At 42.6% G+C, this 72,089-nt stretch overlaps 2 long non-coding RNA genes across 2 annotated transcripts; one reads left to right on the top strand and one right to left on the bottom strand.

The window, feature by feature from the left end:
• Positions 1–24,438: 24,438 nt before the first annotated feature.
• On the bottom strand, positions 24,439–43,574 carry LOC121137037. Its single transcript, XR_005874245.1, has 3 exons — positions 43,273–43,574; positions 32,607–32,710; positions 24,439–24,833 (listed from the first exon to the last, which is right to left on the bottom strand). It is a non-coding gene; the product is annotated as an uncharacterized LOC121137037 (long non-coding RNA).
• Positions 43,575–52,243: 8,669 nt separating this feature from the next.
• LOC121136948 lies at positions 52,244–56,555 on the top strand. The gene is made up of 4 exons (XR_005874134.1): positions 52,244–52,344; positions 52,433–52,520; positions 52,621–52,705; positions 55,757–56,555. It is a non-coding gene; the product is annotated as an uncharacterized LOC121136948 (long non-coding RNA).
• Positions 56,556–72,089: the final 15,534 nt, after the last annotated feature.

Genomic DNA, 72,089 nt, shown 5'->3' with positions numbered 1-72,089 from the left:
AGGTATTTTGTTACAGCAACAGACCATGAATTGAGATGGTGTCCAGGCTTCATCTTTATTCTTTGTTTCCAAAACCCCTCCCTACTCTACTTCTTCCCATTCCACCTTATGGGCTTCACTGAAAAACAGAGAAAAGATATTTTAAAAGTATACATTCTCTGGTGACAAAGAACTGAGTCTACGACTGACTTTCACAGTAACAGAACAAACCCCCTTGAATATTGAACACCTATCTGTGCAGCCACAGTGTCTCTGCTTTTTCTTGTGCTGCTTCGGATGTCTTTCCCTTAATGAGCTTTCAATAATTTGCTGCTCCTAAGAAAAACTGCCCAGTCACTGAAGCCATCTCAAATCCCAAGCTTCGTGCCACCTTCAATTTGGTCAATAACAGAGCACCCAAAAAAGAAAATAGCAGAACTAGGGGAAAGGGTTGAAATATTCTCCCCCTTCCCTTTTCCACCCTGCAAGAAGAAAGTCACTGTTGAGTAAGGAAAGACAAGCTAAAAGGAAAAAATATAAGCCGCCTGCAGCAATACCTAGTGTGCGCTCCCAGTGTAACGGACAAAATTTTGGCTAAAGAGAATAAATGAATAGTAAAACGAAGCACACGTTAGTCATGAAACAATAATAGAGAGGAGTATTTTAACAAGTTAGTTTTGGAAAAAAGTTATACTTAGGTCACTTCTAGTAAAATTTTGATTTCGTGTCCCTACAGATCTATTATCCCTTAGTGGAGTGAAACCAGACAGTTAAAAGTAACTTCTTTGAAGAGAGGAGTTAGTGGTGTAATAAAATTTGGAAATTTGGTTCTTCAGTGCTTGGGGCACTATTTCCAGAAGCTTATTTGGGCTAGTTTTATTCACTCATACAGGATATCAAAATAAAACTGCAAGTGGAAAGGAAAGCAGTTTTGGTGTGAACTGCATGCTGGTCCACACAGACTAATACTTATTCCAGGAGCAATAAAAATCTTCACACTTGCTATGTGGTTCAGGACAAGCTAATAATTTGTTCTAAGTTCTAGGATGTTTCTGTCTTATATCAAATCTGACCATATTAAACCAAGATTTTTTTTGATCCTTTTAGTGTTTAAAAACACCTCCTGGAATTCTGTCTCATCCACAAAGACTTGCCTGCTTAAGGTGACAAATTTGCACCTTTTAGCCTTCCCTGTCTTCTTAGGATGACATTTGAAAATCTGATCCTGCTGTCAGCAGCACTGTGACAGGCCAAGTCTGGCGCTCAGAGGGGTAGAACGAGAGACACAGAAGCAAACACAAGGCCTTTGAAGGCAAGGACTACATCCTACATTGTTATTGGTAGAGTATTGTACGGGGTATGTAACAGGAGCAAGCAAACAAATGAACATTATCAACTGCACAGACTCTGAAAACCATACAAGACACACATAAAACAGCCACTTAATCTTGAGATGAGAAGCAGCTAGAGGAATTGTGTCCTTAAAAACAAAGACATGAGCTAAAATGATAAATGCAGAGTTAACTTCACCAATGTTCTATTATTTTGGTGGTAGTGGTGATGGTGGTGTTGGTGGTGATGATGTTGGTAGTAGTGCGTGTGTGTGTGTGTGTTTGAGTGTGTGTGTATGTGTGTGTGCGTGCATGCATGTGTGCGTGCATGTGTGCGTGTGTTGACATAGAGACTTACTTTGGGCCCCTGGCAGGCCTGGAACTCATTATATAGGCTGACTTTGAACTTACATCAGTCCTCATCCTGAGTGTGAGACTATAAACATGTATTACAATATAGGGTTACTAGGATTCTGTTGTGTCTTGATCATCTTAGATCAAGCTACAGTTAGTTTGTTAACTGAATGTGTGACTATTACAAAAATTGGTAAGGACAGTTACTACACTAGATATCAGATCAGGGACCCTGCTTTTTCTCAAAGCAATGGAAAGGAGACTGAAACTTCCCCATTAAAGTGAAAATGACTGTATTGGATCATAAAAGCTTCTACAAATGAGCAAATCTTGACTGGATGTGATGTGTGTGCTGTGTGGTTTGGCATGAAAGAATACTGCAATGCCTTCTACTAGCCGTGAGTGGGCTTTGAGCGGTGATGTGAGGTGGCTAATGAAGACCCAGCGTGAATTTAGATTAAAAGAAACCTTCTAGAAGGTCTCAAGAACAAATAGTTTAATGCATTCTGTATCAGACGGGGTCCATCTTAATGCCACCCGACTGGGGAGTTTTAAGGGGCGTATGGACTAGACAGTGAAAAACTTTTTTGTTTTTGTTTTCTTGTTTTGGGGGTGTTTTTTGTTTATTTGATTGTTTTGGTTTGATTTTTGGTTTTTGGAGACAGGGTTTCTCTGTGTAACAGCTCTGGCTGTCCTGGAACTTGCTCTGTAGACCAGGCTGGCCTCAAAGTCACAGAGATCCTCCTGCCTCTGCATCCCAAGTGCCGGGATTAAAGATGTGTGCCCTTACCTCCCAGCTAACAGTAGAAAGCTCTAAAGCAGCATGGTGTGAAGAACTCTTAATAAAGATTGGCAATCCAAGACGGGGGAATGAACACTAATCTTCAGATCAGTTCTAATTGACAATAGCAATAGTAAATCCAGTGCCGTCCGTGCCACCCCATATGAAAATGATTTCCCTAAGTATTTACCACTCTCTACTTGATCTCTATTTGATCTAATACTTGAGGTTATTTCCCACGTGATTATGTATGTGTGATGCCTTTGTTAGAAAAATACTCGATTTTTAAAAACTCTAAATGACCTGTTAAGAAAAAGATCTTCACAGTAGAAAACATGGGAAAAAAGGTAGGTGGACCATTGTCTGACTATCACACAGCTAAAGGTACGGCTGATTGAGATCTAGGGCAGTGACCTTGTGGAAGCTCCCCCTTACATCTACTTAAACTTCTGAGAAGTAGAAACCGTACCACAAAGCTTGCAGAATTCTGTCCAATACAAATACAAATAATTTCCGCTGTTTTGTAAAATAAACTCTTACAAAATTCATGCTGGGAATGATTTTATTTCATCTTCCACACTATATATTCCAAACTTACCCCTCAAAGTCCTATGTAGATAGAATTTGGAGATGGGTGCTGCGGGAAGCAGGAGGTCTGGAATCATGAAAGGAGGGAGCCCATGCTGGTAGAAGAGGCTTTCTAAGGACGAAGAAGGATCCAAGCTAATCTTGCTGCCTTGACGCTTGATGCCTTCCACCATGTCACAGCCCAGAAGGTAGGCCTCACCAGATGCCAGACATTCTGACATCATGCTCCTGGGTTTCTAGAACCATGTGGTTTATAATCCTCTTTCTTTGTGAGCTGCCTGGTTCACGGCTTTCAATAAGGGCAACAGAAAATGAGCTAGGACAATGGCTTATAGTCTCGTAGGTTATTAAGCATATTTTTAAAATCAAGTCCAGCAGTCTGTCCTAGCAGTCATTCATTAAGTTTCTTTAAAAAACACCTAAGTCATTGAATACTTTAAAAAACAGTTTTAACATTTACTGATTCCTTCAACTCTGATAAGGGAGTTGAATAAATCGGTGACATGTGTTCATTTTATATTTGCATGCAAGTCATGGCTTTAATTTTCTGAAAACCATGTGAGAAAACTTCATAGGAAAATAATTACCGTGGCCAACATCTTACAAACAGCCGTGCTGTTTAGAGGTGTCAACGGTCACCTTCTAGCTCATATCTTTTTCTGTGGGCTCTCTCCTACCCAGGGCTGCTTGTGTTTGGGCCTTGGCGCAGGCAGGTGTGGGTGTAGAGGATAAGTTGGCAGACATTCTAAAGCCTCTCCCACAGCTGCATTAGCAATGAGTTCAAGTTCACTGCAATCGCCGACACCGGCTTCTTCTCTGCTTATTCCAATCGTTATTAGCGGTAGAAGATAAAGCTCATGTTACTACATGCACGGAATATCTGGCCAGCTTCAGCCACAGAAGTTGCACTTTTACTACTGTCTTCCTGCCAACACAGAAAAATAAACAACAAAACTGAACTCCAAAGGATAGGCCTTGCTACTGTGAGCATTTTCATGCCTTGTTAATACAACGCTCATCAACTCAAAGATTGTTTGGCATCATTTTCACTTAATTCATGACTACTGTGTATGATGTAAGTGAGCCTAGATTCACATACCCCAGTCATAAAAGAAATAAAAAATGGGGGTAATTCTGACTTGTGTTTAAGGTTTTATCAATTTCTCACAAACCAAAAATTGAGCGGATGCAACATGTTCAGCTAATTTTAAATTTAAAGAATATTTTAAAGGGGAAAATTATTCTCTTTGCAGAATTTCTACTGCACAATCCTTTTAAGGGGCAAAATGTCTAAACACTGAAAACTTCTTTCCTTTTTTCTTTTCCCAATACAAATGTTTAAAGCCATGTGGCAGAAGAGGGAGGCAGAGGTACGGCCAGAGTGTGATTGTTGAGAAACCGTATCTCACTTGGAGAGGAGTTCCTTAGCCAGGGTTAAGGTTGCTGCTTAAAGCAGGTCTAACACGCACAGGGTTCTGGATTCAAGCCTTGGCACTGGTGGGGGTGGGATGATTATCCAAGGAATACAGGACTCCGCCTAAGGAACTCCATGGTTTCCATCCTATGAGCTCCAGACAACTCTCAGGACCTAGAGTAATACATTCTTAAAGTGATATACGGAGTAAGAGCAGGAAGATGTCCACAGACTCAGGTCATCTGACTCAAGGAGAAAGGGTATGTCCTACTGTAGCTCACCCACGCTGGGTTGCTACAGACTAATTCGTTTAGCTGCACCAGAATACAGAATGTGATATTTCCCATCATCCCACAACAATGTCTCAGATTTAAAAGTCAGTTCAGACATTTCCTATGCCAAATTTCCTATAACTACCAGCATTTATGGTTAATATAACCAGACCTCAAAAATCATCACCATTTTGTCTGCTGGTTTGAAGGACTGAACCCGAGGTCTTCATACTAAAGACAAACTCTACCTACCACTGAGCCATGCTGCCCACCCAGTCTTCATTGTTTTTACAAAATTCATTTGTCTTTCTTTTATATAAAGTCTTTCAACAGGGAAGCCAATACCGGTTCTCAAGTTGTGGTAAGGGTCACATAATCAGATATCTCGCACACTAGAGATTTACATTATGATTCATAACAGTAACAAAATTACAGTTATGAAGTAGCAATGAAACAATTTTATGTTTGGAGGTCACCACAGCATGCAGAACTGTATTAAAGGTCATAGCACTAGGAAGGTTGAGAACCACTGCAAGGGGAGGGATGGAAGACTGGGAAAGGGACATCCATCAACCTCAATAGGAGGCATACAGTCAGGTTTTGCTTTAGATTTGGGTAGGAGGATGCTATTAAAGGCTTTCGAATGAGACAAGACCTTACCTTGTTATTAATTGTGGTGGTGAGCCAGCAGGTGGGGAATCAGGCTGGAGGAGGTGTAGAAGTGATTGATGGATGTAGACAGTCACAGAATTTTAAGTAGCTTCTGACCGAGGGAAGGTGGTGGCACCACATTGTTGGTTGAGAATGGGCTGGAGAAAGGGGAGAACTCTCATCTCTGGTATGGAGGGAAATGGAAATTAAAACCGTTTCATACACATTAAAATGCTACTACCAGAAAAGACAAAGATGACAAAGCACCAAAGTTGTCAAGGATGTGAAGAATAGGAAACCCAACTACACTGTGGATGGAAATGTAGATTGATAGACACTCTGGAAAATAGTAGAAATAGTAAAAGGTTTTAACAACACAGAGTCTTTCAAAATTAAAGATTCAATTATAATATGACTCAATGACTCCTCTTCTGTGGAGTGAAGACTTCCTTGCCAGCAGCTTTGGTTTTTCCCCACCAGTCACCTGGGCTCTGCGCATTGTAGTCCCCAAATAACACACAAGACGCTGTATTAATTTTGAAGCTGTTGGCCTTGCTTGTTTCTTACTGGCTAGCTCTGACTTAAGTATTTAACCCATCTAAGTATTTCTCTTACCGGAGAGAAGTTCTGGACATCTTACTTCTCTGGCAGGCTACATTGTGACTCCCTGTGTTTCTCCTACCCAGAGTCCTCCTTGACTCCTAGTCCCACCTATCTTGATTCCCTATTGGCCAACAGTGCTTTATTGACATATACACAGGACTTCCCCATCACTCTTCTAGCTATATCCTCAATAAAAATAAATCCTCATTCTATAAAGAAGATTTAACTCAACTCACATGTTCATTGCAGCTATATTCAAATAGCCAAGACAAGAACACAGAGTCTGTTTGTGGGCAGATGAAAATATGGTTGGTATATACCATGGAATATTAGTCAACCTTTAAAAAGAAAACAGCCTTATGAAGAAGGCCCTGGATCCTGGGGCAAGAAAAGAAGACCAAAGAGGTCTAGGTCAAGGAATAAATGAGAAAAATATTTGAAATGAAGATGTATAAAAAAGAGAAGCCCTGTCCCCTCAAAATAAAAATAATGTAACTATGATATGCATATTTAATAAAATTATTTGAGATTTTCAAGATTTTAGCTGCTCTTTGCAGCAAAAAAATTAACTATGTAAGATTATAGTCATTTGCTTAGCTATAATAACCATTTATTGACTGTTTATACCATAGACAGATCCTATACCTTAATGGTATAAATCTCAAATAAATATAATAAGAGTTTATTAAAATGTTAATAAAAACATTTTCAAGTGCACAGTTAACTCAACAAGAATAATATGAAATATAACAAAGATACTTTTAAAGACAGTTTAGTAGAACAGGCTTAAAATTCATCAAGAAAGAGCTCTGTCACACTGTGTTTATAAGCTAAGTAGGTTGAGAGTCCTCTGGAAGGTCCGTCAGCATACACTGATATGCCTGCCAAACATCTATTAAAAACAACTGCCAGGCACTGTTGTTTTTAATAGATGCCAGGCTTGGGCCTAGGAATGCAAACAAACAAGGCACAGCCCCAAGGGATTTAAAGAAACAATGTGTGAGATAATCAATCCTGCCGAAATATTTACTGCTATCACCTGGGGCCAGGCACTGTTTGTAGGAACTAAAAACTGAGTGTAGAAAATTAATTCATTTTTAAATTAATTAATTAGTCTGTTTGTGGAGCTCACACCCTAGGGGAGAAGTAACTACAATGTGTGGGACATAGGAGTGAACTAGGAAAACAAAACAAGGCAATGAAGCATGATGAAGGTGCTAAATGGGTGACCAGGAAAGGCCCAAGACTCTTGAGCAAGCATGCAGGATGCAGGATGCAGGTATTGGGGCGGGGGGGGGGGGGTGTCTAAGCCCACTGAGTCATCAAAAGCTTTTCTGCACATTGTGGCTGCCAGGATGGAAAGAAAAGCAAAGGAAGAATGACCTTGAAGGGGGAACAGGGGCCAGGCAGAGCAGGTCTTGGTGGGCTTTTCTCCTGGATGAAGCAAGGCCCTTGGTGGGACAAGAGTCAATATTTCTAAGCAGAGGATTGGCAGGGCTGTGGTTTATGCCCTCATAGGGTCAGTCTTGTTGCTGTGAATTACGGAAATGACAAGAAATTGTCCGATTCCGGATAAAAGACAGTGAGTGTTGCCTGCTCTAAGAAGTGAAGAAAGAAAAATCAGAGATGATATGCAAACAGATGAAAGTAGTAAAATGCTCCATATACCAGGTCTCTTTCAACCCAAAAGTTCTAACCTGTGTTGTGCTGTACATTGGGCCCCCTTTCAAAACCTTGTGCTGAAAGGGTGTAGTCTGTATGATGCACAGAATACTCCTGGCTCTGGGCTGATATCAGTGTTTTTACTCTGTAGTAAGAAAAAACATCATGCTTTTAATCCCAACACTCGAGAGGCAGAGGCAGGTGAATCTCTGTGAGTTCGAGACCAGCCTGGTCTACAGAGCGGGTTCCAGGACAGCCTCCAAAACACAGAGAAACCCTATCTTGAAAAACAAAACAAAACAAAAAAACATCAAGAGTGAATCATGAGACATCACCTGTTTTTCTCAGCCCAAGTTAAACTGACTGCCTGTTGAGATACTTTCTGTAGTCCTTCTCTATGGTCTGAGGTTACATAGCCCTGGATTCCTTATAGTTTGCACTTGAGTTTCCAAAGGGTGGTGTGTGTGTGTGTGTGTCTGTATGTATGTGTGTGTGTGTGTGTCTGTATGTGTGTGTGTGTGTGTGTGTGTGTGTGTATGCACACCCAGCAAAGTTCCCCCTTGGCCCTCCCTGCAAGCATCCTTCAAAAGATGACCAGAAATAACAGGAAAGCTTTACCCATAATACTGAACAACAGGACTGCCTAAACAATACCTGAACAATGACAGTATAATGGACATGCTAACATGGAGGGTGGATACCTTATCTCAGGGGATCTCACCTCTAGACAAAGAACTACAGACTGCCGAGAGGGAAAATTAGCCTCTCCCAGGGATAAGCCCTTACTCAGTTATTCAATACAAAGTGGTTGGCCATGAAATCACATACACACAAGCAGCATTAAATGGACATAGCAGATAGTATTCATATATTTATGTATATGCATATATATGTAACAACAATTATTATAGGAATAGACACCGTCAACTTGAGAGGGAGTGGGAATGGACACATGTTGGAGGGGTTGGGGGAGGGAACAAAGGAGCGTCTGGAGGGAGAAAAGGGAAGAGGGAAAGTGATGTAATTATATTTTAACATTTTTTAAGTGGTTCATACTGGACCCAGAGGGAAAATTCAATCAGAAGTACACTCCACCTAAATGATAAATTTCTAAATATCCAGTCAAAGTTCATGTTGGTTTCCTTTTAAAAGGAACTGTGATTGAGAATACCAAAAGCTCCAAGAATCTACATTTTAAACGTCTAACCACAAGGTGGAGGTCTAAAGCAAAAATCAGTAGCCACAACAGAGCTCATTAGAATCCAGGACTCCTGTCCTAACCTTAGCATCCTCAGAACCTGCCCAGACTGACTCCCTATTTTAAGCTCTAGAAAAATAGTGCTGATGATGTGTCAGTGTCCTTCTAGAGGGAAAACACACGTGGCACACTGGTATTTAGGGAAACCCTGACAAATGCAATGTCAGATGGCAAACTGGAGACATTGGTCATATCAGAAATCTTCAGAGGTCTAAAGTATTTATATCAGTCATTCATGAGTCCATCAACAAAGACTAGCTTGATTATTTGATTTCAGATGTCTTATGGTTGGTGCTAACTGCCAGACTGGTGGTTTTAAGATTCTGAAGCACGGCTGTGACGGAACTGTCACTCTTAGTTTTACTTTGCTTGGGTATGGCAATGGAGGGCTTCCCAGGTGACTTCTGGTAAAAGCAGAATTTTTCTTTCTTGCTTCCTTCATCCGTCTCCCCAGGTACACACCAAACGCTTACATCTGATGCACAAACCCAGAAACTTGGTTGCTTTCAAAGCAATGCAAATTTCTTTTAACATAGACATGCTTCCAGATAGAAACAAGCAATGAAAAGCTAAGCTAAAATATAAAAATCTAGGAAATACAGGACTGGAAAGACGACTCAGCCCTTAAAAGCTGGGCTCACAATAAAAAATCTAGGAAATACAGCATAGAATGTTGTGTCTGTCTCACTTCTGCGCGCTTTCCCTGGCTTTAGACGTCACTGAATGGAAGGGAACTGTCGCTTAGTCTCTCTTATGGTGAGATTCTTGGGACGGGTGCTGACGTTCGTTTGTTTTGCTGCCCCGAGAAAGAACTCTTGTGTGAAAACAGCCTTTCTCCACAGTCACTCCAGTTTTCTAAGCCCCCAGGCCTCAGGTTACTGAAGGTTTTGATTACCTAGGCCATAAAAAGTTAAAAGAGAAGGCAGCGGGACTTTCATGGCAGACTTTCGCCTTGTCTCGTCTCGGGCACCTGCCCGCTGGACCTGGTTGAGGAGAGGTGAGAGTTGTTTGCTTAGATAAGAATCAAAGTTTGGGATGCTGATCTGTCCCTGAGAGACCTTTGATCCTGTGCACCCTGATTTAAAAATCAACCTGGAATGTTATCTGACAAGAAGGATTTGCCTCTTCCGCCACTCTGGTCTCAGCCAGGCCGGAAATACCGAGAGCAGGTCCTGTGGTCCTTTATGGCTCCCGCTTCCTGTTGTGGATGAGGGCCGAAGTGGAGAAACACAAAAAATCGTCAACCAGAAAGCACAATCCACCACAACATCCCGGCTAAATTTAGTTCAAATGTTGCCTGTTTACTTAAGCAGCCTGTGTGCTCTGTTTTAAACTAAAATAAACCAGACGGGAAGCTTTCAGGTTGCTAAACACGTGCTAGCTCTCCGAGGGAGGAGAGAGGATGAGAAACCCGATCCAGGAGCAATCTCTGGACTGTCCTGGGATGTCGAGTGATCCAGTGACTACCCAGACAATGCGGCCGCCCAGTTTTCAGCTCTAGAAAGTGTATTAGCATGACGGTGGTGGCGCTTGACAAAAAGGAAACTGCTACCCCACACACACCCCTCCCCACTCCAGTGTCTGATTCACTACGTCTAACATTGAGTCAAATCAACATTTCTAGACCTTTCTTGGGGATACCTATTCTGCTGGTCTGTGGATCACAGCTCTAAAGTCACTGTTGTGAGTAGTTTTTAGTATTGGAATATGCTGAGTTGTTGGCCAGGGAGACCCCAGAGGCTTCCCAAACAATACAGGCTCTTACAATGGCTCTTCTTGCCTGATAAACTAGACGATAAGACCCTTGGCTGGAAACCCCACACACTTTGGATACAGGATACAGAGGAGTCAACTGGAAACCAATCTGGAAACTTCCTCTCTATTAGCTAACATTCATAGCATCAGAAGGTTCTAGGCAACCTGCTAGGAGAAAATTCATCTATGGCCTTTCCCAACAGCAAAATCCTGAAGGCTACAATACCCATCTGCCAGGCAAAATATGCCCACTGGTACAATAGTGACATGGTTGACACTTTCTGAGTGACTCTGGAGTCTGGTCCACTGGAGGGAACACATATACTTACTGGTCAAGAATCTGTGACTGCATTTGAAGGGAAGCTGTGAAACTTCATACTAAATTGTACCTACCTGCTCAGTATCATATATGTTATATGGATGTATCTACTACCAAATCAAAAAAGGCAGAATTAGAAGTATGTAAAGGGAGGCTTTTTCCTTGAGAGGAGCCTTCCCACCAGCCTGGTTCTAGAGTCGCATCAGTCCCAAATAAACACACAGGAGGCTATATTAATTATGAAGCTGTTGGCCTTGCTTGTTTCTTACTGGCTAGCTCTGACTTAAGTAATTATCCCATAATTGTTAATCTAAGTATTTCTCTTACCGGAGAATAGTTCCGGGATTCCTACCCCATGGTGGTTACATTTCGACTCTCGTGTTTCTCTTACCCAGAGTCCTTCTGGACTCCTAGTCCCTCCTATCTAGATTCCCTATTGGCCAGACAGTGCTTTATTGACAAATGCACAGGACTTCCCCAACAGAAGTAGAAAACAATCAGCCTTATATCCTCTTTCATAACTTTTGTCCATTTCCTGCATTCAGTGCTCACTCATCCCCGAATATTTATCCTCTCTTGTTCTCTTTTCTTCTTGTTAGGCTGTATCCATATGTACACATAAACACCCAGGATTTTGAGTGCCAGTTCTAACCATATATAAATTCATTATGTTGTAAAGACTTTAGGTCTGGTTGATTTAGGTATGTGACTTTTTTTATTTATTTGCAAGGCTTTTTAAAATAATAGTTTATTTTATAAAAGAAAATACAATGTTTTGGAAACTAGAGACTGTAAAATAATGTTAGATTTTTTGGGGGGAGGTTTCGAGACAGGGTTTCTCTGTATTGTTTTAGAGGCTGTCCTGGAACTCACTCTGTAGACCAGGCTGGCCTCGAACTCACAGAGATTTGCCTGCCTCTGCCTCCTGAGTGCTGGGATTAAAGGTGTGCGCCACCAATGCCCGGCCTAGAATTTTTAACACCCATACACATGCACGTGCATGCACATACATGCACACACACTTATATCTGTAAGTCTGGTATATGTATAGTAGGATATTAATGTTTATTTACTGAACACATCAAAGTATGTTTTTATTTACAAATACAGAATCACAATGTGCCTATAAGTTGCTTTTTGGTTTAAATATTTATAAAAGACTCTTTTTTGGTATATATGTACGTGTTTTTAAAGCCTATGAGTGCAGGAGGTGGTAGGAGAACATTAGTACTGATGCTTTGTTAAAAGGACATGTGGCCAACCTGACTGTCAGTGTGCAATGCTTAGATCTGCAGACTAGTTCTGCTCTCAATGTGCAATGTTTAGACCTCAGACTAGTTCTGCTCTCCACCTTGATGGAAGATGAGTCTTTTTACAGAGGATGACAGGTAACACAGAATTGTGTAACTGGTCGAAATAAGGGACTGTTGCGTCCTCATCCTAAACAGAACATTTCTAGCCTCCTCTCCGAACCCGAGAAAACATAATGGAAGAAGGATCAGAAACATCGTAAGAGCCAGAGGAGAGGGAGAAGGGCTATGAAATGGAGCGTTCTGGGAATGGCCGGGCTGTGACAACCACGAACACACTGAATCATGGCTATCTGCACAAGACCTGCACCAAAAAAAGACAGGAAGTGGAGGGGGACTGTTTGGGAGGAAGAAGGGAGTGAGCGGGAATTGGATGGATGAGATGAGAGAGTGAAACGGGGGATGAATGTGACCATCATACACATAAATGAAACTGACAAAACATTTTTTTAAACGGGGAGACATGGTAAGCCTCAGTCAATATCCAGCTCTGGTTTTACAGAAGAAGATAAGATTGTGAGGAGCATGGGGCAGAATGAATGACATGGGGTAGGGTCTGTGGATCTATGCAAATTACTTCACCCCCCATAACCATGCTTTCCTTGTAAGATGGAGATAATAATCATTAAAACCAAATAAACTATGCACATCAGGTGTCTGGAACACACTCCATAAATGGGTACATTTATATTTTTTAATTAAAGATGTACTATGAAACAACAATTTGCATGTAAATAATAATGTTTGAGTTCTGAATATAAGAGAAAAATCAGAATCGGTTTTTGTTTTAGTTTGTATTAATGAAAAGAGACTAATAAAATTTAATTTCTTGGCATCCCCTTCAGTCCTCTGACAAGATCTAGATAAACGTCTCACTTCACCTGTGACATAGTCAGACTTTAAAACAGGGTTTTGTTTGATTTTGGAGTTATAGACTACATCACCCAAAAGATGCATCTACTGGGGAACCAGCATCGGCCATTTGAAATTTCATCTTCTGTAAAGACTTACTGTTTCTCAGAGACTACCTGAATAAACACCTTCCAGAGGTATTTACTTTCTAGTAAATCCACCAATAAGAATTAGATGTGGCTGTTTCTGGGAAAATCATACTGAGGCCAAAATGGAGTGAGGAAAACACCAAAGATGGGTCTTTAAACACAAAGCCACCTTCTTAACAGGTTCCAGCCCTGAGAAAAAATGTCACAAACACAGACTGTGATTTTAAATCGGCTTTGTCTGACATCCTTGCCCTATAGTCACCAGCCAACAATGAGCAGGAGCCGTGCCTTTCCTAATCAGAGCCCCCCGTTCCTTGAAGGTTTCCAGGAGAGACAGGAGGATGAGTCCATGAACACAGGCTTGGTCTCTTCCACAGCCCAGGAGACCATTATTACATTCTCCCTTCTAATCTGCTCATGGGGTACGGTTATTCTCACAATGTCCTATGTGGTGCATCTCTCCTGAAGCCATCCCCCAGAGAACTGGGCTGTCTCTAGTTTGCCTCCATGTATACCCAGACGTGAGGTCCAACCCACTGTTGAAAAACTTATGACTGGGACAACGATACTGTGTTTCTCTCCCTTACTACCGCCCTCCACTTATTCCAAGAGCTCCTCCCACTCCTTGCTGTTGTTATAGGGAATTTATTGTCAGTGGGTCCACAAATTTCCCTAGACTTAAAAACCTTCTACAGTGTATAGAGCAAAAGGTGGACAGGTGACACTTGGAAATTCATCTTTCTATACTGATTCTGTAAAACAAAAGTTCTGGCTCTGACCCAAACCTACTAAGTCAAAATCTGCATTGTAATAAAGTAATTAATATTCTACTACAATTTAAGAACCACCATGTTACAGCCCTACATCAACACGCCACTGTGTAGAGTCGTGGGGTGGAAGAGAGCAGACTGAATATAGCCCTCAGCTCTCCACATCCATACAACACCTCAAGGGAGCCATCCATTTGGTCACTTGTGAATTGGTTAGGAATTTTTAGATCATTCATTTAAAATGCCTTGTAAAGTAAAATTTGAAAAGTGAGACTGGCTACCATATCATCTATATAAACTAAAAATAGATAATGGTATTTGAAATGCTGCTGGGGATTGTTGGATGACATGAACTCTTTGTGGTCGGGAGAATGAAAGCTAGACTTCCCATCCAATCTCAACTTCCAGATGTCAGCACAACTTGTTAACTGTTAATTCCCTCAGCTTACTGCCCCAGTCATGAATCCAGATGTTCACTGTTTGATATTGACATGGACTCCTTCTATGTCCCAGACACTGAATTTAATAGAAGCATTTCTACTGACGAGACTATATATAAGGTTCATTCATAACAAGGTACTTTGGTTTTGTTTAGCTTTGTTTCCTTGCTTGTTTTGTTTCAGGTGACTCTAGAAGTTTTAGATATACATTGATCAATAGAAATAAGTGAGGGAGAATTAGAACATAAGATTATACTTTTGTGGACTTAACAAGTCAGATACAATACGGAGTAAAAGAGAAATAGAAGTTAATTCACAAGGCTGGTGTGAACCCTCTTGGTTACCTCAGAAAAAAATACAGCATCTGTTAGGCTACAACCTCCTGTCATTTCTCCTCAATGACTAGTAACCATATTAAATGAAAGAGAGGGAGGGCGGGAAGAGGAGGGGGGTAGGAGGGGTAGGACAGGAGAGCACAGAGGAGATGAGAGGAGATAAAATAGGGAAGAAGGGAAGGGAGAAGGGAGGCAGGGAAGGAAATTATAGAAAGTTATTGGTATATGTATCTATCGTGATTATTTCAAATATATATGTATATCAAGACATCACATGACACATTTTAAGTAAATATATTTTTGTCACTTATACCTCATTAGATATAGGAGAAGGACTATTCAATGTATTATACGGAGTTTTACTGAAAGCCAGGACAATAGAGCACTTGCCACAAAACCCAGCATTAACATTTGGCCTTGACTTAATGGTTGTTAGTGGTAGTTTCTAAGATAAATTGAGCTTTCTATAAAAATAAACTCAGTGTTAAGAGTCATAATTTGTACCAGACTCAGGGGGGAAATTCCTTTTCCAAGAACATAGTTGAAATGCTGTTCTTGCCAGAAGCTATATACTCTTCTGCAATTTATTTCCTTTGTAATAGAAGAAAGAACTTCAAAGCCACAAGTATACACACATGCTCTAAGTATGTCTGAATTCCAAACTGACTTCCACATTATATCACTATAATATATATTGTTAATGTAAAAATGAGCACGGATAGAGAAGGACCATGATAGGAATCATGGGAATAAAACCTGTGAGTGTAAAAATTAAGCTTTCTAGTGTGCCAGTGTGACTAGAACTCCACATGCCACTTTAACATAGACCACGAGCTCCTTGACATATTCTGTGAGTCAGTTCAAATCCTAACAAACATGTGTTTTTAAAACTGCTTTTAACATCTACGTAGTGTGTGTGTATACACATGTGCCAAGGCACGCATGTGGAGGTCAGATGATAATTTTCAGGAATCAGTTTTCTCCTCCTACCGTGCTGGTCCCAGAACTAGAAACCAGGTCATTGTGCTTGGCAGTAAGCACCTTTACCCACTGAGCAAGCTCATCAGCATGAATCAACATACATTTGAATACTCATTTAAAAGCAAAGAGAGTTCTGTGAACCAAGAAAAAAAGAACAAAAACAAAACAAAAATAACAAGCTCTGCTCAGAGAAACAGAAGGGAAATTCAGTCTGCTTTGCCACTGGTGTGTTTTGGTCATCTGGGCAATTCTGAGAGGAACTAGAGGAAGCTGTGTCGTCGATGGCGATAATGACCACTTCCAAATTCACTTGAATTACTACTTTGTTGACAGAACTGCTGAGTATGTTACAAAGTTTATTGGTCTGTTTCACAATTTCTTTACAAATTGTGACATGGTCTAGTTGAATTTACAAAGTGATCATTGTACTTTGAACCCTGATATGTTTTATGTTTTTAAGTAGAAAAAAAGTTTTGTTTTGGTTTGGTTTTTTTGGTTCTTCAAGACAGGGTTTCTCTGTAGGTTTGGAGGCTGTCCTGGAACTCTCTTTGAAGACCAGGCTGGCCTCAAACTCACAGAGATTCGCCTGTCTCTGCCTCCGGAGTGCTGGGATTGGCGCGCACCACCACCCAGTGAAAAAAGTTTTTTTGCTGTTTGTTTTTGTTTGTTTGTTTGTTTGTTTGTTTACTAATGGAAAGCAGACAGTGAAGCTCACACTCTTTGTTTTATCTGAACAGAATTTTTTTTGGTTTTGTTTATTTTTTTTGTTTTTACATCCCAGCTTCAGTTTCCCCTCCCTCCTCTCATCCCAACCCCTCCCCCAATCCCCTCCCCAATTCACTCCTCTTCCTCTACCTCTCTTTCTTGTCACAAAAGAGCAGGCCTTCCATAGACATCAACCAGGCGTATCAAGTTGCGGTGAGAGAGGGGCCCCTCCTCTCCTGTGGATGAGGTAACACAGTAGGAATGAAGGGTCAGGCAGCAGAGTCAGAGACAGCCCCCCCTCCCCCTCCCACTGTTGGGAGTCCCACAAGTAGAACAAGCTCACGACTATAACACATAAGCAGAGGGCCTAGTGCCATACAGGCTTGCAGGTTGTCCGTTCAGGCTCTGCGAGCCCCTGTGAGCCCAGGTTCTGTGGGCTTTCTCAGGTGCCCTGTGTCCTCTGGCTTTTAAAAACTATACAGTTAAGTTAGTACATCTGAAGGAAACCCATTTCCAAGCTTCAGAAAAAGCTCAGCTTCGTACCATATGGAAGACCTGAAGTTTTACCTTACTCTAAAGGAAAAGAAACCCCGCTGTGGTCTTTTATCGGAGGCCGATCTTTTGTGACTTTCACAATAACTGATTGGATTCCCGTACTCCAGTGGATGGTCCCACATCCATGCACATGTGAGCAGCACTAATTGGACTTATTGACTTATAAAAAATACAAGACATGAAATTGGGGGGAAATTGTGTTGAGACAGACAGATACGGTGGGGTTGAAAGTAGAAATAAGAGTAGATGTGGTCAATTTCACTCTCCGTGTATATATTTCTCAAAAGTTAATATGCAACACGAATTTGTCTAAAGGTTTCCTCAAAGAAGTGTGATTCTAAATCAGCTTTTAAAGAAAATCTAATTTAAAAAATCCAGCAGCAGCTGTTTAGCAAAAAGGAAAGCTTCGTGATTGGTCTATAATGATTTCTTTTAGGAAAGCCATGGCATTTACATAAAATTCTAATACAAGCATCAAGATTTCAAAGCCACTACACAAATAAAATACACAAAAATATAAGGATTGTATCACCAATAGCTAGTCTAAATTTCATTAAAAAACAACCCAACTCCCAGAAATTATTTAATCCTAAAAAGAAGAACTGGTTTCTATCTTTAAGTTCTGGATCCCAAAGCCAAGTCAGCTTCCCGGCATCCTCCCCTAAATTCCACGGTTAGGTCTCTGGTGTGCCTCCTCACCTGCCTAGAAGCTTCGTTGGCAAACAACCCACCTTCATTTTTAAAAAGGTAAGGGGTGTGGGGGGGGGCACTCAGTACGTGAGGAGCACTCAACACAGTTCTGGGACTGGGACAGGGACAGCCCAACGATCCATGCGCATCGTCAAGGGGGGCATGGCAGAGCCGTGTGCAGGCAGACAAGAAACAGGCTACAGTGCGACCATCAGGGTGGGTGCGCTTTTGGAGAAGGCATATGTGGAGGCTCTCCATCACCCTCATAGAGTCTGCATCTGTAAGGGAAACAGAGGCAAGAGATCGCAGTGTAACTAGCTCCCTCCCCTCACTCCCATCCAGTTCAGGCTGCCGCAAGTCCTGACGGTCTGAGAGGAAACTGGAGAAGACTGAGGCTTGTCTGGATTTACGAGAAAGAACAGCTAAACAAAATTAGATGAGTGAAGGATAGCAGGTTAGAAGTTCAGGAAAGTCATGGGAACAAAGCTTGTGAGCAGGACCTGGGAGGAAACACTTGCAGAGTTCTCCCTGGAATTCTCCTGGGATGCCACAATAAACATTTGCGTTCCCTTGAATTTTGTTTTCATTGTTTGGTTGGTAGTGTTTCGCTGGTGACACTGTCTACATGGGATCTTTTGGTCTCCCAGTCACCACTGGAAATCACAATCTTCCCAAAATGCAACTCTGACTATGTGAGCCTTGACGCTCTGGAAAGTTCTGAAGAAGTTTCCAAACAGCCTGCTTAGTACTGTGAGGTCTGGCTCCTGTGTGAATTCAATCCCATCTTCTACTACCACCATGATCCTGGGCTCCAACCACACATGCAAAACATCTGTTCTCAACCCGTGGGTCACAACCCCTATAGGGACTGCATACCAGATATTTGGCATATCAGATGTTTGCATTACAGTTCATAACAGCAGTAAAATTGCAGTTATTAAGCAGCAACAAAATAATTTTATGGTTGGGGAGTCACCACAATATGAGGAAATAAAGAAATTTACTGCCTGGCTTGGTCAGGCACACCTGCAATCCTAGTTCTTAGGTGGTGAAGATAGGATAATCAAGAATTCAAGGCCAGCCTCGGCTATATAGCAAGTTAGAGGCCTGCATTTGCCGTCGGAGACCCTGACTCTAACAATGCAGTGTTTGCCTAAACGCACTGACCTCATGTGTCTGCAGGCATTCACACTTGTGGCTACTCCCTCAACTTGAAATGTCTCCCTAGCCCCTTTCTGCCATTCATCCATCCGTACGGCAGTCACCGGCGAGCACCCGTGATTCGTGTTAAGTACCGCTCAGGCACCGGCTGACCCAAACCGAACGGTGATGACAACCGCATCTTACTGAAACAGGGGATGAAAACAGTACGCAAGCTTCTGCCTACATAGAATTTGCATCCCAGTGGATAATCCACTGAAATATATTTCAGCACCAACAAAAGAGCACTGTGGGGCCCTTGTTTAAACCTTATTCCAAGTATTATTTTAAAATGACCCAGAGCATGTCCACAGGCCAACCCAGAGGAGGCAATCTTCAGTTGGTGGTCCTTCTTCCCAGATGCGTCAAGTTGGCAACGGAAGTCAACTATGACACCGAATAAGAATTTATTATGATTTTTGTAAGGTGATAATATTGAAATTATGTACTTTTTGAGGCAAATCTGAGGGTATCTTCTAGAGATACATGTTAAAACACTCACTGGTGCAATTACACAAAGTCTAGAACTGGATCCCAAATGCCATATTGAAGGTTAGTGATAGATAGGTACTTGCTAAATCATTCCTCTACTTTTGTATGAACTTGAAAATCTATAACACCAAACTTTAAATACTAAAAGCTTATACTATATAAGAACATATGTTTATTATCTGAAGCTAAGAATATATCAAAGGAAAAAAAGTGTCTATATTAAACACTTTAGAAAAACTAACCTAATGTTTGTCAAAATGAGGTTTTAATTGGTTATCTGAATGTAAACTAAACCTCTATATATCCAAGTATGTTAATAAAATATTTAAGCACAACAATTTATAGTTGTGGTTTTGCTCACCTGTTAAGAAATATTATATAGTGAAAAGGACTATCCACCAATCCCCATTTTAGTCTTCCCTCGACTGAGGGCCAGCACCCCAGCTGCCATCAACCTGGCCTAACCTGGGGACCCCCCACCCTTCCGCCAGCCCCAGTCACCTGCCAGTGAGCCCTATGCCTCATCTATGTGGGAAAAGCCTCACTTGTCCTTCCGATTTACAACTCTTTACAGTCCAACTTGACTCTCCTAGATAGACTTAAGGTGTCTCAATACCTGCTATTAAATACCCATATGTCAATCATAGTATGCACTATCAAATATAATTACTGGAATTATCTCCTCCTCCCTTAGAAAAGAGCAGGAGCATCACTTGGGCTGAATTAATGGAAAGGGATGTCAAGCAGACATCCACGAGAGGGCGCCAAAAATCAGCAATCAGAGACCAGAAATGAACCAGACCCAAGGGATCAGGTTAGAAAGGAAGGAAAACTGAAATTAAGAAATTGAGAAAAGGGCATTAATGTGGGCAGGATGTTAGCTAGAAGGAGATAGTCAAGAGTAAACTTCAGAAACACTGGCAGAGCAGAGTCACGCTTTCCTAAAGTAGCTCTGGTGCAAGGGAATACCAGCCTATTAGACAGAATATAGGATAATGAGACACTCCACTCCCTGGCCAGTGATGGTCATCTAATTGAAGGTAGAGGTATGAATTCCTCTCTCAGACAAGGGCATCTGGGGCTTTGGTTCAGCTACAATTCCAGGGCCAGGAATAATAGGAAGCAAATCTGTGGGGTAAGCCAGACATCCAGGATGAGAGGACAGTAAATGATGCCCATGGCTCCGAGCGAGAATGAGGCGCCAAGGCAGCTCAAAGCAGTCAGCCATTCAACAAACACATTCAGAATGTTCTTTGTGGCCAGCCCTGTGCCCAGAAACTGGACGCTCAAGCTGAATGAAGACTTTTGAGCAAGTCATAGCAACAGATTTGGTGCGGATATGACTGATGGCTTTAAGTTTTCAGAGGACTGCCTCACAGGCGTAGTGACAATGGACTGACCATCGTTTTACTTCACAGGAAGCAATGGTGTGGTATGCTAGGGTCAATGATTGACAGGTGAATGAGATGCTATTTGGGTCGTCACCGAAGCCTTGTTAAGAGGTTATGTAATAAAGGAAGAGGCTTGGGGGACAACAAGGGCACTGGAGGCCTGGCAGCACTGTGATCTTCTCACTGGCCACCCAGCGTGGGTGTGCTGGGCCACCTGCTCCCGGCTTTCCTTCAAACTGAGAAGTTGCCTTTCCTCCCCATGGGGAGAATCGCCTGGGGAAGTTCAGCCAGGGTCAAGGAGGCTTGTTTTCTCTTCCTCTTCCAGGGCTTTATTCTCCAAACCGAGTTGTCCTGCCAAACAGTAGGAAATGCTCATTGTCTTTCTGCACTTCAGTTTCCCTAACGCAAGCGCCATCTCAGGGGCTGTGCCGAAGCCACACTTAAACTTCACGTAGGTATTTGTTTTTTCCTGGAATGGTGGTGGGATCAAGGCCTGAATCTATGAAACAGTTTGTGAGAAGTTCTAGAAGCTTAAGGTAGCTCTTGGTGGATGGCGTTGGTTTAAGTTGAAGCCAACCACTAATTCAGCCCTGCTATTCTCTAAGGACTGCAAACTTGTTGAAACTTTACTACAAAAAACAAACAAACAAACAAAAAACAAATGGTTCAGGGTTGAAACTCTCAGATGAAGAACACATGTCCTGTTAATGATCCTGGATCACAGTCTGACCTGAGTCTAGTAGCAGTACCTCAGACATGAAAGTATATTAAAATAAGGCTTCGGGGCTGTAGAAATGGCTCGGCAGTTGGGAGCATTTGTTGCTCTTTCAGAGGACCTGGGATCGATTTCCAGCATCCTAGTTTGGTAGCTCACAGTCATCCTTAACTCCAGCTCCAGAGCATCCAACTTCCCCTTCTAACCTCTGGAGGCACTTGCACACAGGTGCCCATGCACACGCATCACACACACTAACACACACAAGCACACACACTAACACACACACTAACATACATTTTTAATTTTTTTTAAATAGGGCTTCTAAAGTATCAATTCTAGTTGTTTCTTTAGGCAACTGAAACTGTAATATATTATTTAAATGCAGAAATATTAGTTGCCAAAGGAGTCATTCTGAGAAAAATGGTATCTAGACAGAAAGTCAGATAAAATCATGGAATTATAAATCAATACAGTGCCGGGCGTTGGTGGCGCATGCCTTTAATCCCAGTACTCTGGAGGCAGAGGCAGGTGGATCTCTGTGAATTCGAGGCCAGCATGGTCTACAAGAGCTAGTTCCAAGACAGCCTCCAAAGCCACAAAGAAACCCTGTCTCGAAAAACCAAAATGTCGCACCTGCTGTGCGGCCTGCATCCGAGAATGTAGCGAGGTGGTCGGGATAGATGACACAGAGACCGGTCGGTTGCTTTAAGAAAACTTTATGCTTCCCAAGTCAGCTTAGGAGGAGACCCCAGTCCGCTTAGGAGAGCTCTCAGGAGAAGTCTCTGGCGAAATCTCTGGAGAAGTCTCTCCAAGAAAAAAGAGCTTCCCTTTTTAAGGACTTTTGCTATCCATTTACATACCATTCTTTCCACTTCTCACCCTCCTGGCTGGTGGTTTAATCTCCGGCCCCAGAATCGGGGAGACACCACAGGGGGCAGGGACAGGAAGAGGCATCTAGCCGTAGGGGGTGTGAAAGGGATGGTATTTCAGTGAGCCAGCCCTTATCTGAGCCCTATCAACCTTTAAAGCACTGAATTGTTTTCAGTAAACATTACATAGATGCCTGCTCCCAGGCCGAAGGGGAAGTGGGTTTCTGCTCAAGGTCTGGTGTCCCCACACCAAAAAATAAAAAAATAAATCAATACAGCCCTCTTATTTTCCAAATGAGGGCAGTATTGGCAAACAGTGACAAAACTCAACCTGTAAGGGGCTAAAAGTGCGTATCCTCTGTTCTCCGTTGCTCAATGATGTATTTACATAAAATCCGATACCATTGTGCCTCCTCCCTGCTATCTTCATATTTGTTTCTTTGTATTTATCCAGATTCCCTGTTGGGCTCTACTGAAGGGCCTGTCTGTCTGGATTGCCTTAAGCATCACCTACTTTGTTTTAGTTTATTGTATTTGACCTTTATGTTCAACTTGAGCATAGCAGCAAGGCTTTTGGGATTCTCTGAGAATTTTCTTTGCATTAGCGACCTTAGCTCTTCCTTGGACCTTCTTTCTCCTCAGTTACGGTGGGTTTCATCTTTTAGACCCTATTTTCACTTAAGTATGGAGTTGTGCTCAACCTCTTCTTGTCACCTTGGGAAACCTTCACGTTTGTAAGAGTTTTAACACAACTCGTATTTAAGAAGAGAAGAGGCATAGTTGGATAGCTGTGAGGACTTTGCTAAAATGAGTAGTGCTTCTGAGAAAAGCTTAGGAACCAAGCATTCTCCACCTGTGAGTACTTGGTTAGTCTGAAAGACAGCTACCGCCTCTAAATTCTGCCTTCAAGGTGTTCAATCCTAATGTCTTTATACCAAGAGAATGAATGGTCATCCCCTTGGATTAGGGCTGGTGATATTTTCCTTTTTTATTAGTATACATGAATTACACAAAGGGACTTGATGGTATTTCACCTATGCACTTACTGTACTTTAATCATAGGCATATCTTTAGTTACTTATCCTTATGCCCCTCTTCTCTCCTGTTTTCCTTTCCACATCCTAACAGTTCTCCGTTTATTTTCCTGTTCTTTATTCTTCCCTGATACCCCACACATGGGAGAAAACACACAATATTTGTCTTATTTCACTTGACATGACGATCCCTGGTTCCATCCATTTTCCTGCAAATGGCATCACTTCATTCTTCCTTGTGTTTCAGGGCATCTGTTACATATGGACACCACAGTTTCTTCACTTGTCTGTTGGATGAACACCCGGGTGGAACCCCGAGCTCAGCCTTTGTGAACAGTGCAGCAGCTTCTGGAGTATGCAGGTAGCTCTGTTGTATGCTCTTTGGGGAACATGCCCAGAAGTGGTAAATCTGAGTCATGTGGACCACTGCATACTTGAAGATGGTAAACACATGTCAATTGAAGTGTCCAGATGAACACCACCAGCGAAAGTTGAAGGAAGTCAGTAGGCTTTGCTGACTGTAGTATCAAAGAATGAACAGTAAATGAGAATGGTTATGGAATTCCAAATTCAAATTCATCCTGAATTCTTGAGGAGATCATGAAAAGTACATGCTGGTTTCCAACTAGTTCAAGGCACTTACTGCTTTAGAAATGAGACATCATATTTTGTGTCACCAAGCTGTCTTGAGGAAGAAAGGACTTTGGCTCTGCAGGAAATGGTTTGATTACCCTCAGGAATTAAAGGGAAGGGGCAGAAGCAAGTCAGCAGGTAGAAAAGAATTATCGTTATACTGGTATAAAATCTGACTACAAATAGCATTGGCATGTTTTGTATTCAAAACATTATCTTTACAATGGTGAATAAGTATTTTCCAGAATAATTATGGGTCTTACCAAAATACTTCCCTTGTGTGAAACAGATGTGAGCAAGTATATAAACATTGACTCATAATCACTACACTAGAAAAAAAATCCATCCAGTGTCACACATAGCTTTTATTCAGGGCTGGTAATGCCTTCCAGAACTCTTCTTTTATTCTCCACCTCTGCAAACCAATTCTCTTTATGGCTATTGAGTCTGTAAAACCCAGGAATCCACGGCAGCTCAGTTCACAACAAAAGCGACCACCTGACATGCGGGACTGTGTGAAAATACCACAAACCCTCCCGGACTGCGCTAACCTGACTCAACAGTGGACACATTAACGGAATACAATGGTGGGCTTACGGGGTGATTCCAGTTAGCCACTGAACATGAGGTATCTTCTAATTCCTCTGTTGTTTGGAGACTCGTTCAGTTAATTTGCCAGAACACCGAGTGAGCATGAAGCAATGACAAAATGAAGCAATGAAATCATGAGTCAGCTGTCCACCTAAAATAAATGCCATTTAAAAAAATACATATTACTGATTTAGTTTTTATCGTAACAAACAGAACTAGACAAACCTTTTAAACCATAGTAAACAACACAATTCCAGCTTCAAAAAAGGACTGGTCAAGAGTCTTCAAAAATTAAAAAATGCTTCATAAAGGTGAAATCCACTTATTCTACATCATCCCTCCACCAAAGTAAAAAAGTGTTATACATTACTTCTCAAAACAAGATAATTCGAGACTACACTTGCCGACCTTGGTAACACCCTAGAAGGCATTTTGCCTGCCTAACCCCATTTGATACAGGATAAAACTAGAGATCAAGTAAACACAGGCAGAGATCATGTGAGTAAACTTGGATAGACCAGAGGTCACATGACTCCCTCTCCTTTGCTCCTTCCCCACTAGACAGAGTTCACTGCTCTCCTGTCTCCCTTTCTAGTATCTTCTAACCCTCTCCGGATCGTTCCAAGAGACTAACCTATCACCCATTCTCAAAGACTTTGGCTTTTTTAGAAAATAATTAAAGACTTACTTATGATGTATACAGTGTTTTGCCCACATGTATGCCTGCAGGCCTGAAGAGGGCACCATTTCTCAGTTACAGATGGTTGTGAACTACCATGTGGTTGCTGGGAGTTGAACTCAGGCCCTCTGGAAGAGCAGGCTGTGCTCTTATCCACTGACCCATCTCTCCAGCTCCTAGAAAATAATTTTTAACCATAGTGTGGTGGCACATGTCTTTAATCCTAGCACTCAGGAGGCAGAGGTGGGTAAATCGCTGTTGAGTTCAAGGCTGGTCTGGTCTACATAATAAGTTTCAAACCAGCCAGGGCTGTATAGTGAAACCTTGTCTTAAAAAAAAGTCAAGAAAATATATTTTTCTTTTTTTAAAAGATTTAATTATTTATTACATATACAGTATTCTGTCTGCAAATATCCCCACACGCTAAAAGAGGGCACCAGATCCCATTACAGATGGTTGTGAGCCACCCTATGGGTGCTGGGAATTGAACTCAGGGCCTCTGGAAGAGCAGTCAGTCCTCTTAACCTCTGAGCCATCTCTCCATGCCCCAAGAAAAGATATTTTTAAAAATTAGTATGTGGTCTTAACCCAAAATGCAGCCATACCATATTAAGTAGACATAACTTATTGGTTTAGGAAATTCACGGATAAGCAAAAGTTCCTTCTCTTCCAGAGAGTTCCAGGCCTTCCTTGCTGTTTATCTTGTGAGTCTTCAAATGTGCTTATTTCAATCTTGCTCAATTATGACTTCTCTTTTGTTTCTAATCAAAGCATACATTGCAGATACCACGATGAAATGACCACAGTTTGAGATATCTATGTCATAAGCTAATTCCAGAAACAGGGATGCTTTTATGGTAATGAATGGAATCATCACTTCAAAAATTTAAAACATACATTTTAGAAAGTAAAACTGTTTTTTCCCATCAAATCAGAAGGGACTCGAGAATCTGCTCTCATAATTGACTTTCAAGAGATAAAAAGATGTGGAGGAACTAAATCTTAAGATGTCCTTCTATGTAAAATGGTCGGTGAGAGCAGGAGACAGGTATACACTGCCAGGGGCCACTCACACTGCCTCACAGCAGTACCAGCTTCCTTGAGGTGATAGATGTGGTGTTCACCGGGCACTGGCTGCATCCTAGGCTGGGATGTGCCTTTCACGTTGTTTACAACAGCCCTCAAAGATAGAGCCTACTGCAGTGTACCACAGTCAATCTTGTGGGCAGGTTTCTGCTGTCAACCTCACTGTGGCACACTTCCTTTTATTCCTTTGTTTGTTTGGTTGGTTGGTTGCTTTTTGGCTTTTCGAGACAGGGTTTCTCTGTGTAGCTTTGTAGACCAGGCTGGCCTTGAACTCACAGAGATCCGCCTGCCTCTGCCTCCCGAGTGCTGGGATTAAAGGTGTGTGCCGCCAATGCCCTGCGCAACACACTTCCTTAAATTTACCCCAGTCACCTAAATCCCAGTAATCCAAGCGTGAACTATGCTCTCCCCTTCATTCTACAATCCCAGGGAGCTTCATGACTGAAGCCAGAGTTCTGTCTAAATTTCAAAACCATGTCCACTTCCTTTGTTAGAGGAGATGCTGCCTCCTCAAACTTTTAGTTAAATCATGATTTCCTGTTAGGACAGCATTCCCAGTATTTGCCCACCGTCCCCATCCCTTACCACTGGACTCTTTGGCAGAGCACTGCTGAGCTACATGATTTTGAGTGGGAAGAGTAAAGTGGAGAGCCAGACATCCATTGGAGTCAGCATCTCAATCAATGACTAACCTCTAAATATTTTAAAGCACAACCTAATTTGAAACTCCTTTATGCAACCTAGTCCCAAATAAAGTCAGATAGAAGCCCTTATCTCCACCCCCTCACCCCCCAGCCCCGAAGAGGTGTTGCAATGGGAACTTGAAACATTTATCTAGCATTTGGTCAACAGACAAACAGGAATAAAAGACGTCAGAAGGTGCTAAGCCACAAACATGTTCATAACAATAGAGATGTGAGAGGATTGTCCGGAAGCTGATGGTCTCGTTCTCACGGGGAGGGGCCCTCAGAGGATATGCTGCTCTTCATCCATCTTAAGCTAATGTTTACTTTGGTCTGTTTTCACTTCCTCTCCTCTCCCACTTCCTACTAAACATGTCACATTGAACTCCCTTGTCAACATTTAAGGGCCTCATTTAGCAGCTACATTGTGTCTACTTCCTGATGTTACTGAGGGTATCACTGTGTTCACTTTCAAAATAAGTTTGAATTAAACAGTTATTAAACTAAGGTTGTGCCTGAGTTACCCACACCCTTATTCCTCCTCCCAGTCAGTCTCCACACTTTCAAATCAAACCCTGAGAACCACAGGCTGCTCGGTGTGGAACCCTGGCTGCTAGGTGCAATCCTGCACGAGTTTCTCCTTCCGTGACTCCATGAAGACAGAGACAAGATGGCAAAGAACATGCCAATTCCACTCACTATTCCCACATTAGATCTCTCTTTGGATAAACTCTGGAGTGCCCACCTTCTCCTACTTTTGACAATTTCCACCTGTTGTTTGGGATCCTTATTTAAGTCAGATACTGGATATTCTGAATTGACTTTTACTCAGCTTATTTAGTTGTGCCTTTGTTGTTGTTGTTGCTGTTATTTGTGCTTTTGTGGAAAAGAAAGCTTCAATCTCTAAGTTTTCCACAGAATTTTTCACCCTGCTATATTTATAATTTCATATATATATATGAATCTTTCCTATTTTCTTAGTTTTTCTTTCTCTCTAAAAGCTCGGTCTTCATATCCCTGAACCCCACCCCATATCACATTCTTTTGTCTGTAAGGAGGTTGAGATTTTAGCTCCTTTTGAGTCTTATTCCTTGTCTTTGCAGCATCTCTAGTAAAAGCATGAACCTATGGACAGTACTTTGTTCCTGATTGCTTGAGATCTCTTTTGAATGCCAAAAACTTTCTTCAAGTATACAACAGAGAGTGGGATGAAGACTCCAGCCCTCTCCCCTCTACATCCAAAGGCATTGCCGTGTGTCCTTGCATTTCCTGTTAGTAAACAAGCAGAATCCATTTCCTAAACCTCTGAACCAGGGAGACAGTTTATAACTCAGTTTGCTTGGTGCAATTCAACAGATGTAGCAGCGTGCTGATGCTAAGCTCCGGCAGAAAGAAACCTTGTAAGACCGCACATGCTCCCTTTTACCTCTGTCATTCCCATTAACATGTACTTTAGCCTGCTGGTCAGCCAGGAAAACAATGTCCCTGCCATTTTAACTGAGCTCTTCCTAGACTATGAGAAACCCAAAGACCTCTAAACTCAAGAACAATATCAGTCAAGGTCAAACACAGCTATGTGGCAGGCCACCCTAGGCAAGAGAGCAATATAGTCTTTTTATTTATTTATTTTTTATTTAAATTAGCAACAAGCTTGCTTCACCTGTCAATCCCAGCTCCCTCTCCTTCCCCTCCTCCCCTGCCACCACTGTTGTTAAAATGATTAGGTTCCCAGTCAGGGAACCAATGTTGTTAAAATGTCTAGGTTTATCCAGTAACAAGACACAAACCGTGACTAAACGATCCCACGTGGAGTTTTATTGGTAGACAGGGAGGAAAAGGGAGATAAGAGGTAACCAACCCGTGCAGAGCTGAGAGAGACAGAAGACGAGAGTGAAAGAGAGCGTAAGCAGGCAGGAGTCAGTCCTTTAAAGGGGTCCTTGGCACCTGTATGGTTCTCACAGAACTCTGGGCTGGCCTGAGTGCATTCTGCCAGGTAACATGGCAGACCAGTGTAATGCCTCAATCTTTCACCCCCCCCCTCCCTCCCAGCCTCCCACCCAATCCCCACTCCATTCCCCAGGAAGGGTAAGGCCTAGGCCCTCCTCCAAAAGTCCAGGCTGAGAGCATCCCTCATTGTGGGATGGGCACCCAAAGTCCATTTGTATGCCAGGGATAAATACCAATCTACTGCCCAGGGCCCCATATATTGGCCAGGCCTCCTCACTGACAACCACGTTCGGGGGGGTCTGGATCAGTCCCCTGCTGGCCTCCCAGCCATCAGCCGGGTGTCCAAGAGCTCTCCTTGTTCAGGTCAGCTGTTTCTGTGGGTTTCACCAGCCCAGTCTTGAGCCCCCCTGCTCATTGGTCCTCCCTCTCTGCAACTGGGTTCCAGGAGTTCAGTTCAGTGTTCAGCTGTGGGTGTCTGCCTCTGCTTCCATAGTCTTCTTAAGTCCCTGACATTTGTTTTGTTACACAGCAGTATTGTTGCTATTACGACTGATACAGAGGTTATTAATAGCCAATTGTAGAAGGTCATGCAAGCACATGTTAGCCTGTAATGGCTGCTAAAATGGGGGACTGGTCACTACATATGCAGTCAGAACGAGTCTACAAAACAAACAAACAAACCCAAAATGATTATTTCCAGAAGAGGAAAGAGGAAGGGGTGCTAGGTGCACAGAAAATCCTGTATGGTTAGAGTTTGTAAAACATATTCCACAATGCTTAGAACCTAAAATGCACATCAAAACAGTAAATCCTAGAATCATGGTGCTAGACCCAAATAGATAATGATGCACTGTACAATTAAGATCGTCGCCGTTTATTTCAGCAGACATTTGGCTGTCTGTTATGTGATGTGTTGGTCTGTTTAACTGAAAACTGGGACATGAACAATGCTAGTGCTACAGTTATTAATAAGAAATAATAAGAAGACAGACAACCCGGCACATGAATAATTTTGTGTCCTAATGCATGCACGGGTGGTGAGGCAGCATGCAGGAGATCTGGATGTGTTCTGTTGAGCCATCACAATGTGTCAATGGCCAAATCCATGTTTCACTTCATTCTAAGCAAGACTCTGTGGCTGCTTCCCAGCACTGAATCTTTGTTCAGCCTGTCCTTCCAGCCTGTAGCGAACACCTCTCCTTCCTGGCCGCTGTTGCAGAACTCACTCACCACTTCAGACTCAGAGCACTCTGTCTTCCATAGAAAGTACACCCGATAAGTACATCAAAATGCAGACGCGTGCTAAATACAAGTGTCTACAACACCACTCTGGCACTTTAAATGCAACTCATATTACCACCTGTCTATTTCTTTCAATTGTGTGCTTTTTTTTTTCTTTAATGTCTGCCTCCTTTAAGCTTGTTTAGCGATCGCAGAGAACAAATGAAGCCCCAGCTTAGCTCCATCGGAAAACACTTTTGGAGTGTGGACAACGACCCTACACTTCCCACTCTGTCCTCCTACCCTTGTCCTGCCACCCCAGCCCACCCTCATCCTACTTAACCTGAATGCCCAGTCCTCTGAGCTCCCTTCATGACCCAAAAGCCAGGATCCTCCCTGCTTTCCCAGAGCCTCCTGAGCCTTCCAGGTATGCTTTTCCTTTGTAAATATTGTTAGGGCAAAGACTTCAGCAAGCCTTTGATCTACTTAGGAAATCCAAAATCACTCACAGGGAAAACAGAGCCATTACCACTAACTGCATTGTTCTCATTAAAAGCCCACAAGGACTTTGGCAGAAAGGAGAAAAGATTTCAGAGAATGAGTGCTTTCTGCATCATGGTAACCCTTAGCCCAAAGCTCGGTGCCTGCCTCCAACAGATAAAACAGCAAATGGCAGCATCTAAGGAAACAAAGAGAAGAGCTGGAATTTGAAAAATGCCTGCGGGCTAGAGGAGGGATGGTTGGGGAGAAGGGGAAGGCTCTAACGGAGTGCTAAGCATGAACTGAATTTGAACATCGGGCAAAATAGACTGTTTAGAAATCAAGTTTGGATCTCCCATAAAACTGTGATTCACACATTCCTTTCTTAAAGCAAAGGTTTTCCCCAAAGCACCTTAAGGGGAAGAAAAGACCAAGAAAAACAAAAACAAAAGCAAGAACGAAATAGATTTGGTGATGATGGAGTGAAGAGAGAGTAAGGTACAGCCAGCGCATAGTATGCTCTGCGGTTCCGCAGTCATTCTAGAATGTCTCAGAACTAATATATCACCCAGATCTGAAATGCTCGGTAATGGATTGTGTTTTGAAGAAGTGTTTTTAATTAAGTCCAGTGATCTAAGCTTTGATGAGAGGCTGAGAAATCTTAGAGCTTTTATCCTCAATAGCATCTCTCAAACAAATCTGGGATGTATTTCCTATGTAACAGAAAACAATGCATTAGTGGCGTGAATCTTAATAAAGAGCTTTAAGGATCCTGTGTTTATTGAGCCGTTGCTCTGTGTACCTCAGCCGTAATGAAATAATGACTCCATGGGAACTTAATACACTCTGGGAACGATTCTTGAACGCTGTACCCAGGGAGCCTAATAATGTAATTTGAAGAAACTGTGTCTGAGGAACAGGAAAACAACCCAAGTTGTTATCTCTTATTGAGTCTATTTTCTCGAAGAGAATCCTGAGAAAACAAAAGATGTTTTGTTTGAAGTGGGGCTTTTTTTTTTGTCTTCTTCAAGCTTGAGAGGAGAAAACAAAAATCCCTTTGAAGTATTTACAAATTAAACATCTCTGAAGACTATTTCTTCCTTTATATTATCCAAAATATTTAGTAATTCTGTAATGGGATAATTATTTACTTGACATTGATGTATGCTTGGAGGTAGGCATTGCAGAAGACACAAAGGAAATCGACATCACCTGGGAACAATCAGACCAGATGACTTGGGATTTACATTTACATTTCAGCAGAAACCCTGAGATTCCTTGGTGCTTAAAGGCTTGAACAATAGTTTGTTTATACATGGGAACTGCATGGGCCTTGCTTTGTTTTTTAATGTTGTTTTGAGATTCTAATTCCAGAAGTTGTTACTTAATGTATGTGGGGTTTTCCCAAAGAGCCCAGGATTAATTCCAAGGAACATGGTTTCTGAGAACCACCTCCTTGGGTTCGCCGAAGCCAGCCCACCCACCCTTTCCCAGGAAGTGTTGATGCCATTTCCCTTCTCTTGCATCCTCTGCATTGCCTTGCTCCAGAACAAGCAGACACCACTGAAACCGTTTTCCAGGGGCTAGCTTTTGCTCTCTGGTGCAGTTAGTACAATTGTATCTTTAGCCTGATTCTCACTCTTCTTAAAAGGAAAGCACAGGTGCCATCCATAAGAAAAAACTATCAGGAACAAAATTAGTGTTAACCGAAAAGTGTGTTGCCTTTTATGCATTGAACCCCCTTCCCCAGGACACCACTGAAGTCCTTACCCACCCCCTCCAGGACCCCACTGGAGTCCTTATCTAGAACCTCAGAATGTGATCTTACCTGGACATAGACGTAACTGCTGATATAAATAGCCAGGATGATGTCATACCATGGTAGGATGGGCCTTAGCACTAGGTGACCGATCTCACAGGAAACAGCACACCCTATAGACATGGAGGCAGAAGTTGGATCAAGGCATCCGCCAGTCAAGGAACCTGAGGGGTTACCTTCAGCCAGGGAAGGCAGAAGACTAAGTCGGATTCTCCCCTGGAGCCTTCAAAGAAAGCAGGACCCACTGTTACACTGACTGCAAACCCTGAGCTCTACATCTATGAGAGAACAAATGTCTGCTGTTAAAAGCCAGAGGGACCCTGTTAAAAAAAAAAAAGCTAGAGATAACCCAGTATCCCCGATTTTGCTTAAATAGATAGGGAGCTATTAGGATGGGTTTGGGTTTTCTGTGTTACATCTAAGACTCGAAGGCTACATACACCCTGTTTGTAACAACTAAGTTGACTTTGCCCCAGCATTCTCAAATTTGACAATGGCAAATAACAAGGGAGAGGAATTATAAAGGGGAGAAGCAAGGGACTAGAGTTCTGGGAGGACAAAGCACTGGGGTGGGAGGGGATGGGGGCAGCATAAATCCCGAGGACAGAGAAGAGGCTACATAACACAGGGTTTGTTACGAATAAGTAATTTTGTTTTTGTTTTTCAAGACAGGGTTTCTCTGTGGCTTTGGAGGCTATCCTGGAACTAGTTCTTGTAGACCAGGCTGGTCTCGAACTCACAGAGATCCACCTGCCTCTGCCTCCCGAGTGCTGGGATTAAAGGTGTGCGCCACCACCTCCTGGCTGAATAAGTAGTTTTAAACCAGACTGGAAATGTCATATCATGACAGAAGCACATTGTTTTGTGATTATGCCAGTCTATTAAATTCTAGCAAATATGTGCAATTTTAAAGAAGCCATACTATGTTCATGGAGTGAAACTAGTGACAAGTGTTAGGAGCAAGCTGTATCTGAAACAGAGGGACATGCTTGTCTTTCCACAATGTCATTTTATTGGGTAAGAATGAATTAACAAGATACTGCAGCTTCAGTGGCCGGATACTATATATATATATATCCTTATATAGTACCATACGTAGCAAAGGTGTCAACAGGCAAATAACAAATAGTCCTAAAAGACAAGAACTTGACAACTAATAGGATTGCCACTAGTCTGTAGGAGTAAAGCAACTAAACCACAGCTGCAGAAGCTGTTGTGCTTCCGTGGCTCTCTGCTGGGGCTGCTAGAGTTTCTGTGGTTCTCTACCGGAGCTGCTATGGCTGTCTGCTGGGGCTGTCTGCTGTGGCCACTGTGGCTATCTTCTGTGGCTGTCTGCTGGGGCTGTTTGCTGTGACTGCTGTGGCTGCCGTGGTTGCCCGGGCTACTGGGGCTGCTGTGGTTGCTGCTGAGCCATACATTCAGGATGGAGGGTCACTTGAGCAGGTCATAGCAGTAGTTAGACTGAACAGTCAATTCTCTACCCTCAGTGCCCTGATGTACACGCTAGGTGGTCAGGTAGCTGGTTGCTATGTGTCTAGACAACAGTAGGACAGTAGACACTGTCACCTGCACAGTGTTAGGTGTCTAGCTCCTTATGAGGTTGGGATAAAGGAGTTTCATTCTTTCCTTGATCTGGTGTGCCTCTTACATTCTCAGGTCTGGTTTTCCTAATACAATTTTAATATGCCCATATGGCCCTATGTTTTCAATTAATTCTGCTGATATATGTATAAGGGGTACCCTTTCTACTTCTAGGAAGAAATCATTTGTCACTCTGTGTCAAGTAGGTGGTGCCTGATATACGCTGCTGGTCACATGTCCACTCCGGTACGGAATTATCCTCTGTCCCCAAAATGGATTTGACAGCTGTTTGTAAAATGAAGTCTATGGGACAAAGCAGTCAGAAAAGCCATGTTTTGCACAATATGGAGTAACTTGGGGCAGGCACAGCCTAATCTCAACTCAGCAGCTTTCCATGAAGGTTGGTATGAGACTCATAAGGGTCCAGGACTGATGAGGAGCATCCAGTAATCATTACTCACTAATGGAAAGCAGAATACAGAGGACTGAAAACAAACTAGTTCCAGAAGTTTCCTTCAGGCCTCCTCTTTATTAAAAAGTTAATATTTTTATCATTTCTGCTAAATTCTACCTTGACCTTAACCCAGAATAGAAAATGGCAAATAGTTGATCAAAACGACAATGGTAACAGAGGCCAAGTCTTCAGAGGAGAGTATCCGGGAGCTACTGACATGGGCCAGCGCCCTGACAAGCACAACACGCAGGACTCTGGGAGCTCAGCAGTTTCTGTTCAACGCCATAAAAGTATAGAGTAGATCTTAGTACTCTAGCACACTTCAAGGCAAGAAGCCTGATGCCGCGGACATTTATCACGTTTTCAGCTGCTAATCATTCAGAATGCCTTCTGTATAAAGCTGTATATACTCAGGGTCCTGGACCTTCTAATCCAGGATCTAAATCAGCAACGTTTAAACTGAGACACGCTGGAGAGAGGCCCTGGAGGAGAAGCAGCCAGGGCTGAAGCTAACTCTCCCAGAAAAGCAGAACCCCAGGCATGAAGCCTGGGGACCAGGATCCACACCAAGCGGCTTCATGGGACTTACTATGTAATTCAGAGCTCTCTGCTCCCCAACTTTGATTTTTGATCCATATATAACTACCCTGCGGGGTTCAAACAGACGGCACCTCTATTCCGTAGAATGCCAGCTTCACCTAAATGTTAGGGGTTAATTAGATTATCTACTTGGGGGCGGGGGATCCATCTTTCATTGTCAGTCTAAATTCCCTTGCAGCTCTAAAAGTTTTTGCCACCATTATGACAGTTGTGTGAGAGAAACGCGGCTGCTTCACATTCATCAACGAGTACATAAGAGCGCCCTCTGGAGTTCCAAACGGACCTGCGATGTGATGCCTTGAAGGCTGTGGGCAGTGGAGGAGCCCTGGACACTACCCCCATTCCCCCACCCCCACCTCCCCCGCCCTCCGCAGCTCCCCCGCTCCCCCCAACCCCCGAAAGACCGTAAAGCTCTCAAGCCTTAGCCACTTGCTCTCTTTCTCCACTGAATGCTGCTAAGCAAAAGAAGAAAGGTGTTCTTTGGACCGATTTAATCGAGTTCTGCAGAGCTGTTCTATAGAGTGCCCTCAGAGAAGGTTAAGAACACGCGTGTATTCATGACTGCCACGTGAATGTGAGAAGTCATTACCGTCCAACGCACTGGCAATTCATTCACACATTGCAAGGGCACTTTTAAAAGGTAGTTACATAAAAAAGAAAATTGAAAACCACCAAATTACACAGGACAGGTTCCCTGCCACCCAACTAGCTGTGGTTATCTTGTTTTCCCAGTCTTTATGCTAACAAAAGGCTCGTGTTCCTTGGCAGTTATCAGAAAAGGGCAGTAATTTTCTTTTCACTTGCACATAAGCCATCTCGTTCACTGAGATTTAAGGAGATTTATTTCTATAATCTAGAAGCTATTCGGCGGATCTGATAAGAGCAGTTTCTTTACAATGTGACACGGAGAAACCGCCTTTAAAGGGTCATTGTGGGGATACTTCTCATAGGGAAGGGACACACCCTGTGTGCTACAGTTAAATGGAAGAAGTTCTAAGAAGACAGCATGCACACAATCCAAAGGCCTTCTAAAAAATGCATTATATAAGCCGGGGTGGTGGTGGCCCATGCCTTTAATCCCAGCACTCAAGACTCAGAGGCAGGAGGATCTCTGAGAGTTCAAAGCCAGCCTGGCCTACAAAGTGAGTCTGTGACAACAAGGACAGCCAGGGCTGTTACACACGCAGAGAAACAACGAAACAAATAACAATGCATTATATTTTCCCTACACACAAAAGAATTTGGGAATGCATTTTAAATAGAAACCTCTTCCAAACCAGAGTCCCACACTCCTTTCACTGGTTTAAGAACCCGTCAAAACATTCATTGTCAAACATTTAATACAACACTTGAAAATACTGATGGTTGGTTCTGATTTAGTTGGGTAATAAAAAGTTGGAAGTACAAACCTGAAGTTGTACAATGAATAGTAAAACTTCACGGCTCCTAAGATGCCATGTGACATCAGAAAATGCCTCTTGAGTTTAGCAGTAGAAGCGCTGGGATGGACTTTGCTTTTATTCTTCCCAAAAACACCTGTACTGAGTCCCTGCCAAACACCAAGCCCTTTCCTAACTAGCATTGCTGAGCAATAACTTTGGGTAAAACAGACATCATCATTGCTGTCACAGAACTTGTGGGACATGAAAAACTTCCCATTTAATTATAATTATAGTAAGTACCACAAGGCAAAGAACAAGGTGTAATTAGAAAATGACAGGAAAAGACTAATGCTGAGCCAGAGGACTTCAAGCCTCCCTGAGGAAGCGACATTTAAACTAAATGTGGCACATGAGTTAGACAGGCAGGTAGGGGTCAAAGGGCAAGGCAGGGTAGTATTCGAGCAGAGAACTTGGCAGTGGCAAGCAAAGACTTTAAAACAGAGCATGTGTGAATGTCAGAAGGACAGAGTGGTCCAAAGGGTTAGAACATGGTGGACAAAAGCTCAGTGGGGTGGAGGGGACATGGGGTCACATCACACAGATCTGGACAGGTTCGGGGGTGAGTTACTAGGCACGAGAGGATTTTAAGTACAGGGCTGAGATTATTTTTATTGAGTGGCCACTTCAGCTTCAATATGGAAACAGGATGAAGAGAAAGGGGTAAGAAACCTTGCAGAAGGCCACAGTAGGATGGGAAGAGGCACTTGGCATGAAGACTTAGTGAAATGGGATCCGCCAGAGTCTGGATCTCTACGTGCAGCAGAGGTTCACAGAAAAGCACTTGGCCCCAACCTGTGGTGCTGTTGGGGCTGGGGGGTTAAAAGGGAAGGCCTGGTGGGAGGAAGTCAGATCATGGGAATGTGTTTTAAAAGGGGGGTTGGAGCCCCAGACCCCTGCTTTCCCTAACCCCTCAGCCAGCTTGGCGGCTTCTGTGCTCTCCAACATGATGTGTTTCCTCTCCACAGGCCCAAAGCACAGAACCCACAACCCTTAGGCCTGAATCCCCTAAACACAAGAGCCAAACTGTACCCTCTTTCTTTCTACATTGATTATCTCTGGTGATTGTTATAGAAACAGAAAGCTAACTAACAGAACCCAAGTGGCTTAGAGAAGGAGTGGGTGTAGGAAGTGAGAGAGAAGAGAGTGTTAGTCAGGGACTAGGCCTCGGTTTACATAAGAAACTGGGAAGATGGGAGACGGGATGACGATTAATAGAAAGAGGGGTCAGAAGAGGAGGGAAACTTTAGTTCCGTACCTTATGTTAGTGATCCAGCAGACTCTTAAGTACAATGGGCTTGATCTCTATGCAGAGAAGTCTGACCACTTCCCAATTATAAATTCAGACATGAACCTTTTTAACTCCAAACTCTCTCATTATCTTCATAATGGCACGTGACACTTATTTGTACCATAGAATGAAGGGAAATGTGGACAATGCAATGACTATAAATGTCTCATGTATGTTAAAGTTCCATGTAGACATACCAAGCTCCTAATTATCACAGACAACATTGCACAATGGTACAAAAAAAGAAGTAAGAAATGTGTGCATTAGCCAGGCGTTGGTGGTGCATGCCTTTAATCCCAGCACTCGGAGGCAGAGGCAGGTGGGATCTCTGTGAGTTCGAGGCCAGCCTGGTCTACAAAGCGAATTCCAGGACAGCCTCCAAGACAATACAGAGAAACCCTGTCTCACACTAAACCGCAGTGTTTCTATGTGTTCTCATTGGCAAACATATGCACGTTTAAGAAGAGCTGGGGAGAAGGGGAAGGAGTGGTATACAAATAAAAGGAAAAGCATTCATGACTTGTATGCTCCAATGTTTGTTAAATTTAACTGTTCTCTTAAAAACGTAAACTCACCAAATGATGTCATGGGAATTGTACATTAAAATATTCTTCTCCCTTTAAAAAAAATGTAAACTCATGACTCATGAAACATAAATGTGTCAAAAATGTTATTTAGTCCATTGACAAGGGACCCAGAAAGACATAATTAATAATAGTGATAGCCAGTTGGTGGAGAATACAAACAGATATGTGTATATAAAGGGTTAACTCAGCAATAATCTCTGGGTTATTCAACCTCTGCACGCTACAAGCATAACACTCAGGAGATGACCTCTGCTAAGACTGTGTTTATCTATCTGATGTACTGGACCACACAGTGGGTGTTTGATCTCTGGGGCATGGAGAACAAGTAGCTAATGTCAAGAAAGCACTGTGTGCCTGTGTACCTGGCTTCTAACGGAACACTCTGATCTCCAATGCTCAGGTGAGCCACCCAGTCTCCCAAAATTCAGGTGTGTGCCAGGCTTCACCACTCCAGAAAAAGGCTGCCTGCGCAAGCCCTTGGGAGAGGTTTGCTGATCCTTCCAGTGAGATGTCCAGTGTGAAGGTGGTTTGGGGGAGTCATCATCTATTGCACAAACAGAAGAGGGCACTTTTACAGCATGCCTGGAAATTATCTGTGTGTTCACTGGACAAAATCGTTTGTCTTATTATTATCACTTTCTTTGATTTGCAGTTATACAACTGTCAAAGGCATGGACTCCCATCGAGTTAAGTAACTCCACGGGTACACTAGGAAAGGTATGGCATTTGACTGTAAGGGCACCCCCATTATTCCTCCTGATTTCAAATTCTTTCATAATTGTCTCTGGCATATTCACCAAATTACTACTCCCTAAGGAAGACTTTGGTCCAAGTCAAGCAATGAAGAATCCTCAGTGCAAAGTACTCATTTCTTAATGGTGATCTTCACTTGAATTTTTCCAAGAGTTAATTCTTTATGATCCTCCATTTAATTCTTTATGAACCATCAATTCCGTATGAGTTAAACAAAAATCTGTTCACTTTTTCTTGAAAAAGATTCATAATTCTGGGTGTGCTAGTTAGTTTTTTTTTTTTAAGTTTAAATTTAGATTAGAAACAAGGTTGCTTCACAAGTCAGTTCCAGGTCCCTCTCCGTTTCCCTCCCCTCCTCCCGTGCCCTCCCTCCAACCCCCCCAATATCCCCTCATTTCTCCAGGGAGGGTGAGGCCCTCCATGGGGGTGTCCATAGTCTGTCATTTCATACAGGGCAGGGCCTAGACCCTCCCCCAAGAGGTCAGGGTGAGAGTGCATCTCACAATGTTGGACGGGAGTCTAAAGTCCATCTGTATACTTGGGATGAGTACTGATCTACTGCCCAAGGCTCAATAGATTCCCTAGGCCTCCTCACTGACAACCACATTCAGGGGGTCTTGATCAGTCCCATGCTGGATTCCCAGGCATCAGCCTGGGATTCAAGAGTTAACCCTTGTCAGGTCAGCTGTTTCTGGGGGTTAAACCAGCCCAGTCTTAATCCCTTTGGTCATCAGTCCTCCCTCTCTGTTACTGGCTTTCTTGAGTTCAGCTCAGTGTTTAGCCATGGGAGTGGGCCTCTTCTTCGATCAGCCACTGAATGAAGGTTCTGTTTCCCAGACTCTCTGGCCATGGGATTCTGTGCCATTCCTAAACTTGAATCCTCCATCCCAGGCACCAGCACTTCCCAAGTTAGAATTCCCTGTGGAACTTTTAGAACTTCACTGCCCTGGTGTTTGCAGGACTGGTTAAAGAGTCAGGGGTTGGGGGGGTGGAGGCTCGGGGTCTAGGTCCGGTGCGCTGGGTGGGGGTGGGGGGGCTGTCAGGGTCGCCAGCCCCAACCTCAGTGTCTTCTAACAGCTCTCCAGGCGATTGCATGGTTTCGTACAGGTTAACAATCCCTGGGGTGCAAACAGGTCTGGTCTTCAATTTGGAGCTTCCAGAAAATGCTGCTCACAGACTCTTCTCTCCGTAGAAAACAAACAAAAAAACAACAGCAACAAACAGGTCAAGGTGTAACTTACATTCCTTTTTATCATGTGTAGGGTTTGCAAATTATGCTGAAACCTCCCCCCCCCCAAAAGGGTTGAATGTGACAGAACATAGATTAACTTCTCAGTCAGGAACAAATTCCTTTGCAGACAAGTCACATTCTTTGTGTCTTGGTTCCCACACAGATTCCCAGGGTGCCCTGAGCGATTCTGTTTACTTTAGTCTCTATCAGCAAGGCCAGAGTTATCAGGTGTCTGTTAAATTTAGGTTTAGGAAAACGGCTGCTATTCCTTTGCCAACGGCTGGCTAAGCAATTAACAGGAGAGATTGGTACTAAGACACAGTTTTTAAAACAGCGTCCTCGAACCTTTCCCTCCTTTAGAGACAGAAAGGTCTCATGCCTCACACTAGACCAATACTCCTAGACAGAAGACAAATGAACAAGAGAAAAGCAAAACAAATTTAACCAATTCCAACTTGCAAGTGACAAAGGAGCTTTCGGAAGTAAAGATCCACAGACCCAGTGAGTCCATTTTTAAAACTTAGATCCCATGAAAAATGGACAGCTGTGGAGGAATGCCAGTGGGCAAAGGAGGAGGAGGATATAATGTGTTAAATAAAGGGGAAAGCCCAAAGGGCCTGTCAGGATTCTTTACAGCCTTTCGGACAGCTGCTTCCTCCCAGCGATAGGGCTGGAATGAGGGAGTGATGGTCTGTGTCACACAGGGAGGTCTGGGCCTGGACAGGCCTCAGCAGGGAAAAGTGCTTGCCACACGGACCCACGGAGTTCCATCCCTGGGCCCCGTGTTGGATGACTCCTCAAAGTTGGCTTCTGACTTCTACATAAAAGGAAGGGGAGAAGGAAGATGGGGAAGGATTGGGACTTTACTGGTTTTGTGTGCCTAAATGCTTCCCCTGTTCACGCATCCGTTCATGCCTTCTCTTCCCCTTCAAATACCTTCCATACGAGGGCTTCTTTTCCTTCCTCCCCTTCTCTTCCTTTACTTCCTTCTACACGGTGTTCTTTGGCTGAAACTCTTCATTTTGAAAGCCGGTGTCAGAAACTTGCTCAACATTTCCCATTTATTTTTCTCCAACCCACGTCTGAGTTTCATCCCAAGGGCCTCTCCTAGGCTTCAAGTGTCTGTTCCTTAAAAAGCTATCTCAAAACCCATATTTAGGGGCCAGAGCGAAGGTTCAGCAGTTAAGAGCACTGGCTGTTCTTGCAGAGGACCCAGGTTTGATTCTCAGCACCCACATGATGGCTCACAACCATTCAGTGGGGGGGGGGCAGATATGACACCCGATTCTAGCCGATTCTAGCCTCCTGAGTGCCAGGCAAGCAAATGGTTCCCAGACATACATACTGACAAAACATTTATAAGTGTAAAATAAAATAAAGATAAAATTTAAAAAGTAGTATTTGCTTCCTCCACGGTCATTCTTTAATTCTTTCTCCATAAATAGGCAGAACTCTTTTTTTTTTTAATGATAGTCTGAAGACAAATGAGTTTTCTGAAAATCTGAATCCAGTGCTGCTGGATTTGTGTCCGTGGGAGGATGAGGATACTAGAAACTTTTAATGAAAACAGAAAAAAGAAAATAGACCAGAAAACATATTAAAATGAGGCTGGTGTCCCTTTGAGAACGATCACTGCGACCTTTGCAAGAAAAGGAAAAGCATTGTTTACTACACAGTGGAAGAGGTGTGAGGAGAATAAATCAGGCCCGTGGAACACTTTCAACTTAGGAAAACAGAGCTGTCTGAAGCAGTGGTTTAGAACTTTATCTCCACCAAAAAACAGGTGAGAAGAAAGGCAACCGCAACAGACAAGCTCAGCTCTGCCATCTACTGCCTGCCTAGCAAGAGAAGCCCTGCTCGGTGGAGGCCAGCATCTGCCCCCACCCCTCACCACACTCCTAAGGTGCTTGCTACCTGCTTACAGAAAGATGGGAAGCTACTGAAATCACATCTGGATGAAGCAACAAGGTTCATGTCAACAGAAAGCAGATGCTAGGATGCAACTAACCCAGTGAATAATTAAACAAAGCCATGATTCCATCAGTTAAATCAATAATTATTAGCCAATTATTAAACCAAGTCATTCACATATATATATGTGCAAGAAGCATATACATGTATATATTAATAATTTACCTGTAAAAATTAGACCACTTTTAGTCAGGCAGTGGTGACACATGCCTTTAATCCCAGCACTTGGGAGGCAGAGGTAGGCCAGTCTCTGTGAGTTCAAGGCCAGTCTGGTCTACAGAGCAAGTTCCAGGACATCCAGGGCTGTTGCACAGAGAAACCCTGTCTCGAAAACAAACAAAAGAATTCGACCACTTTTAAAGATCCAGAGAAACCCCTTAGAGAGCTCAGAACATGTGGAACGCAGCCCTGTGTGTCTCAGCTTCTTCAGTCGCATGGTCCTGAAGGTGACCGACAAGCTGCCTGCTCTTTATTTATCTTCAAAGAAAGCTAGAACTTAGAGCAGGAAGCTAGGACCAAGCATTTCAGGTCTCTCTCTCTCTCTCTCTCTCTCTCTCTCTCCCTCCCTCTCTCCTCCCTCCCTCCCTTTCTCCCTCCCTGTCTCTCTCTTTTTTTGGCACCATCATTATTAAAGAACAAAATTATAAAGAGCATAATTTAAAAGATTATATTGTCTTCTCATCACCAAAAGATGGACTTTCTAAGCTAAATTCTACCTTGAGTCATGTTTTGACAACAAAATTTGTAGCCAACAATAATAGCACTTACTCTTATTTGAAGTAAAAGCAGAGACCACATTCTCTACTTCCTTCTCTGGGTTTCTAGTTCTGATAGTGAGAAGAAACACTAGGAGTGTCGGTCATGTCTGACCTCTGTGGTGATGATCTCTTGCCAGCTGCCTGCACTCTTAGTAAGAAGTGAGTACTGTAAAGCCAAGGCTCAGAGCTTCATTTGTGAGTCACTTGTCCTGCCAAGTCTTGGTTTCCTTCCCTATAAAAGTCTCTCTGTCAGAATTTCACTAACTGTGATTGTTTGTGAAAGTTAGGGCAGTGGTAGCTGCCTTTGTGGATGTTTTTCTGACCAGTCAGACTTCTGCTTGTGGTAAGAAAACCATATCCCTCTACATTTTGTTTTCCAAATTTGTTGTATTGCTCACCTAATTGCACTTAGTCCTCAGGCGTATCTCCAAGACATCAGTAGCAGTAATCCCCCTACACATACCTTTTATAGAGAAAATAGCAGACATCCAAAGAAGCCAAGTGGCTTACCAAAGAGTGAACAGCAGCAATGCCATCCTAAAGCCCACACCCCAAATTTTTACTATAGAATTTCTCAAACCTTTCCTACTTGTGATCCCTTTGTGCCTGAGAAATTTTTGCACAGCCCCAGGTATGTAGGTATAGAAAACAGGTATGCAAATCAAGCATTCAATGATAAGAAATTTATCTTAAAACAGTTCTTTGGTATACAAGTAGTTCTACTACTTATTAAAGATGAAAATGAATCTGCAAACTAATGAGATAATGTGCTTTCTAGATATTGCACAAAGAATCCAATCTTGCTAGGTGTGGTTGTGCCTGACTTTAATCCCAGCACTCAGGAGGCAGAGGCAAGAGGATCTCTAAGTTCCAGGATAGCCTAGTAGTCTACACAGTGAGTTCCATTACAGCCAGAGCTATGCAGAGAGACCTTGTCTCCAAAAAAGAATAATAATCCAATTTTGGCTGAATATTTGATGGAGTGGAATATAGAACATCTTCAACATTTTCCAGAGTTGTAGATGTTTTAATTTTATAAGCATCAATGCTGAGAACCATTGTATAGTAAAACAGTACTAAGTACAGAAGTGCATCTATGGCCATTTTAGAAAATGTTGGAAATTCTATCCTAATCCAAAGGCAAGATCCATTTAATGATTACATGACTCTAGTCAGTATCTCACAAAGAAAGCTTTAAAAATCAAATATCCTGACAATGCACTTCTAAAATGTACTAACTTATTACATGCTGTGGAATGATGGTAGAGAAATATTAAAAGTCTTTGCTTTCAATAATTAAATCATCATATTTCTACAGAAGCAGAAAACATTGTGTGCATGGTGACAATGCTATAATCCATTACCACAAAACAGTCTACACCCTGAGTCAAAGTGTCTCAAGCCCCATTGGTCAATAATGCATTGCATAGAGGCGGCGCAAGGTAGAGAGAGACTATCCTGTGTTTAGAACCAAGGCTGCTGTGACATTGTGAGATACAACAGGAGTAAGCGCTCTCAGAAACACATGGGATTCATGAAGCATGTTGTGGGGTTATTTGTACACTGTGTGAAAATGTATTGCTGTGATTTGTGTAATAAAAAGCTGAATGGTCAACCGGGCAATGGTGGCGCACACCTTTAATCCCAGCATTTGTGAGGCAGAAGCAGTCGGATCTCTGTGAGTTTGAAGCCAGCTTGGGTCTACAGTGCCAGGACAGGCTCCAAAAGCTACAAAGAAGCCCTGTCTCAAAAAACAAAAACAACAACAACAAGCTGAATGGTCATTAACTAGGCAGCAGGACTTCTGCACAGAGAGAGGAAGTAGGAGGAAATAATTGTGGTATAAGAAGATGCCATGGAAATGTGGGGAGTCAGACATGCAGAATAAAAAAAAAAAGATAAAAAGCCATATAGTGAAACACAGATTGATATAAGCAGGTTAATTTAAGTTTTAAGTGTTAGTGGGGCAAGCCTAAGCTAAGGCTGAGCATTCGTAATTAATAATAAGTCTCCGTGTCATTATTTGGGAGCTGTCTGGCAGGACAGAGAAAGACTCGTTATGGATGCATTTCATTTTGAGTTAATTTTCAGTTGTTGTACATTCAGAAACCTTTTGCTGTTGCCAGACTTTTCATGGCCTCCGCATGTTTGCTCATGACCCACAGTTTAAGTCTCTGGGTGGATAAAGGCATTTGCTGCCAAGGCTGACAGCCAGAGTTCTATCGCTAGCACCCACATAGTGGAAAAAGAAAACCAACTCCCACAAGATGCCCTCTGACCTCCACATGTATGTCATGATATCTGCACTGACACATATACATACATACACACAAAACATAAAGTTTCCAAAACTTGTTCTAATGCTGCTGCAGATGCAGTGATGGAAAAGGGGTTGACTATTGAAATGTCTGATCTTGCACAAGCCAGTTTTACTAAGAACCCAAGAAGCATGACTAGTTTTATCTTGCTCTTCACATATCCTGAGGGAGAGACTTTCAGTTACTAAGAAGTTTCTCAATTTCTAGAGAACAGCTGCCTGGTAATACAATGTTGCCCAAATGCATAAATTGTATATGAACCTATTCTTGGGTTTCTGCTGGTTCATTAGCATTTATGGAATGTTTGGGATCTCATGAGTAAGTTCCCAAGAGGTACCTGAATCTGTGTCCTTCTCTTCAAAGGCTTAGCTATAACAGAAGAAAGTCCAGTGTGTGTCACTCACACAGAGTGGGTTTTCTCCACTTCCACATCTTTCTCTGGCTACTCCCCACTACCACTACCCCAGTGGACCACATTCCAACACTAATTCATCTTCCCACAAATCCTGCCTTCTCCAGTACACCATTCAGACATGCTCTCTAACACTCACCTGAACCAACTCTCTTTCAAGATGGATTCCTTTCTTATCCTGGTTCCCATGGCAGCCTACAGGACTCTTGAATGTACTCCTCCCACCCCCATGTATACTTGTGTGTTAAAATTCTCCATGAAACTGAGCACTTTTTAAAGGCAAAATTAATATATCATTCAGTTCCAGAGCAACTCTTAGTGACTGGAGTGCCAGTGTTTGATCTATGAACTATACTGGGCTTACAGGCTGCATGGCATGCTAAAAAGAGCTCACATTGCTCTTCAGACATCTAAGGGAGAGAAAGCCTTAGATCTTGAGTTTAAGATCAGCCTTGGCTCAGAGACCCCATGTCATCCCCAATCCCCTCCTTCACTTTGCAGATTTCCACATATCTATCCAGAAGATTCTACATGATTGACAAATACTGATATAAAGGTAAATTCATGATCAAGAAAGGTGGATAGTACCACATACTGACAAGGAATGAAATTGTAAGGAATCAATTTGATTATAGTCATATTTTTAAAAATCAATATTTTTCCACAAAACTTTTCATTAAATAAGAAATATTTATACAAATCAGACAGTGTAATATACCTAATATTTGTCTTTTGACCATTCACATACAATGTCTGGTTAATTGAAGCAATTGAGTCTTGAACAACGTCAAAGACTGCTGCCTAGAGTTTAGAATGATAATATCCTGGAGCCTTGAGGTCAATGCAGTTCACTAGAAAGGCAGTACTCACACGCTCTTAGGTGACATGACAAAGAATATGTATCCTCTAGTTGCTCAGTTTCTGGAAGTAAAAGAATTAATTCTTTTACTCATATCCTAACATAATGCATAGGTAACTCCTTTGCCTTTAAAAATTTTTTTAACTTTTTATTTTTTCCTCTGATAAGCATATCAGTATAATCCACCTCAAAACTCAAAGCACAGACACTTACCCTTGAAAATGAGTTTTCTCCTCCTTTGTTTTCTTTTCCCCCTTCCCCTCCCCATCATTCTTTTCTTAATGTTTATTTCTGAATCTTCTGTAACCTAGGCAGTTACCCTTATGGTCTCAATGAATATTTAATTTTTTTGCTTTTTGGTTTTTTTGTTGTTGTTGCTATTTTTTTTTCAAGACAGGGTTTCTCTGTATAGCTCTGGCTGTCCTGGAACTTGCTCTGTAGACCAGGCTGGCCTCGAACTCTGGATCTACCTGCCTCTGCTTTTAGAGTACTGGGATTAAAAGGTGTGCGCCAACAGTACCCAGCTAAAAATTTCATGTTAAAAGCTTTGTCAGCATATTCGATCTGGAAATAATAGCTTGTGAACATCTGTCTGGGGCAGCTGCTCTCTGGAAAGGACACATGATTTCAAGCCTCCGTGGTAAATTTCCAGAAACCACCAGGAAACGTGAGGTGGTGGAAGAGGTCGGGAGACAGTTTAGAAAATATTTGGGGAGAAGAATCAGAGGTTATCACACACTTGAAAGGGTAGTCCTCAAGATTCAAACCCTCCATAATTCTTTTGTTTGTGCATGTCTTTATGAAAACAGTCTGACTTAAGCAGAAGCCAGCACAGAGAGCTCAGTAATAACTCAAATTCTTACACTGGAAAGCAGCCATTTACCCAGGGACCAAATTCCTGTTTACTCTGAGGGAATGTGGGAGACCAGCTGCCTGCCAGTAGCTTTGCAGGCAGTGAAAACAGCCAGAGGCTATCACAAGGAGGAAATCACATGGCATGTTAATTTATGAACGTCAAGGACAGACATTAAACACTATGCAAGGAAACTCAAGGGTGATGGTGTCTAAAGCTGGGATCTGAGCTCTTTGAGAGTGAACTGTTTGCACGGAAGAGAGCCACACTGTTGTCTCTTAGCTCGTTTTAATAACCAGTGTCACCTGGTGGTGGTGGCAGCTCACTCCTTTAATCCCAGCCCCGGAGAGGCAGAAGCAGGTGAATCTCTGTGAGTTCAAGGTCAGCCTAGTATACAGAGCTGTTACACAGAGAAACCCTGTCTTGGAAAACCACAAGAAAAAAAAATCAGTATCATTCCATTGATTCCCTATTTAGGAAATGCACATATATTTTATTGTGATTGCCTATTCTGGTACAGCTGATAATGGGAAATTCAAGGTGGAAAACAAAAAGAATCTGGGCTAAGATGCTGAGAATCGCAGACACAATCTGGATGACTGGCTCCGCCCTATTTGTGGTGGAGTACCCTAGTGCAGAATCTTGGGAGGGGATGGGGAGGGCACCGTCTCTCAAGCTTTTCGTCCACATTCAGAACTTGAGGGATTTCCACCAAAGGGAAAAACAAGACCCTCAACCCGATCATCCAGCCTGTGTCACAGATGGAGAGAGCAGAGGTGACCTCACTCGTTAAGGGGTACATAGCTTCACAAATGAGGCATGTATCCATATAAAAGTCTTAGGAATAAGTAAAGAAAACACTTTTTAAAACAAGAGATTAAGATAAATTCATGATTGGCATTCACTGTAGCTCTAAATGACAACTTGGCCACCAATAGTTTCTAAATTATGACAAGAACAGCTATACCCTGGCTCAGGAGGTCGTCATTGTGATATCCTTAAGTCCTATGTCATCAGTTTTACAGTTGGGTGGTGTTTTAGGATTTCAATTGCTGTTATAAAAACCACCAAGCCAGTCAGGCGTGGCAGCACACACCTCCCACTCTAGCTGTAGAGGCAAAAAGATCTCGATTTCTGAGTCCCAGGCCAGTCTGGTCTACAAAGTGAGTCCATAACAACTAGAGCTGTTCCACTGAAAAAGCCTGTCTCAAAAAACCAAAGGAAAACACAACAATAACAAAGCCACCATGACCAAAAGCAGCTCAGGGAGAAAAGTGTATATTTCAGCTTACAATTCCACATCACAGTGAATACTGCTTCCTGGCTTGATCTTCACGGCTTACTCAGCATGCTTATAGCACCCAGGGCCCCCATCCCAAAGTAGCATTGTCCACAGTAGGTTAGGCCCTCCCAACCAAACATCAGTTAAGGAAGTACCACACAGGCTTGTCCACAGCACATTCTGGAGGGGACCTTTTTTTTGTTTGTTTGTTCTCAAATGTCTCTAGTTTAAGTCAAATTAATATAAATCTAACCAGCACAAATGAAGTTGATTTTTGAAATGATTTTCCTTGCTCTTGCTAACATTTTATATAAAGGCTACAACACATTGGTGAAAGTTGAAATGTGTGTTCCATATGCCCCGTGGAAGACTATGAGGAAGTTTGCAGTGTTTTCTTAGGGAACATGAGAAAGCCTGCTGGGTCCAGGACTCAGACACTTTATCCATTAGTACTGTAAATGGAGTCAGATGGAATGTAGGCGTGGTGCTGGGAGGTCTGGGTGACTACAGAGGGTGAGTGCAGCAATACTCTAACAGAACACACGCGCTCAACTGTAAAGCTGAAGCCTTGAAGAGAAGCAATCCGGTGCCATTGCTCTTTTTTGAAACAACTGAGGCTAATTAAGCAACTATTCAAGTCTATTTATAGTCTGAATAATATGTAAGTTATCCTTCAGATTTTCTCAGTGTTTGCTTTTCTCTTTTGGCTTAATTCCCACCCATCCCCAAAAGGAGGCTACTTTCAACATGTCTCCAGATCACTACCAGGAAAAAAAAAAAAAGGGTTTTGATGAGTTTCCTAAGTAGGAAGCAGCAACATGGTGAATTATGCTTGGGACCCCGTATTTATTTCTCTTGCTTTCTACCTTCCTGGTAACAATACCTCAAAGGAACCCTGAAGAATGGGGTTACCCTATCATGACTTTTACACACTCCAGACAGCCTGCATTCCATTGGAGCCTCCATGAATGTCATTCAAGAATCCATTCACCTTGACTCTTGGTATTGTCAAGCATTTGTTTGTGTTTCCAGCTAGTAACAGCTCTTGAAATCAGAAGTTTCAGGTCCCACGTGAGAGAGAGAACTCTCACAGCTCTCTCTTATGATGGAAAAAGCAAGTAGATAAATAGGCAGAGAAAAGAAAGATCCAGAGCATGGTTCAATGACTTGGGGAGCCAGACTTGCACCTGACCTCAAAACGAGAGACTTCTGGTGACTTTGATACAAGAGACTTCTTGTGACCTTGGAATATTATGCATTTTTAGGGGTCATTGGATTTATAAACAGTGCCTGGCAAATACTAGGACCATAATAAATGTGTTGTTGGGGGGGTGGACAAATGGATGAATGGATGAATGTATGAGTGCCTAGATGGGTGAGTAGGGGGTACCCAAAGGAAACGGTTCCCATACATCAGTCATCATTTTGACAGGAATGGAGCACGTTACCCTGGTAGGTTCCCACCCCTGGATTCCTCACACAGCTCTCCATGGATAAACTGATTTTGGAAGTAATCAGCTCTTCCAATTTCCTTTAGAAATGTGTGGATTGTTCTGCAGAAATTCTTTGCTTTCCTTAAAGATGGAAGGAGAACTATTTCAGCATAAGTTGTAACAAGTGATAGAAACTATTGTGAGAAATACATCAGTTTACCTGCAGGACATAGCTGTGTCAAGAAGTGAGTAAGAAACCAACACAAATAAACTAGAGAGAATCAAAGCATTATGGGACATGGGACATCATACTTAAGAAACTTCTACTGCCGGATGGTGGTGGCACACACCAGTACTAGGGATTCAGAGGCAGAATGATCTCTGTGAGTTCAAGGTCAGCCTGATCTACAAAGAGAGAAAGTGAGGGAAAGAGAGAGGGAGAGGGAGAGAGTGGGAGAAGGAAAGGGAGAGAGAGAGAGAGAGAGAGAGAGAGAGAGAGAGAGAGAGAGAGAGTTGAGAGTTCCAGGAAAGCCAGGACGACACAGAGAACCCCTGTCTCAGAAAAACAAAAGCAAAAAAATAAAATAAAAAGGAACTTCTACTGTTCTACTGTGGGTGTTGGGCAAAGCATGATTCAGAAACTGTGGAACACTCAGTTCTTTCTATATGCCCAGTCCCTCTGGCCTTTCTTTTATTCCAACAAGTCCATTCCTTGGCAACCACATAGCATCCCAAGGACTGGTTAGTTTCCTGCTTTTAGGTCTGGAATAACATGCCATTTGTTTGCCCATTCTGTGTCATGGTTTCCCTCTCCATAAATGGAATCACTACATGTGCAGAACCACCTAACACAGAGTAGCTCATCGAACCACTTGACATCCAAACAGAAATTCCACCCCATACGTCTGTCCCATTCAGTCAGTCACTTAAGCATTAAGCAAAATCTATACAAATTCAGTAGACTTCTTAAGCCCAACCTGCCCCAAACGAGTTATCATATTCCTTGCCAAAGTTTTCTCCATTGTACATCTTAGATTTCCTATAATTTAGAAATGTAGGTGAGTTGGGAGCTCAGGTTGTACCCCTAATTTTGGTAGAATTCTCAAAGCTTTATTCTTCCAGTGAGCAGATGGAGAGTTAGAAAGCAAATCCACATTCCTGAGAACTGCCTGCAAAGGAGACTGCATGCAAGATTTATAATTGGATGTGAGGGAAAACAACTTATTTCAGAAGTTTATTTGCTTTTTTGTTTATTCATTTGTTTATTTATCTGGTGCTCTTGTTCATTTCTTTGCAGATGTTTACATTCATTTGTATATTCCCCAATGCAAATTGGTGTGATTGCCAAATACATTACGGCATTAAGCATTTTTTCTAATGCTTCCTCGTTATGCTTCCTGGTACACATGTTTGGCATGTTTAAATGTTTAGTCTCTTAGTGACAATTAAGAAAGAAATAAATACTAAACCTCCCTCAAGCCACAGAAATAAATCCATAGGTTTAAATGTCAGGAGAAACAATTCCTTCTGCCGACCAAACAAAGCTGAGATTTTTAGCATTGCAGGGATGCCACGGAGTCTTCAGATGCAATAGGTTTAAACTGAAAAGCTGCTGAAATAAACAGGTCCTTCCATACATGAAAACATTAGAGCCTTACATTTGAAGAAAAATACAAAAAGCTTTTTATTATTACGCTAACTGCCTGTCAAACATCATTTCCTCTCACCATCAAACACACGGATATTGTTTATTATTTTTAGTAATATGGACATGCTGTCCATGCCAGGCCGGAGCACAACAAAGCCGGTGCTTTGTGGCGGACACGGAGGACAGTGGTCACCTTGTCTTCTGACGTTCCAGCGGCCACCCACATCCACACAGTCAGACTTGTTGGAAAACCACTCTGGTCATGGCCCAGTGCTCGGTGAGTATTCAAGGGCTTCCCAAGGCTCAAGGCTGCGAGGCAGGAGTGAAAACAGAATCATAAATGCCTTTCACATGACTGATTTCAGAGCACTGCTGGACCACAAGGAGCCAGGAAATAAATGGAAACCCTGCTCTCTCTTCCCCACCCACCTCTCCTGCTTCCCCTGGAGCCCAGTGAGTTTTACTGAAATAGAGTCTCCCACTTGACATCTTTCCTTCTGGGATAATTAGCATTTGGATATTCTTTAAAAATAATGAAGCTTCCTTTTTCTAGAGGCCTGTCTATGCCAGTCATATCCAGCCAAGGCACCCACATCTCTCATGAGCAGCAACCAGCTAATCTAGTAAAAGATTAAAAGGTGAGATGCTAATCCTAAATCAAGGCGGTACGGATTAAAACTACATTAACATTCCATTTCTCTTCAGTCAGAATGACCATCACCAGGAATACAAATGACAACAAATGCTGGCACGGATGTGAAGCAGGGGGAAAACACTTTCATAGAAATCATTAGGAGGTTTCTCAGAAATACCATATGGCCCAACTACACCACTCTTGGGAATACACCCTAGGAACTTTACGTCTTAAAATACTTACATATACACATTCACTGATGCTCTGCTAGCAAAAACTAGGAGGTGGAATCAACTTAGATGTCCAGCAACTAATGAATGGATGAGATATTGACATATATGTGTGTGTGATGAAATGTTGTAAAAGGAAGCTTTCCTTGCCAGCCGCTTTGGTATATCACCCGCCAGTCGCCTGGGCTCTGCCACATTGTAGTCCCCAAATAACGACACAAGACGCTGTATTAATTATGAAGCTGTTGGCCTTGCTTGTCTCTTACTGGCTAGCTCTGCTTTAAGTAATTACCCCATAATTGTTAATCTAAGTATGTCTCTTACCGGAGAATAGTTCCAGGTTTCCTACCCCATGGCGGTTACATGTCGACTCTCCGTGTTTCTCCTACCCAGAGTCCTCCTGGACTCCTAGTTCCTCCTATCTAGATTCCCCATTGGCCAGACAGTACTTTATTGACAAATGCACAGGACTTGAATTAATTCAGCAGCATTTATAATCAAGTGTACTTCAGTAGCTGTTCCTTCCTTAGCAATGAAAAAACTGAAAAATACAATAGCGTACAGTATCCAGACTTTCTGTGTATTTTCCATCTTTACATGGCTTATTTATTTATTATTACTTTATTTCTTTCACTTTTATTTATTTTTCTCTGAGACAGGGTTTCTCTTTGGAAACCTGCCTGCCTCTGCCTCTGGGGCAATTCCTACCGGCGTGTGCCACCACAGCCAGCTTCTTTATTTTCTCTCTCAATCTTACATATATTTTTAAACACACTGTGAACCTTTAGAGGTTTGGTTCATCCAAGTCTGACTTTACGGTAAAGCTTTACGTTTTTCTGGCCATGTGTCTTATCTGTAAAACCGCAGCTGTTTTAAACTGCTGCTTTCAAGATGGCGGGCGTAAGCGTGATTCCAGCTTACCGCCTCAGTCCATGCTGACATCCAGCAAATGCTGCCATTTCCAGCTGTACGTACACACCTTTAAATCGTTAGCAGAGTCTCTTAAAAGAACCTTGCTGGCTGTTTTTTTTTTTTCTTTTTATGCCGAGTCAGGAAGACTCCAGTAAGCGAGCCACGTGAATCTTGGCTTGTGGCTAGCAAAACAGAGCACACCTGAGAAAAATGTTGCTACCAAAATCTGTGCTTCTCTCTGTTTTTCTGTTTCTAAAATTCCTTTAAAGCTTTTGTTATTTTGTGTGGAAATTCATGATCCCACTTCTGACACCATTTTGTTAAGAGAAGCTTTTTCCTTGAGAGGAGCCTTCCCTCCCACCAGATCTGCATCAGTCCCAAATAAGCACACAGGAGGCTATATTCATTATGAAGCTGTTGGCCTTGCTTGTCTCTTACTGGCTAGCTCTGCTTTAAGTAATTACCCCATAATTGTTAATCTAAGTATGTCTCTTACCAGAGAATAGTTCTGGGTTTCCTACCCCATGGCAGTTACATGTCGACTCTCTGTGTTTCTCCTACCCAGAGTCCTCCTGGACTCCTAGTTCCTCCTATCTAGATTCCCCATTGGCCAGACAGTACTTTATTGACAAATGCACAGGACTTCCCCAACAAAATGTGATATTTATATACATGTGTATACATGTACATATGTGTGTGGATATATAACATATAAATATTACTCAGATGTAAAGAAAAATGAATGCGTGAAGTTTGCAAGTCAATAGTCAGAGCTAGAAAAAAATTATAGAGTGAGATCACCCAGAACGAAAAGACAGATTTCACATGTTCTCTCTCTAATGAGGGCCCTAGCTTCAAAACGTTTATTTCTTTAACACAGAGTAAATGTGGAACCTAGGAAACTAGAAATGAACCATTGGAAGCACGGGAGGTGACTTGAGACAGGGGAATAATAGGGCATGTGTGAAGTAGGAGTGATGGGAGAATGCTAGGGAGAAGGGCTTAAGCAGGCGGTAGAGGGATAGGGATGGGGAAATGAGGGGACAGGGAAAGGGCTAGCCAAAATGCAGTAGACACGAAGAAGCTACTTGGAAATTAGTGATCTTGTCACCCAAGTTTACACACACACACACACACACACACACACACACACTAAGAAAGGATAGTAGAATGCAAGTTCTTGCTCATTATCCTGGTCTCAACAACCACCTGTGGAATAGTCCTTTATACTGTATAAATATATGTCACTGTGATTGGTTTAATCAAGAAGCTGACTGACCAGTAGCTGGACAGGATAAGGTTAAGTGGGAAAACCAAACTAAGGACACTGGAATGAAGAAAGGCAGTGTCAGAGGAGCCGCCAGTTGGACTTGGAAGAAGCAACATGAAAAGAATATAGATGAGGTAAACAAGCCTTGGAGAAGCCCATTTACATAAACAACAGGCCATCATTTAACTTCTCTTTTGCCTTCAACAATGAGTTTTTTTTTAGATGTGTCCATTTTCCTGTATGTCATTACTTCCAGCTACAATGGAGCGCTCCACTGTGCATTCCCAACCTACACTTCATCCATTTTCAAGTAACAGATAGTCACCTGCTTCTACAGACAAGTGTGGGTTCAGGGTTCTAATCGATGAACTCTGGTGGGCTTCTATAGAATTATAGACAAAAATACATGCTGCAGGACTGGGCAGGACAGGAACTTCCGTCTACAGGGCACAGGCAGGGGTAGGACTCCATGTCTACTTCCTCGTCTGAGTGCTGGGACTGTGTCTGACTTGAACCTGTACAGTTCCTCTGTGTGCTGCCACAGTCTCCATGGGGTCACATGTGTATCAGTCCAGTGTGTCCGGGAGACACTGTCTCCACTGTCTCTGGCTCTTACAGTCTTTCTGCCTTCTCTTTCCTATAGATCCCTGAGCCTTGAGGGGAAGACTTCAGTAATGACATCCCATTCGGGACTGAGTGCTCCAATCTCTCACTCTGCACATTGCCCAGTTATGGGTCTCTGTGTTGGCTCCTGTCTATTGCAAGAATAACTTGCCCTGATGAGGGTTGAGTGATCTATGGGTACAGCAACATGTCATTAGGAGTCGTTTTGTTACTGTGTTCATTTAGCAGAATAATAAATAGTAGGTTTTCCCCTAAGTCCATAACTCATCGAGTCTCAGGTTCTTCACTGCTTTAATGGTGTCAGGTGTGGATTCCATCCTGTTTTAGATTTTTAAGTGCTTGTTGATTTCAAAGCTCTCAAACTAAGAGCAGCCCAAGCTGAATTTATTATCTTTGACATAAATTACGCTATAGCTTACCCCTTTTGCTATTTCAAGGAATAGATCATCTCATAATGATTTCATAAAGCATTGTACTGGCCAGTTTTATGTCAACTTGACACAAGCTAGAGTCATTTGGAAAAAGGAAACCTCAACTGAGAAAAGTTCAGCTTGTGGACAAGTGTATGAGGGCATTTTCTTGACAGATGTGGGAGGGCCTTGCTTCCTGTGGTGTACCACCCCTAGGCTGATGGCCAGGGGTACTGTAAGGAATCAGGCTGAGCAAGCCATGAGCAGGCAAGTCAGTAAGCAGCACTCCTCCATGGCTTCTGCATCAGCTCCTGCCTCCAAGTTCCTGCTTTGAGTTCCTGTCCTGACTTCTTCTGAGAATATACTATAATGTGAAACTGAAAGCAAAATAAATCCTCTCCTCCCCAAGATGTTTTCCGTCATAGTTTTTTATTATAGAAAAAGAAACTCAAAGGCACAAAGGCAGATGTTAACCTGAGATCCTTCCAGATTCTTTACCTCTGCTTTCATAACGCATTTAATCTCTATGTCCTTATATTTATGGCCTCCAAATAGTCTTCTAAATCATTCTTTCTCTCTATTGACTTTAAATAAAGTCAAAGTTAACTTTATTTTATGTGTATGGGTGTTTTACCCACACATATGTCTATGTAACACATGGTTACCTTGTACCTGGTACCTGTGAAGGACCAGAAGAGATCATTGGATCACCTGGAACTGGAGTTACAGACGGCTGTGAGCTGTTGTGTGAGCACTGGGAATTGAACCGGCATCATCTACAAGAGTAGCCAGTACTCTTAACCACTGAGTCATATCTCCAGCCCCCCAATTTTTTTTTTGAGATATGGTTTCTTTTCATAGCCTTGGCTGTCCTAGAATTAGGTCTTTAGCCTAGGCTGGCATCAAACTCTGTCTTCTTCCAGCTCCCAAATGCTGGGATTAAAGATGTGTACCACCACTACTGGACTCAGCCTCCAGGTTTTGCCATCTCCTATCCAAGATGGTTTAAAAACCACCTGTTTTTACTGTTATTACTTACTTAGATACTTCCTCCTCAACTTTATCTTCCAAATGGTGAACACATTTTTTAGACACAGATTCAATAGTCTTAGTTCCTAAAACATTTCACCTTATCCGTTCATCTGTTGAAACACTGAATCTTTTCTCAGGGGAGAAATAGAGCCACTTGTAGTAAAATGGTGAACCTTCCCCATACTTCCAAGCCTCAGGGTGCTATTACATCCATCTCTTCAATGACCAGATAGCTTATTCTATTGTCTGTTACCATGATTTAATACTCCAAACTAGTGAGTTATAAGGAAAGGGAGCTATTATTCTCACCTTTGTGAAGACTGGGAAGTTCCAGATTGTTCAACACATCTGATGAGGTCCTTCTTGCTTGTAGAGACTCTGAGAAGACCTATGGTCTCATTGGGAGTAAAATAGCAACATGGGCTGAGAGTCCTAGCTTGGATCTCTGCTATTTACAGAAAAATCCATCATCCCATTGAACCAGGGCCTGTTACACCTTTACTCTGCCCAATTTAGTTCTCAAAGATTCTCCCTCCAATACCACAGTCTGAGTTTCCATCGTGTTACTATTTGTTATCTCACAACAGAGATTAAATTTCAATATGAGTTTTGATAGGAATATTCATTCCACAGCAGCTGAATACTGAGAAGGAAGCTTTGTCAAACTCAGAATATAAATGACAACGCAACCAAAGCCAAAAGATATTAACAATAAAGCAGAAATAAAATGTCTTCAAAACGAATTATGAGCATCCAATCCAAAGGAATGGTGGTAGTATTAGAGTTGAAGCTACAGCAATAAAGATTTCCCTTGGTGCCAGTCAGCCAAAGCTAGCTGGGAACAAGGAATCTAAAGCCAATGCCTCGGGCAACTCCCAGCGAGCCACAGCTAGGCTCCATGCAGTGGTTACCAGAAGTGTGGCTATTTGAGAAAGAGAACACGAAAAATGAGTCACGGCCCAAAGTACACTTTACACAGAGTGAATTTAAATGAAACCAATGTTGTATCTCTCTATAAGACATAGAAATGCTAAAGCTTAGTTAATCTGAGAGCTCCGATCTGATATGGAGTGATATTAAGGACAAATACATCGTGAAAAGAAGCTCACTTCTGTTCAGAAATGGGGAATCAACAATTCAAATCAAGTGACCACTTCCCTACTTCTCCATTCTTAGAAACTTGTATAACACTTGTTAGTCGTTTATCAAATATCATTTATTGGCTTCCACATCAACATTATTTCAACTAGAATAGTAGTAGCCCAATCTAAAGGTTAAGATCTTCTGTAGACTTAAGCATGATAACACTTTAAAAGAAAAAAAATGTTAGCATCAACGTTCAGATTTATAATAAGTACATAGATGAGAAAAACCTGAAGTGGATTACTTAGAACCGGTGTAGAGCTCCAGAGTCCAAGGGACTAGACTTGCCCACTCACTTCTTGGTCCATTCTTGGAAGCATAGAGGAGTTGTAGACTTTTATCTCTGGTCCATTGGCCAGAGCGTAGGCATGTGACCATGCATTGCTGCAAATCAAGACCAGAAGACTTTATTCTCATAGGGTTAAAATCCAAAACTTGGGATTTCCATTGCTAAGAAGGAGAATGAACACTGAAGAACGACCTTCAAATGCCGTCTCCATGTGCCTCAATCTCGTTCCACCATTGTCACCAAATTTATTCCCCTTCTTTCTACGCTTCTTCCAAATTAAAGAGAACAGAATCAAGTTCATCTCTGCAATGAAACTATGATGTATGAAAGCCCTGACACTAAACTTTCCAGTTTCTTCCATTAGGTGAATATGGAGTGTGCTTAACAGAAGCACAAGGTAAACTTTCCAAAGCTGAATATTAAGAATAAATCCAAAGAAGCACAGTTTCATATAGCATATAATGCATTAAAAAAAAAGCCATGGGAAATAGATCAAGGAATGAAAATCAAAAGACTTCTCCAGAAAGATTCATTGGCAGGCTCAAAATCCAAATTTGCATTTAACTTGCATATGCATGGAGAGAACTTCCTATTTTTATTCTTTTTTAAGTGTCTTCCATACTCACTTCCTCAGACTGTTTCTCTCTTGCAGCCATTACTGTCAAACCTCAGTTGCAAGCATTCTCCTGAATAAATTGAATATTATTTATGGGAAATATGTGAATCTCTCAACATATGGGCTATTCTGAGTGTTCCCTATGTGCTCCTTTTCCGTCTCTCTGCTGTGTTGCAGGGGGAGGCAAAGCAAGGGCTGGAATGAAAATGCGTCATGGGCTTCAAGAAACAAAATTTGGAGTGATAAGACCTTTGCACAAATATCTGAATATAAAAAATTGATCGATGCCTGCCTACTTACCTGTGGAACGTCAGAGAAAGTTATGATCATCTTAACACATTCAAACACGTCTCTGGTATAAACTTCTTTGTCAGACTGCAATAATAAGGACACTGCTGGGCAGTGGTGGTGGCTCATGCCTTTAATTCCAGCACTCGGGAGGCAGAGGCAAGCGGATCTCTGTGAGTTCCAGACCAGCCTAGTCTACAAGAACTAGTTCCAGGACAACCTCCAAAGCCACAGAGAAATCCTGTCTCCAAAAACAAACAAATAAACAAAAAAAGCAAGGACACTGTATCTCCTTTATGAAGTCAATGGATTGCTTTCTTAGCACGATGCTTAGGTTTTCCTTTTGGAAATCACTGCTTGTTCTAAACTCTGCCTCTTAGGTATTAGCCTAAGGATTTTAATTCTACTTTCAAACAACCATGCAGAGAGAAGCAAAGTCTTCTCGTGATTAGCATGATTTCTCAGTACCAGCACCGCACAGGGACTGAACCTGGATGCCCAGGGATGCTTTTCCACCTCAGTGATGTTCTTGCTGGTCCTTGTTGCAGCTGTCTTAGAGCACAGACCCATAAAAATCACCACATCTGAAACACTGATTCTAGTATTTCTAGATAAGCCTCCACCATACCCATATATCACAGATGTGTGAACTAACTGCAAGCCTTTATGTTAAACTCATGACACCAGTTCTACACAGTTTAATGGAGAGTTTGGGGTGTAAGCCTCAACTCTGCCTAGTGGCGATGTTCCAACAATGCCAAAACTGGAAAAGAAGCCTCTTTGATTCTTTGTAAAGTTTCAAACCTGACCTCAAAACTCTGCTCTACCAAGAGCTACTGTTAGGGACTTTCTAAACATGCTTAGTTATAAAAAATAAAATTACAGTTATTATTTTTCCCAATATATGGATCCATCCTGAAATTACATTGTACTTTTGTTGACTTTCTGATAGAATTAAACATAGTGTTTTTAAAGATGTATAGGAAGAGGTCTACATACCTGTAGCTCTGACCACACCCGTTTGAGTGTGTTCACAGGTACATAGAACGCATGGAGGATAAAAGGGGCTAGGAGGAGGAGACTCTCTCTTTGGGTTCTGGTTGTGGCCTGGAGAGCAGCATGTGGACCTTTGGTTCTCAGCTTTCTTGGCTTTTCACATAAGTGATTTCTCTCTCAAGAAAATATCATAGGAGAGTCCTATTTTGTGTGTCTCAATATTTCTGCATTAAAGGTGTATTATTAGTTAGACTTTTAACTTAGAGTATATGACCTAGATCAGACCAAAAAGAAGGCATATGAGGTCATGCATGTGAGGTTGATTGTGGAATTGACTTGATGTTCCTTTCCTTTTATAGGAACCTACATGAGCAATTTGTCTCCAAAGAAGAGAAGGACTTTGAGGTAATTTTTCCTGAGGAAAGCTGGTAAGTTTTCACATAGCTGGGGTAAGGGACATGTGATTCCTAAGTCAGTGCGCTATGGTCACGATGAGGCATGTTCCAGTGTGCCACCTACCTCTCTTCTCATGACAGCCTTGTGAAACCAGACAGTCTTTACAACATGTGGGAGAAAGTTAGAGTCCAACCACACAGAACTTGGGCAACAAGGGAGCTAAGTAATACTAAAGGAAGACACTAAACATGTTGGAAAGAGTGCCCCTAAAAAGGACGCCATAGCAGAGACAGGATGCCCTCGGGACGCTGTTAAAATATCGTAATAGAGTGGGAAAGTCCCAGAGGGTCAGTGGGCAAGCAAGAGGCAAATGGCTCCTTTCCAGACTAGAGAGAGAGAAGGGACAGAGTTTGGTTGCTGACAGGTAAGGATCATCAACAAAGATACAAACCTCTCTACCTGGCTTTTTTGTAGATGCCTTTAAAAGTAATAGCAGTGAATTTTAATTCTGACAAATATTTACATGTTGCTAAGCTAGTGAGAGCTACCTGGTTTTGCTAGTGTTAAAGTAAGTGACTCTACAAGATTATCTTTACTCTGCTCTTGGGGAACCCGCTAGAGCTACAGTTTCACCTGTTAATCGATCCTATAAAAAGACAGCCAATAATAGATAGTCAAAAGTAGCACTTAAAGACTCACTAAAAATGTATTTTGGGTTTGCACTATAATTTTTCCCTGTTTCTTACCTTCATATTGCTACTAGCAAAGAAATAAACACTTAATTGATGGATAGTTTGTTTTCTGAATTAATGTGTAGGGTGACCTTGGAAATAACAAACTTGGGTTTTTTTTTTGAGAAATAAATGTATTTATAATTACTGTCAACTCCCTTTGTAAGCCTGACAAAAACATGTTTTGCTTTTCCAGGTGGACGATGGATTGCCAGCAATCCTCGATTGTGTCCATCTTAGCAACTGGAATGAATGCGTGAGCCATTATTGAGGAATTAGCAGGTACAACAAACCGTCTTTCATCAAAGTCGTTACTGCTTCTAATGCAAAAGAGAGAGGGAACAGATAAAACGTGACAATAATTATTACAGGTAATAAGAGGAATTATGTCCCATGTCCCAGAAATGACTGCTTCAGACAGAGGAGTTCATCTGAACAATCAATACCATTTCACTGCTCCTTTCATATGCTATTCTGTAGTTACAGTTCTTTTCACACTGAAGTATTCATCTCACTGGTTCTCTGCAGAAGGACAGGAGTTGAAATAAAAGAACTAAAGTGCTTCTGTATTGTCATTGACCAAGAGGACCTGTCAAGTCACCTTCTGCCCTCAACCCGTCTTTTACATAAACACATCCTTAATACAGTACATTTGAAAACAAGTAGCATTCTTATTGCTTCAAAATATCTAATGAAATCACCAAGTTATTTTTGTTAGAATTGCTTCAGATGACTCAAATATCAATTTGCTTCTGACTGAAACCCAGACAACTTGCCATCAAAACAGTAACTAGCTTTTTGTTTGTTTGTTTTTGTTTCATGTTGTTTGGCCCTCTTTTTGAGACAGGCTCGCACCCTGTAGCTCAGGCTAACCTTGAACTCGAAACCCCACTCCTGCTTCAGTGTTGTATTTTTTCTTCATGTATAGGTATGACTGTTTTAGCTGCAAGTGTCTGTGTTCCATGTGTGTATGGTATCCACGGAGGCCGGCGAGGGACATCAGATCCTCTGGAAGTAGAGTTGCAGACAGTTGTGAGCCACCATGTGAGAGATGGGAACCAAGTCCGGGTTCTCTACAAGAAGCAAATGCTCTTGTAGCCCCAGTCTTGGTTATTTTAAAGAATATTGCTATTTATAAGTATTGAGAAAATGTGTAATGTGTTGTGTATGGGTTAGGTGAGGATATCTTTCATTTCATGAGCAGAAAATAAAAATGATGTCTCTGAGCCAGGCACAGTGGTCTATATCTGCTATCCTAAGACTCGAGAGGCTGAGGTAGGTGTATTGCAAGTTCGAGGCCAGTCTGCATATACCGTGTGAATGAAATTTTCTGGGAGGAACTGAATTTTATGTAAGACTGATTAAATGATTAGAGCATCACTATTTGTAGCGAGCTTGGAATGCTGAATATACAGAGCCTAATTAAAATTCACTGTGGACTATCTTTACCATTCCTAAATAGCAATTCCTTGCCTCCCTCTGTGTCTGTGTGAAACAGGTAAATTCTCTTAGAACGAGCAAAACTGACAGACCACTCACTGACTCACACCAACTGATCAACTAAGAATGTCATCATATCTGAGGCCTATATGATTGTAACCTACTTACCTGCTGTTTCCGTTCACATATTTCAACACTCTAAGTACTAAAGAGAGGAGGGAGGCATTTAAGGCAGTCGTCAATCTCATTATCGGGGAAGGGCATTTAAGGTAGCCTCTCCACTGTTGCTTAGATTCTTAGTTGGGTCACCCTTGTGGATCCCTGGAGATTTCCCTAGTGCCTGGTTTCTCATTAAGCCCATAACGGCTCCCTCCATCAAGCTATCTCTGTCCTTGCTCTCCTCTGTTCTTACCCCAACTCAGCCTTCCTGATTCCTCATGTTCTCCTCCCCCCTTCCCCCCTGTGCTCCCAATTTACTCAGGAGAGCTTGTCCCTTTCCCCTTCTCAGGGGTCCATGTATATCTCTCTTAGGGTTCTCCTTGTTTCCTAGCCTCGCTGGGGTTGTGGATCACAGAACCTTCATTCAGTAACTGATGGAAGCAGAAGTAGAGATTTACAGCTAAGCACTGAAACAAATTCCTGGAATTCAGTTGTAGAGAAGGAGAATTGATGAGCAAAGGGGTCAACACCATGCTGGGGAAATCCACAGAAACAGCTGACTTGAACAAGTGGGAACTCATGGACCCCAGTCTAACAGCTGGGGAACCAGCATAAGACTAAACCAGGCCACCTGGACATGAGTGTCAGCTGGGGTGGCTTTTGGAATCTATAGGGCTTCTAGCATTGGAACCAGTATCTATCTCTAGTGCATGAATGGGCTTTGGGAGCCCATTCCCTATGGTGGGATGCTCTCTCAACCTAGATACATGAGGGAGGCCCTAGGTCCTGCCCCAAATGATGTGACAGACTTTGATCATCTCCCATGGGAGACCTCACCCTCCCTGGGGAGTGTATGGGGGGGTCAGTGGCGGGGCATGGGAGGACAGGGAGGGAGAGGGAACTGGGATTGGTATGTAAAATAAAATTGTTTTTTAATTTAAATAAAAATTAATATAAAAAGAAAAAAGAGAGGAGAGGGGGAGGGAGGGAAAAGGAAGGAAATATAAAAAGGGTAGAGAAAAGAAAAGAAGAGGAAAGGGGAGTGAGTGCCTGTAGGTCAGGATCAGCTCTCTTCAATTCCTGCTCAGCTTAGCCAGTCAATGGAAGCCTAACGCCAAGAGTGGGGGCCTGGTGTGTAGGGAGTTAGTTTACAGCTGCCCTCAAGTAGCTGGAGCGGTGGCGGCGCACGCCTTTAATCCCAGCACTCGGGAGGCAGAGGCAGGCGGATCTCTGTGAGTTCGAGGCCAGCCTGGTCTACAGAGTGAGTTCCAGGACAGCCTCCAAAGTCACAGAGAAACCCTGTCTCAATCCCCCCCCCAAAATAAAAAGACATTGAAAGAGCTCTGTTCCTTTGCCTGGAGTTCCTGGGCAGGAGATCTGTAAATGGTTAAGATCCTTCCTGAGGTAAAACCCAACTATTCTTCCTCCCAAAGTTTTACAAGTTCGGGCCCTCGTTTCCAACAGCTTTAAACCCAACAGTGAGATTTCACAGTTATACTCTTTATCAATAATTCAAAGCATCTGTATTTAAGCAGATACATAATTCAATGAACACATGCATGGATGATTTCCAATTCAGTGGCTGAAGTTGCATAAAACTAGTAAAGTCTGTGTCTGCATTAGACAGAGCATCCATCTTTACTATACGGATGAGTCCATGAAATGACTCTTCTACAACGACGACTTCCCAAGTCATTTGCTGTGCAGTGGGAAGGCAGAAATGAGATTCACACTTGAGGGTTTCTTGTGCTAGCTACCTCTATCTTCATATCCTTCCAGCTTGTTATTATATTACTATTACTACTACTATTGTTGTTGTTGTTATTATTACTACAGTGTTGTAGGTGTGTTGTTGGTCTCACAGCACTTAGAGATCAGAGAAGTCTTTTCTCTGTCCCTGTCACCACTTTCTTTTTTCTTTTTTTCTTTTTCTTTTTTTTTTTTTTTTTTTTTTTTTGGTTTTTCGAGACCCTGTCACCATTTTCAATACCCTCTTTGCCCCTTTTCTGTTTTTCCCATCCTATGAATCTTTTCTAAAATCTCATAAAAATTGAAGTATTCACACACTCTTCTATGCTTTGTAACGTGTTACTTTGGGGGGGGGTTGGCATTCCGGCCACACCCTGTTAGTTACTATCAACAGTGGCCACTAGAGGGAGACTCAGAGGACGCTTTTCCTCATTTCACCTGTTCTGTGTTTGCCTGGGCAATAATCCTCCATCCTGAGGTGGGCGGCTGGTTTTTCGACCTCTTGCTTTACTTCCAAAATCTTCGAATTAACCTGAATGTATTCTGTTAGAAATACAGGCACCACTGACTGGGAAAGCTCGCCAGCATTCCAGGGCTCCCCAGACATAGCACCTGCTGGGCAGAGTCCATTCCCCCTCTCCCCTCGCCCACATTCCTAGGATCCTAAAAATAGGGGTTCATGAAGGACTAGATAAGAGAGAGAGAGAGAGAGGGACTGAACATAAAGCTTAAGATTCCGGTCTGGAGAGGCAGCAGCTTCTAACAGCTCCCCCATGTTACTTCCGGCACTCCCTCTTTGGCTCCTCATGTCTCTGGTGCCTGATCTCGTAGCTCCTCATGCTGAATCTTCCTGGCAGTGGGTCTTTGTGATATATCACTGACACCAAAAGCCCTTTATTTTGGTGTCTAAAACAATCAATCCTGGGTAGAGAGATGGCTCGGTGGTTAAGAGCACTGGCTGCTCTTCCAGAGGACTTGGGTTCAATTCCCAGCACCCACAAGGCAGCTCACACCTGTCTGTAACTCCAGTTCCAGAGGGACTGGCACCCTCACACAGACGTACATGCAGGCAAAACACCAATGCATGTGAAATAACATTTTTTTAAAATTAAAACAATCAATCCCGTTACCCGTGTACTCCAGATGACTAGCACGCACAGCTCTCTAGAGCACCGGCACGTGAAAGCTGCCAGCACAGAAGCTAGGTCTGGCTCTTCGGATCTCTGTGCTCACCAGACATTGTGTTCCCGCTGCGTGTGTCCGTATTTCAGCCCCAATACTCTGTGCTGCTTGCAAGTTCAGTGTCCACCCACATGCTGTCCCTCTCGCCCGGCACACTCCTCCAGACATGCAACTGCTTCAGGCCTATTACTTTTTCCAACTTAAACCCGTTTATTGCTTCTTAGGGGGAACTTTTCCAAAACTTCCATCGCAAGACCCAGCATTTTCATAGCACCTTGCAGCTCTTACAAGAATGGGGTTTAAATAAATAAATAATTGATTATTTCACGCTCGGTGTTGGAATGTAAATTAGGTGACTCGGAAGGCATTGTGGTGACATGCGGCCTGAAACAGCTGAACAATACTGGAGTCAAGGTTCCAGGTCTTGGAACTGCGGAGGCTTCCCGTGGAACAAATGAGTGGAAGAAGAAAGCCCACAGTCTAAGAGAAAAGACAAAACTCAGACAGGCAGGGCAGGCCGTGTTTGAAGAATTCAGGCAGACCTTGTGTGTTATCGGAGCACAGAAAGGACAAATCTTCATGGCCAGGCTGATAAGGAAGGCCTCTGGGTGCTTAAGACTCAGCAATGACCTTGAAGACAGGCGGGAGCGCACTAAACAGGGGCAAAGGAAAAGGAGGGGCCTGTGTTTAATGCACAATAAACAGAAATGATCTACATCATTTAAGAGAGAAAAAAATATGACTATTTAAATTATGAGCTCTTTTTCTTTTTATCTGGGATTTTAAAGACTTTCTTCTCAGCCACCGAGTACGCACAGTTGCCAGCTCCTTATAAAGGGCCAATCTCAAAGGACACCAGACACCGAACAAGGGGCAGGCAGCTAAGGAGGGGGCCAGGACACACTACCACAAGTGGCCACTATGGGTACAGAGGGACAAGCAGCGTTTGTCCTGCAGAGCCAGACAGCAGATCTGTGCCTCAAGCTGACACTGAGCTGAGACTCAGGACTCTGTGAGCCAAGGCCAGACTCCAGGGGAGGGATTGGATTTGGACTGGTGCAACTATTCAAAAGCAGAGCCCCCAAGAAACCGCTTGTGGAAATGGGTCAGGAAATGGAGCCGCTATCGTTAGCAAAGCAGAAGAGCACAGAAAAAGCTAGAGAGCACAGAGGAGAGTCTATGAAGGATGGTCTCCCAGAAGGTGGGGACTTCCAGGAAAGGGCAGGAAGGCAGCTGGATGCAGCCTGGCCTTTTACTTCTGAGCATTAGGAACAACCACACCTTGATAGGTCCAGGCTCAGATGCCACAGGACTTTCTTCTGCCATCTAGGCCACTTGGATTTGATATCTATCCTCTTGCAAATTATTAGATCTGTTCTTTGGAACTGAAAATATGTTTACCTGGTTCTGCATGGCTTTGTGTCCTGATTTAAAATAATTTCAGTCATTAATATATAAAATAAGTGATTGAGTGAAGTCTATGAATACCTGCATATCATTTGTGCAACAGTGAAATTCTACAGTATGTGCTGAGATTTGTCTCCTTAGTCTTTAACAGTGCTGGTCTTGAACCTGGGACCCTGCCCAGGTTAAGCATGGATTCTGCCATTGGGCTAGATCCATGGCCCTCAAGTTCCCCTGTGCTAGGTATTTTGAACACTGAATCCATTGTTATCAACCATCATCGTCACGTGTGTGTGTGTGTGTGTGTGTGTGTGTGTATAAGTTTGTGCACAGGAGTTCAGTGCCTGCAGATGTTAGAAGAGAAATCAGACCCCCAGAGCTGGAGATAAAGGCTCCTGTGAGCCGGGGTGTGGATAACCAGACCTAGGGTCTTCTGAAAGAGCACCATGCACTCTTAACTGCTGAGTTATCTCTCCAGTCCCAATAATTTGTTCTTAAAACAGCAACAACAACAAAACAACTTATTTCCATATAGTACTATGTTTGAACCCCCCTGACAGCAAACGATTGTTTCATCATTTGCCATCAGCTTTCAAAACTGAGGAAAGTGATGTCTGGAGGACTGAAACAATTCTTTGCAGCTCCAGAGGAAGGCACTGTGGAGAAGACACTCAGTACACATCAAGCTTTATGTAACACTGCTTAAAAGAAGCCAGAGGCGGTGTGGATCTTGACCATCAGGAATCACTGTGGAAGATAAATACAACCACTCCTAAGAACTATAACTTTAGAAAATGTATATCCCTAAAACGATTTCAGCACAGCTTGTTCTCTGAAGAGCTGCTTTGAGTACGTATTTGCTACTTCAAGACAATCCAACAAACTGCCCAAGTCAGCTATCTTTAAATATATTCTCATTTTCCATTGGCACACATTTACGGGCTGCAGTGTGACACTGCAGTAGATGTATACAATGTGTAGGGTTCAAATCAAAGTAGTTGGCCCTGATCTCAGACGTTTATCATTGCTTTGTGTTAGGAATATTCAGATTTTCTGCTGCTCTAGTCATGTTGAATATATAATTAATTATTATGAGCCATCGTCATCCTACTGTGCTACCGAATATTAGATATTATTGGTCTTATACGGCTGTACCCTTTTACCACAGACAGCCCTCTGTCCACCTTCCCCTGCCTCCACCCCCTTCCCAAGTCCTACTCTCTGCCTCTCTGAGATCAGAAACAGGGACACACTGGAGGACATTACTACTCTCTGCCTCTCTGAGATCAGAAACAGGGATACACTGGAGGACATTACTACTCTCTGCCTCTCTGAGATCAGAAACAGGGATACACCGGAGGACATTACTACTCTCTGCCTCTCTGAGATCAGAAACAGGGATACACTGGAGGACATTACATTAAGTAAACAGGTCAGGTGAGGAAAGGCAAATCCATCTTGTTCTAACATGTGCAAGCCAAATTGACTGCTTTGGTTAATAATTAAGGTTGATAAGTATCTCTTGATACTGTATCATTCCTATTTACATAAAAAATTTCCTCTTTCCTCTACTTTCAATTCACAACCAACATTTCTTAAATAAACATCCAAGCTCTTCTCCCTCCCTGCCCTCACTCAAACCCAGATTCCTCAACCTGCTCCGACCTGCTCTCCAGCTTGAGCTCTCCTGGAGGCTTCCCTAGGCCAGTCCTCAGCTCTCTAAGCTTCCCAGCAGAGTTTCACACCTTACCACCCCCTCCTTCTCAACACTTTCTCTTCTCTTGGCTTTCCTGACATTGCCTTCTCCTGGTTTCCTTTCAGAACCACGGGCTGCTCTTCCTTCAGTTCTGTTGCCAGATCCTTCTGCCGCTTTTAAAGTTAAATGTCCAGAAGCACGGTGGCCATCTGTTCTCTCTCCGCATCCCTGCCTTAGCTATCACATGAAACCCGATGGCTTTAAAGGACCCCCATATGCTGATGGCTGGGGAAGTGTTTCCAGCGTGAACCAACACACCCCCAAGCTCCAAGTTCGTCTTCTGGCAACTCTATTCAAGTGTGTAGTAGAACCTCAAACTTGAGAGGTCTATAGCACTGTTAGGCCCACTCCTTCTAAATAGCAGCACACTCTTTTCATTTTTTCAGCTTTTATTCCATCCATAACAGATCACCGTGGGTCCCCTTGGCCAACATGGGATACATGCTTAGATTCTTTCTATCACTCTTTCAGACTTAATCTCTCCGCATCTCAGAAAAAAAAATCTGATCTCCTACTTACATTAGTTTCTTTTCTCATTCTTGTGACAAAATACCTAACAAGAAACACTTGAAGGGAGACATGTTTTGTCTTGCAGTTTGAAGAGACACAGTCCACCGTGGTGGGGAATGCATGGATGACAGCAAGAGCAGAAAGCTGGTTGATTACGTTACACTAATAGTTAGGAAGCAAGGAGTGAACCAAAAGTTTGGAGGAGACTATAAAACCTCAAAGCCCACCTCTTGTGAGCTACTTCCACCCTGCAAGGTTCTGCCCAAAAGTTCTACAACCTTCCCAAACAGTGCCACCAGCTGGGCCGGAGCATTCAAACACAAGAGCCTATGAGGGCACTCGACAGTCAAACCACAAAACTAAACGTTTCCACGTGTGTCTACGTATTTCTGTGCCAACCAGTAATCTCTCACTTTAAGAAATGCTTGAAGATTTCTCTTGAGTTTCTGTATTCACCAGTAATATAATCTAAAAGTGACTTAACTTCTCTAAGCATCAGTTTCCTTGTCTATACAACAGTATAACTGTGGTGATGTGGAGGAGATAACCCTTACAGTCGTGATCATTTGAATACCTGGTCCCCAGCTCGGGGTACTGTTTGGGAAGGATTATGAGATATGGCCTTACTAGAAGAAGTGTGTTACTGGGGGTAGGTTTTGAGGTTTCAAAAACTACATGACCTCCTCAGTTAGCTCTCTCTGCTTCCTGTTTGTGGATTAAGACATTCGCTCCCAACTATTGCTCCAGTGCCAAGACTGCCTGCCATGATGGTCATGGACTCTTACCACTCTGGAACTATGAACCCCAAATAAACCCTGCCTTCTGTAAGTTGCCTAAGTTACAACAAGAGGAAACTACCAGAGGGATCTAAGGTACTAATTGATTTGTGAAAACTAATGAGCTGATAACGCATACACTTCTGAAAACAGAAGTAGAATTTTTAGGTTTAACTAGGTGGCTCTTTTTGGACAAGCTTCAGTTAACAGCCTTAAACTCTGAACAAAATAAAAACTGTTTTCTGAAGGCACTGAGGAGTAACAACAAAGCGGACAGCGAGTGGAGGGGGGCTGCCACTTTGAGAATGTTAACAAGCAGTGCTTCTCATTTGCGGACGTTGAACCTGAAGACACCACACTGTGTAATACTCCACAGTCAGAAGTCAGGAGGGCATTCACTCTTACTGAGGGACTGAAAGAGCCAGAGACAGTTTGCTGGAGCTGCCTCACTGGAGAGCGATGTGACAGGGATGTGACTGTCACAAAAGCAGAACCAAAATCCCAGTGGATACGCTCTGCCCAAATCTTTGGCTCACTCCTGAACGACACACGCATAGCGCAGCCTTCAAGCACCCAAACAGCTGCATTAGAAGCTGAAATGCTATCAGGATCTCACCACCACTGCCATCCCCCACTGTGAGAAAGAAATGAATTACTGTAACACCACAGTAAAACCAACAAGACAGTTTAGTAAACATTCTAGCCCAGTCTTCACCATTGGAAAAATTCAGCTGATAAATTAGCACTCTTCTCAAGGTAACAGAATCCAGTGTCGAACCTGCTGTGCGGCCTGCATCCGAGAATGTAGCGAGGTGGTCGGGATAGATGACACAGAGACCGGTCGGTTGCTTTAAGAAAACTTTATGCTTCCCAAGTCAGCTTAGGAGGAGACCCCAGTCCGCTTAGGAGAGAGCTCTCAGGAGAAGTCTCCCCAAGAAAAAAGAGCTTCCCTTTTTAAGGACTTCTGCCATTCATCTACATACCATTCTTTCCAGACTTCTCACCCTCCTGGCTGGTGGTTTAATCTCCGGCCCCAGAATCGGGGAGACACCACAGGGAAACAGGAAGAGGCATCTAGCCATAGGGGGTGTGAAAGGCATGGTATTTCAGTGAGTAAGCCCTTATCTGAGCCCTATCAAGAGCTTTAAAGCACTGAATTGTTTTCAGTAAACATTACACAGATGCCTGCTCCCAGGCCGAAGGGGAAGTGAGTTTCTGCTCAAGGTCTGGTGTCCCCACAATCCAGAACCTATATAATGTTATCTGCATATCCAAAATACAACCCAGAACCACTGTATGTACAATGAGATAGAAGGCTATGAATCTTATCAACCCAAAAGGAAATAAATGGAAATTACCAATCCAGATCTTGGAATTAGCAGATAGGGATCTTAAAGCGACTGTTTAACTCTGCCCAATATTGAAAAAAAAATCACCATAAATTAAAGTGCAAGAAAATCTGGCAGAAAGGAAAA

Source organism: Mesocricetus auratus, unplaced genomic scaffold, assembly GCF_017639785.1.
Source record: "Mesocricetus auratus isolate SY011 unplaced genomic scaffold, BCM_Maur_2.0 Super-Scaffold_100676, whole genome shotgun sequence".
In the NCBI taxonomy this organism is placed as follows: Eukaryota; Metazoa; Chordata; class Mammalia; order Rodentia; family Cricetidae; genus Mesocricetus; species Mesocricetus auratus.
Note: the sequence above shows the minus strand (reverse complement) of the source record. Positions and strands in the feature narration are given on the sequence as shown.